At 40.4% G+C, this 72,089-nt stretch overlaps 4 protein-coding genes across 4 annotated transcripts in view; all 4 read right to left on the bottom strand.

The window, feature by feature from the left end:
• Positions 1-10,045, bottom strand: part of LOC139758259 (glutamate receptor ionotropic, kainate glr-3-like) — a 15,303-nt gene extending 5,258 nt beyond the window's left edge. Inside the window, 8 exon segments of the mRNA XM_071679470.1 lie at positions 2,415-2,599; positions 4,242-4,433; positions 4,436-4,482; positions 5,340-5,505; positions 6,442-6,564; positions 6,683-6,879; positions 8,574-8,759; positions 9,807-10,045. Coding sequence (XP_071535571.1) covers positions 2,415-2,599; positions 4,242-4,433; positions 4,436-4,482; positions 5,340-5,505; positions 6,442-6,564; positions 6,683-6,879; positions 8,574-8,759; positions 9,807-10,045 — 1,335 coding nt within the window.
• Positions 10,046-21,066: 11,021 nt separating this feature from the next.
• On the bottom strand, positions 21,067-41,503 carry LOC139758567 (probable glutamate receptor). Its single transcript, XM_071680090.1, is given in 14 exon segments — positions 21,067-21,721; positions 21,848-21,977; positions 23,678-23,777; positions 27,636-27,771; positions 27,773-27,814; positions 29,553-29,770; positions 30,382-30,685; positions 30,940-31,030; positions 32,940-33,089; positions 34,914-35,042; positions 35,222-35,451; positions 36,604-36,720; positions 36,845-36,969; positions 41,342-41,503. Coding segments are annotated over 14 exon segments (1,974 nt in total). The 5' UTR covers positions 41,421-41,503; the 3' UTR covers positions 21,067-21,598.
• Positions 41,504-61,099: 19,596 nt separating this feature from the next.
• Positions 61,100-63,395, bottom strand: LOC139758566 (uncharacterized). Its single transcript, XM_071680089.1, has 3 exons — positions 63,232-63,395; positions 61,844-62,012; positions 61,100-61,427 (listed from the first exon to the last, which is right to left on the bottom strand). Exons 1-3 carry the CDS (start codon positions 63,333-63,335, stop codon positions 61,302-61,304), a joined length of 399 nt encoding a protein of 132 aa, XP_071536190.1. The 5' UTR covers positions 63,336-63,395; the 3' UTR covers positions 61,100-61,301.
• A 2,651-nt stretch (positions 63,396-66,046) lies between these two features.
• LOC139758258 (uncharacterized) lies at positions 66,047-67,413 on the bottom strand. Its single transcript, XM_071679469.1, has 2 exons — positions 67,242-67,413; positions 66,047-66,301 (listed from the first exon to the last, which is right to left on the bottom strand). The coding sequence occupies exons 1-2, from the start codon at positions 67,344-67,346 to the stop codon at positions 66,047-66,049; spliced, it is 360 nt and encodes a 119-aa protein (XP_071535570.1). The 5' UTR covers positions 67,347-67,413.
• Positions 67,414-72,089: the final 4,676 nt, after the last annotated feature.

Genomic DNA, 72,089 nt, shown 5'->3' with positions numbered 1-72,089 from the left:
AAGAAGAATAATGTTGGTAATGAATGGTTCCGCTACCGAGCGATTCCATTTCACCGTTCAGGATGTGTTGGCCAGGAAGGGAGGGAGTGTTAGAGGTGAAGGAGGGTGTGGTGATCAGGGAGGAGGGAGTGATGGTGGTGAGGGAAGGAGCAGCTGTGGTGAAGGAGTGTGTGGAGGCTGGGACGAGAGGGCATGGTTGTGGTGAGAGAGGGAGTGGTTAGCATTCCTGAGGAGCGAGTCTGCCAGTTCATTTCCGATTCCCTAATGGACACACCGGCTAGATAGAAGCACTTCGATGATTGTGCCACTTGCATCAGCGCTGCGAATGGCTTCCCGGACTACATGGCTTTCTAGAATAACCTACAAACTTGAACATGGTCAATCACATCAACATTAATCATGCCAAAGTGGTCTTGCACCTCAGCCTTACTTCTAACAGTATTCCACTCCTGTTGTCTTATCATGCCCTAGCCTCAAGTTTCGCAGTTCCTCAAGCTTTTCTGATCATTTTCGATAACACGCTAAGCCGAAAGAAACACATTAACAGCATTTACAATCTCCTAACAATCACCTGTAAATCCCTCGTCCACCAAGACACTTTTACTCCCTGCACTTGAACTCAATAACATTTACATAATTTTCATTCTTCCCAGCTCCTTTGTGTCTCCTCAGCTTGAATGTGTTATACATCCACTGCACAACAGTGACTATTAGATAGGTGCACAATGAAAGGCATGCAAGACCACTTTAGGTAACTTGTAACGCCAACCAATAGGCTCTCAGCATACCCGCATACCCCTCAGACTCTCTACAACCATCAGTCGGACCTAAACCAACAGCTCAAGTGAGGCTACCGTAATGTCCTCTCCATTATCACCTCTTGCTACCTAAGGTCACATGCCTCCGGGTTGCAATCCAATACCACAATATTCAGGTATCCACAGGAGCTCTTACTGTGCGCTTGAAGAATCCCATCTCAACCATTGTGGACATCATCTTTAAACTCCAACTTTTGCATTTGCATAAAGACTCTACTTTCGAAGCCTCTTTGTGATCCCGACAGAAGAGTACAAAGAACAGAAGTTAGTGTAAACAGTAACAGACCACTGGGTCTTCTAGAAGCTGTTTGTGATAACGGAAGATGTTAGAAACTTACAGATAAGTGTGGTAAGAATAAGAAGGCATGCAAATGTTTCATAGAGAAAACCCCTCAAAAATGTTCATGTAACTGAGGCACAAATACTGTCAGTAGTGGACTTGAAGTGAAATATCTATCACGTCTATAGTAGTTTTTAACCACTCTAACCAGTAGATCATTCCATGTGTTAACAATTCTGTTGCAGAAAAAGTTCTTCGCCTCAATCAAAGTCATGAAATATCCATGGGTTTGATGTCCATTACTATAAGTGAAATCAGGCGAATCAAGCCTTCAGTAGTTGCTTAGATTGAAATTATCGAAATCTTTGATTGATTTTCAGTACCTGGATCAAAATAATTCTTACTATTTATATCAGTTCGGAAATCATCTTTGTAGCTCGACGCTGTACTCCCTCTGTTCTGTCTGTCTTTTACTCAAAATTGATAGAGACGCACCTCTTAGTTCTAGAACAAGGATGATTTTCCTAGAATTTTTCCTGGATTTTCCTTAGTCTTGTTAATGTCAGTTTGATGCTGCAGAAGCACCATTTCTGTTATGGGTTTATATCCAAAACCATTTTCGTCTGCGAATTTCGATATCTCAGAGCGTAATTTACTTTCAATGTCGTTAAGATATATATATATATATATATATATATATATATATATATATATATATATATATATATATATATATATATATATATATATATATATATATATATATATATATATATACGTATATATATATATATATATATATATATATATATATATATATATATATATATATATATATATATATATATATATATATATATATATATATATATATATATATAAGAAAACAAAACCGGTAACACCATTTGCCATCTAGAAAAATATGTCATAGAAAAATATGTTATCTAGAAAAATATGTCATAGCAAATGACTTAGTGGTTCAGGCAAGGGTATATGTATAGCTGATACAGTGTTACTGAGATAGCCTTTATGAGGGCCTCAGTTGCCCGTGCCGTCCCATCTAGCATTAAGAAACACTTTATCACTAAATGTGAAATGTTTAAATACGAGAGATATCAGCAGAAGACAGTTGACCCAACCGATGGGCCACATACATAGTGAGTGTATGTGGTCTTAAGATTATCTTTAACACCTGAAGATGTTAAAAGAGATTTTGGTTGTTGGATGTAGCTTCCGTTGATGGCCTTAACAACCCTGGCAGTTGATAGGCGTACAGCCCAAAGAACCAACCAGCCAACCAGATGCCCACGTCATACCTGTGCCGTTATGTTCTCGGGAGGGCGTGAGGGCGGGTCCTCCAGTATGACGCTCCAGCTGTAGAACAGTGAGGAACTGAGACTAAGACCACGGCCACCTGACGCCTTCGACCACGCCATCTGCAGCAGCCACAGCGTCACTCCCCAGGTTACGACGCTGATCAGCAACAGTAACCACAACTCCCCTACGTAAGTGATACGGATTTTAGAGATAAAAATGATACAGCTGTATCTCCAGCTAGCATCTGTTCTTGGTGTAGGCATTGAAAGCAAACTCGTACCTTATCATTACCAACATTAATACACCTGTGTTCATCTTCTTTTTTTTTTACTTTACTATACGTACAACACAGGCTTGGGTTTAAGACAATAGAAGTATGAGAATACAACTACTGGAAGCTACAGGTATGATCAAGTTTGATATACTCGATTACGATTGAAATTCGTGTTATGTTGTCATGGAATTTATCATCATGATATAGGCTTCCTGGTCCTCTCTTAGGACGCCCCAGCCATAGTCCTTATCCCTGAAACACCTTAGCTATGGTCTTGTCCAGGAGAAGACCCGTCTATGATCCTGTCCAGGGAAGACCCGTCTATGGTCCTATCCAGGGAAGACCCGTCTATGGTTCTGTCCAGGGAAGACCCGTCTATGGCACTGTCCATGGAAGACCCGTCTATGGTTCTGTTAATTTGGTGGTCATCTATCGTATCGTATACTTCATGGCTTTGCCAACATATCTGTTGATAACAAAGTATTTCTGCCTCTGATGAAAGCCCCTCGTCGCTCTTCTGGTTATCACTCAGGTGTCCCTACTACGCGCACAATGTACACAAAGGTCTTTGCAATAGTTTCTGAGAGCTGCAAATGATGTTCCCTATATCCGATTAGCTCTGCTACAGCAGATGAGTTCAGGCACAATGGAAAGAGAATTTAATACTATCTTATTTGAGCGCTATGAGCATGGAATCACTAATAACACTATGAACAAGGTGGCCGTGAAAGACACATCATCTCTGAACACATGAAGGGTAATTGGAATCTTTACATACAATAGTCCTCAGTGAAGCTCATGACACCAATTAGATATAAACAGACCAAGAACAGGTTATCTCAAATACTCATAATGTTCACCTTCGACTTTAAAGATCACTTAGAATACCATCACCTTAACAAATGATTCTCAGTATAGGTGTCGACGAAATGGCTCATATCTTTACCCTACTTGAAAAGAAAAGGACATAGACTGTAGAGAACACAGAGGAGGGCTTAAAGATGATCCTGGAATGAGATTCCAGGAGGCTTTGAGTCGTTTGATCGAAGTCTTGGACACAAAATCGTGAGCCAAAGTTTTACCTCGAATGAGGCGAAGTATTCTTTCTTCAACTGCATTATCAACATATGGAATGATATGGCAATTACCAGTTACAGTGGTTTAAAGCAGAAAGATAACTGCGTTAAGACTTTATGAATATATCGCTTCATCTCCATGAATAATATCACTTGTGCCTCCACAGTCATATAAACAATTTTCAGGCTCATTTCTTTGAATTGATTGTATGTCTTACTACATTTACCACACTAAACTGTGACGTTCTGATATATCCATAAATACAAACAACCTCAAAAGAACCCAGTGGTCTGTTGCTCTTTAAATTCCTGTGTATTCGTACATATCACATCTGATAAATAACCCTCTGTTATGTCACCATTATTCGAGAAACGGGATCAGAATATCATTCATATGTGTGTCTATTGGTGTCATATATCATTCATATGTGTGTCTATTGGTGTCATATATTCAAACAAATTACGAGTCGTCCTACCTTCAAACGGTCTGATTAGTGACAGGTACTCGGGCAGAAGTCGTGGTTTGGACGACAGGATGACGATAGACTCATCGATATAGACCCTGGCGTAGTCCAGCACAGGAGCTCTCTGAGGGGTTAACGTGGAGTCCATCGTAAAATCGACCAGTTGATTCTGGAGTTCTCCCACGATGCCCGTCCAAGTCCCATCTCATTTCGCACTCCCCACTGCCCGTCTAGAGGCTCCCTTATCGTATACCTGCTGAGGAAACCTTGGTGTCTTATACCTGAAATTTGGCGAGATATAGAAGCATTGCTTGCCGCACCATATGGAAATACTAACATGTTTCATCATACAATCGAGTGAGTAAAATTTACCTTGTCTATTGACATTGCTCTCCTTTTTTTCGGCGGTGCAGATAGTATCAGTAATCAAATATCTTCTATGACAGTGAGAAATGATACAACTATGAGAAATAGCATCCAGTAAATATGCAAGAAATGTTTTGTAGAAGACAGCACTGGGTTACGATGAACTTCAGCAAAGTCACTCTCCGAAATACAAATCCCGGTACTAAATTCTGGATTTAGCTGTCCCGGTACGTGATTGTTTTATAACGCTTAGATGAATACCAGTTGCACCTTGCAGTGTGCTGAGAGAAATCTATATCAATGGACAGCTTTGAGTCGTGCGTGCTGAAGATAACATGAAGTTCCATACATGAAGAGGCAGTGATAAACATCGAGACGCAGGGTGCTGAAGATACTGAAGAGGACCCACTACATAATGAAGCTATTCTATTTTCTTGCTGTTATATGAATGCTGAAGTAAGTAAGAGCGCTCAAAATCGTTCATGCTCCGACGCTGGGGGAGGAATGGGGTAATGCGTGAAATTTTCAGGATTAGAGAAAATCATAGAGGATGACAGGTGAGGTTTATGTGAATGAGATGCAGAAAAAGTGTATTGTGAAACGGATATATAAGAAGACGACCGTAACGGTGAGCTGGGTGCGGTCAAGGAAAACGACTATTGTAAACTACTTAAAGCTGCTAAGTCGACCACGGAACATCACACTTGAGGTTGATAACCTGTAGCGAAACGACAACGATCTTACGTGAAGTTGAGGCGGAGCGCGACGGTGTTGACCATGCGCGTGATCAGGGAGTCCCGAGGATACACGACTGAGCCTGGCTCATCGCTGGCGCGCTCGTACGTGAAGTAAGGGAAGTACCTCTTATCCACTATCTTGAACTCATGCCCCATGAAGTTCGCGCCGTGTTCTGATGTTCAGACAATAGGAGAGAAAAATGACTGAAGGTTACTTGTAACATTACTGAACTAAAATCTAGATCTCTTACTTCTTTGACAAGTGGCGTCCTCTTGTATGGTATGGACTCCTGAAGGGATGTTTACTTTGTGATCCTCGACACTTGGTGTAGCGCGGGGGCTGCTCAATGTGTCTTACTCAGCCAAATTATGCGGCACTCCTGATACCAGAGCTGAGAGACTATGACTACTATCATTAAGGACGCTAATGCTCCCATTGTTCCTGGGCCAATGTGTGATGTAGGAACATTGGATGCTGAATTAAGGAGCGAGCATTATGACTACCAAGCGACACGACACATCAGAAGGATTCCTCCAAAACCCAGGAATTAGCTAGGGAAATTAACATGAAACCTTCATCTTACGTGAATATGTTTTCTGGATGTTGTTCATAACCATTGTGGAACATGGAAGGACTCAGAGCAGTCAGCTGCTTTATGTCGCAGTTATACACATATGAAGTTATATACATGTTTATATATATATATATATATATATATATATATATATATATATATATATATATATATATATATATATATATATATATATATATATATATATATATATATATATATTTATATACATACGAACAAAGTGCATATGAACGCGCACCTTCATAGAACATGCGAACCTCCAACAGCCAGAATCGAGCCCGGGACCCGTGTGCAACAGGCGGGAGCGCTACCCACGGGTCCTGGGTTCGATCCTGGCTGTTGGATGTTTGTATGTTTTATATATATACACGAACCTTGTTCATATGGATCCTCAGTACTGGGGATGATGTGATTCGGCGTGCTGTTGAAGTATATATTCCCGTACCTAACTCTTGACCTACTGAGGGGCCGAAGGAAGAGACAGGTATTGTGGTGTTCTACCTTCTAACTTACCGGTAAAGACCAGCAGACCCGTGGGTACGCTGAGGTTCAGTTTCCATCGTGACAACAGCTGGATGTCCGCCTCACCATCGTTGCAGTACAGACACCGCCGGTACATCCTGACTTCCTCACTCCCTACCGATGTACAATACAGCAGATGAAAACTGCTTTTCCTTATCAAAGACTAAGGTATTTACGTTCTCAAGAATCTTTAAAATATCAGCAAAAAAGCTGTGTGACGGAGGAACATTACCTTCTTCAGAGCTCTCCCTTCGTAGCCCGGTGACTTGTGGGGGTTCGCGTAGGGTGTGGCTGTGCAGAGCGAGGTATAGGACATGGATGGTATTCCGAAGAGTAAAGTGATGGAGCACGTCCTCCACTCCTTCACTCTCACCAATCACCACCACCCGTGTCTCCGGCCGCAGCCACACACTAGACCAGTCCAGAATCCTGTGCGAAAAACTCTGTATAGCTGAGTCTTCTCTCTAAGCCATATTGATTTTGTGGATGATATCATCTTTTAACAAACTATTTTTGACGGCTATTTCATTTGTGTGTGTGTGTGTGTGTGCGTGTGTGTGTGTGTATGCTGACTGCTTCACTAAGAGCATACTTGAGTACGTAATGCGTATTGGTGCAAGAAAAAAGAATCATCTCTTCATTAAGAAAACTTGGAGGTGTTTGCACATATTGACTCGAGTTCATATGATTTCAATCTCAGAATAGGATATGCTGTAGAAAAGATAATGGATATCATTAATAATAGCTTTTGCACTCTGGAACCTTTTGTGCTGGAAACTCCTGCAGTTTTGAAGGTGCGCTTACGAAGAGAAGTAGCTTATCTTGGTCTTATCTGGGGGATTTGAGTCCAGTGTTTATTCGTGTGCGCCAGTGATTTCTGAGACAAGGTCTTTTAACATGTGTGAATCTCAAAGGCGTCTCGAGGCCGGCTTTCATCTTCTCTCTCTCTCTCTCTCTCTCTCTCTCTCTCTCTCTCTCTCTCTCTCTCTCTCTCTCTCTCTCTCTCTCTCTCTCTCTCTCTCTCTCTCTCTCTCTCCCTCAGAAGACTGCTGATTTCGTCCTGATTACGATATTCTGGGAGATGGTTTGGCTGTTTAGTTCATGGTGTTGGATATTGTACTTGCACAGTCTGTGTACTCGTCTTACACTGGTGTTTTGTTACGTGTTTGATGGATTTCTGATGAATCCTTTACGCTCAGGTAATTACATTTTAGGTCAGTGACTTTGTAGTAGATAAATGTTATCCATTCCTTTAATCCTGGACGCATCACTTCAAGATTGTGTGAAAACTATCAAGGAAACAAAAATGCCTGGAATTATTTCCTGGTTGTGCTGTACCACTTACAAAAGGACGCTAATTTGGTTATCGAGCAAAACTATTTTCTAGAAGAGCATTCAGCCTGTTAATGATCAAGTTATAGAGTTCGTTGTGTAGGAAACTACATTATTATCTTTCTCTCTCATGTGGTGGAGTGGTTGCCTTGGCGATTGACTCTGGTGTAGGGTGAAGATTCCATGAGGAATTCTAGGCAATCTCTTCTTGGCTTTCCCATGACTCTGATGACTCCTCTTGTGGCGAGGCTGCTGCACAAGATAATTTTTGGTTTAGTCTCTATAAACCACGAGGTGTAGGAGTATGGCACTTGTCTGCCTTCCTATAATGATGCTGACACTTTGGGTGGATCAGAAGGTGTTCCTCTAACTTCCCCATTTTCGTTTTTGCTGGTACTACATATCACGATTAATTACAAAATATGATTAATGGTTCATGGCTTCAGAAATTAGATCTAAAAAGTTGTTAGTTAAAAGAAGGCTACTGCTCTTTCTACGTGCCATTTATCACAAGTCTGTAGTTCTGTTATTTAGGTGGCGACCGCTCGCTGTGCCAGCCAGTGTAGGATGCAAAACTGTGCATTGCATTTAGCCTTTCTTGTAAACCAGAAAGTTCACCTCACATGACAAGCCAGACGTACCATCAGGTAACTTATTTACGAAAAGATGTAAATGGTTTACCTTTCCACACACACAGCATAGGGAATTGTGTTCACTTAAGAATGTAATGATACTTGGTCTTAAGGCACATATGTGTGCTTGGCAGAGGTGATTAGCACTCTACAACTTACCTGACATGAGGGTGAGCATCTCTACTGGTGTCGTCCAGAATGAGGGCATGACAAGTGGGCGTCCCATCACCCCACAGCCCCTTGAGGAGCTGGTCCCTGCTTGGTTCATGCTGGGTTGTCTTATTATGGTGGAAGAGTAACCCCGTCTCCACTACCACCTGTGTATACACCCAGGCCGCCAGATGCCTTAAAGATAAAACAAAAATGAATGACGTTTCCATTAGATTTCCCCAGCACTTACCCATGAAAATGACAGACTTATGAACTACGACTAAGAAAATGCTATTGTAATGGATCTAAGTGGCAGCTCTTCTTGATACTGAGTTAGTGATTTGAACAAGCAACACATCGCCAGGCTTCCATGTGAAGTGGTAGGTATGTGTACCAGAGTGGATCGTTTTCATGTGAAGTGGTAGGTATGTGTACTAGAGTGGATCGTTTTCATGTGAAGTGGTAGGTATGTGTACTAGAGTGGATCGTTTTCATGTGAAGTGGTAGGTATGTGTACTAGAGTGGATCGTTTTCATGTGAAGTGGTAGGTATGTGTACTGGAGTGGATCGTTTTTACACTTAATATTCATAGGTGGGAAGTGCGGAAAAGTTGTGGATTCATGAGAAGAAATTCTGCGAAGAAAAAAAATGTGTGTTCTCTGCGCCAAACTTCATATGGATGATATACTGTATGGATTTCATCATTCAGGGATTAGATAAGTTGTTGATTCATTTCATCTTAAACTTTTCACAATTTTGAGATTATGCAAACCATCATTAGTGAAGCACTTTTGGCTGAAAAATATTTCAATTGGATTTTTATCGGGTTTTTCTTTCAAATAGGTGATATTTCTAGCAAAAGTGATATATCTTTTTAGTTTCTTTGTGAAGCTGAAGGAATTATTTCAACACTTCCAGATTTCAGAAATCCTTTGTTTAAGTGTATTTCTATAAATCAACCTTACCCGACTTAAAAATAAACATATTTTCAGACTTAGATTTTTTTGTCTATAAATTTGCTATTTTCAATACCTAATCTTCAATTTTTGAGCCCATCGGGGGGATGCTAAAGATGTTGGCACAGAGAAGCCGAATTATTTATCTCATGGATCCACAACTTTTCCTCACTATTCTCATATAAATATAAAAAAAAGTGTAAAAAGTGTGTCCACCTTACATAGCATAGAGGCATACTACATTGGAGGACGGAAGCCCTCAGATGGCATGGCTATAGAACCTCACCTAATGGCGTGGGAAAACATGGGTGAGTGTTGTGTGGTCGAGGCCAACACCAGGTGACACCCAGCCAGGTACTGCTCCAACACCCCGCTCACCATCGCGCCTACCTGGCGACTCACCTCTTCTCTACGTTCAATTATTCCCGCCCTCATCTCCCTCAGGAGGTTCTTTATCTCCACTGTCTTGACACAGGCGCCCGTAAGGAGGAGCCCCAGTAAGAAATAGAGCGACGACGAATTCATTGCTCTGGAAAGAGATCGCCAAGAAACAGCTAGTGGTTATATGTGTAGTCCAGTGTAAAATTCGGTATCATCTTAACAGTGTGTTTAGCAAGAGAATGGACGTGAGCGAATGCGACCTTACTTTGTCTGTCCCTGGTGATAAACGGCGGTAAACGGCGGACAAATATCAAATATAGTCTGTTTCCTCGCGCTACCACGCTGACGCGGGAGACGGCAATTAAGTATGTTATAATAGGGGATAGGGGAGAAAAAACACTTCCCAAGTATTCCTCACGTGTCGTAGAAGGCGACTAAAGGGGACGGGAGCGGGGAGCTAGAAACCCTCCCCTCCTTGTATTTTAACTTTCTAAAAGGGGAAACAGAAGAAGGAGTCATACGGGTAGTGCTCATCCTCCTCGAAGGCTCAGATTGGTGTGTCTAAATGTGTGTGGATGTAACCAAGATGAGAAAAAAAGGAGAGATTAGTAGTATGTTTGAGGAAAGGAACCTGGATGTTTTGGCTCTGAGTGAAACGAAGTTCAAGGGTAAAGGGGAAAAGTGGTTTGGGAATGTCTTAGGAGTAAAGTCAGGGGATAGTGAGAGGACAAGAGCAAGGGAAGGAGTAGCACTACCCCTGAAACAGGAGTGGTGGGAGTATATGACAGAGTGTAAGAAAGTATACTCTAGATTGATATGGGTAAAACTGAAAGTTGATGGAGAGAGATGCGTGATTATTGGTGCATATGCACCTGGGCATGAGAAGAAAGATCATAAGAGGCAAGTGTTTTGGGAGCAGCTGAGTGACTGTGTTAGTAGTTTTGATGCACAAGACCGGGTTATAGTGACGGGTGATTTGAATGCAAAGGTGAGTAATGTGGCAGTTGAGAGAATAATTGGTGTACATATGGTGTTCAGTGTTGTAAATGAAAATGGTGAAGAGCTTGTAGATTTATGTGCTGAAAAAGGACTGGATATTGGAAATACCTGGATCAAAAAGAGAGATATACATAAGTATAAATATGTAAGTAGGAGAGATGGCCAGAGAGCGTTATTGGATTACGTGTTAATTGACAGGCGTGCGAAAGAGAGACTTTTGGATGTTAATGTGCTGAGAGGGGCAACTGGAGGGATGTCTGATCATTATCTTGTGGAGGCGAAGGTGAAGATTTGTAGAGGTTTTCAGAAAAGAAGAGAGAATGTTGGGGTGAAGAGAGTGGTGAGAGTAAGTGAGCTTGGGAGGGAAGCTTGTGTGAGGAAGTACCAGGAGAGACTGAGTACAGAATGGAAAGAGGTGAGAAGAAAGGACGTAAGGGGAGTGGGGGAGGAATAGGATGTATTTAGGGAAGCAGTGATGGCTTGCTCAAAAGATGCTTGTGGCATGAGAAATGCGAGAGGTGGGCAGATTAGAAAGGGTAGTGAGTGGTGGGATGAAGAAGTAAGATTGTTAGTGAAAGAGAAAAGACAGGTATTTGGACAATATTTGCAGGGAAATAATGCAAATGAGTGGGAGATGTATAAAAGAAAGAGGAAGGAGGTCAAGAGAAAGGTGCAAGAGGCGAAAGAGAGGGCAAACGAGAGTTGGGTTGAGAGAATATCATTAAATTCTGGGGAGAATAAAAAAATGTTTTGGAAGGAGGTAAATAAAGTGCGAAAGACAAGGAAACAAATGGGAACATCAGTGAAGGGGCTAATGGGGAGGTGATAACAATAAGTGGTGATGTGAGAAGGAGATGGAATGAATATTTTGAAAGTTTGTTGAATGTGTTTGATGATAGAGTAGCAGATATAGGGTGTTTTGGTCGAGGTGGTGTGCAAAGTGAGAGGGTTGTGGAGAATGATTTGGTAAACAGAGAAGAGGTAGTAAAAGCTTTGCGGAAGATGAAAGCTGGCAAGGCAGCGGGTTTGGATGGTATTGCAGTGGAATTTATCAAAAAAGGGGGTGACTGTATTGTTGACTGGTTGGTGAGGTTATTTAATGCATGTATGACTCATGGTGAGGTGCCTGAGGATTGGCGGAATGCTTGCATAGTGCCATTGTACAAAGGCAAAGGGGATAAGAGTGAGTGCTCAAATTACAGAGGTATAAGTTTGTTGAGTATACCTGGGAAAATATATTGGAAGGTATTGATTGAGAGGGTGAAGGCATGTACAGAGCATCAGATTGAGGAAGCGCAGTGTAGTTTCAGAAGTCGTAGAGGATGTGTGGATCAGGTGTTTGCTTTGAAAAATGTATGTGAGAAATACCTAGAAAAGCAAATGGATTTGTAAGTAGCATTTATGAATCTGGAAAAGGCATATGATAGAGTTAATAGAGATGCTCTGTGGAAGGTATTAACAATATATGGTATGGGAGGTAAGTTGCTAGAAGCAGTGAAAAGTTTTTATCGAGGATGTAAGGCATGTGTACGTGTAGAAAAAGAGGAAAGTGACTGGCTCTCAGTGAATGTTTGTTTGCGGCAGGAGTGTGTGATGACTCCATGGTTGTTTAATTTGTTTATGGATGGTGTTGTTAGGGAGGTGAATGCAAGAGTTTTGGAAAGAGGGGCAAGTATGCAGTCTGTTGTGGATGAGAGAGCTTGGGAAGTGAGTCATTTGTTGTTCGCGGATGATATAGTGCTGGTGGCTGATTCATGTGAGAAACTGCAGAAGCTGGTAACTGAGTTTTGCCAAGTGTGTGAAAGAAGAAAGTTGAGAGTAAATGTGAATAAGAGCAAGGTTATTAGGTACAGTAGGGTTGAGGAACAAGTCAATTGGGAGGTGAGTTTGAATGGAGAAAAACTGGAGGAAGTGAAGTGTTTTAGATATCTGGGAGTGGATTTGGCAGCGGATGGAACCATGGAAGCGGAAGTGAATATATATATATATATATATATATATATATATATATATATATATATATATATATATATATATATATATATATATATATATATTTATATATATATATATATATATATTGTCTCCACTGTTAATGGTTCTGGTTATAAATTATCCAAATGATTGGCTAAACACTTAAGCAGTGGTCAAGGAAAAATTTCTCCATCACATGATTTTCATAGCTTAGATCTTCTGAACAAAGCTAGGAACATTGATTTGCCTTCACATAAACTCATTAGTTTTCGTATCAATTGCCTTTTTAATAAATTCCCAATTGATACAACCAGCACATATCTAAGGAGGGTATTACATTATCTCAGTCTTGCCTTACTCCTATCCATAAAAATTCTTATTGACTGAATAGAGCCTTGTGTTTCCAATAATGTTTTCCATGATGATGAAGGTAATTGCTATAGACAGAAATTTGGTCTTACCATGAATCCAACCCTCAGTAGCTTAATCATGGAATACCTTGAGAATGAAAGTCTAACTTCAATCAATAATCATCCAAAAATCTGGTTTAGATTTTGATGTTTTCTTCAAAGAAATATATAACATTCACCCCATCATTAGATCCAGGATTGAATGAGAAAAAGATGGCAAATTACCGTTTCTTGATGTGTTGATAACCAGAGAATCTAATCACTTGTCCTTCAAGATCTATAGGAAGCCTACCAATTCTGAGAGTCATATTCATTATCTTTCAGTACATGACTCCTCCGTAGAAATGCCTGTAGTTATGTCTGTGTGTTTAAGGACATCACTGATATGTGATCCCATGAGTTTGGTGGACGAAGGTAGTCATATAAGACGTGTCTTCAGGCAGTTAAGTTATCCTGAGTGGTTTGTGAACTAGGCTTGCTGGATAGCTAGGAAGACATTTTATGCATTTAGTAACAAAAATGTGGAAAAGATTGATAGGCCTAAGTGCTGTGTTGCCTTATTCTTCTAACTTAGCTAACGTAAGACAGATAATAAAGAACATTTCATTTATTGTTGCCTTCCAGTACAATAACACTATCAGTAAGACCTCAATCAAAAGTGGACCGACCTATCTGAATATTAAGAGTGTTTTTGCCGTCAAATGTAAGGCATGTAAAGATGTATTCATTGATCAGACATGTAAAACAGTAATGAGAGATGCTATTGGCACCGTCACTCAGTACGCAAGGATGACCACAAAGATGAGATCACTAAACACTTACAAGAAAACGATCATCTTGTAGACTTTAACAACCCAGTCACAATGTACCCCTCTTCTGATTATGCTGCCAGTAACTTCATTGAATCTGATTCGTTTGCTAATACTGAAAACTTTAATTTGTCCTCAGGTAACTTTAAAGCACATCTTCTTATGATCCAAATCATTATGAGAGATTGATCAAGAAACGATAGCATAAGGAAAGTAGTTGATCACACATCTCCTAACCAAGGCCAGACCGCTACCCCACTACACAACCTCTCTTAAGCACATGGCACCCCACACTTTCCCTTTGACGGTCAGGCTAGTGTCTAGTCGAGAATGGCAGAGGAGAGACGGCATTTTTGTGGTGGTTTTAAGATTTAAAACTTTTTGAGTTGTTTGCACCTGATGAGGCGGGGTGTCTCCGTGGAACATGTAGTGATGCATGGATAGAAAAGTTACTCGTTGAATGAAATTATTTGAACTCCTAAGGAATTGCGATTTCACCTTCATAACTATCATCACAGACTAGTGTAATCAACATACCAATATATATATATATATATATATATATATATATATATATATATATATATATATATATATGATCATCACACAAGTACGTAATGATAGTATGATTGTGAAATCGCTCTTCAGTAGTTCATATAATTCTATATAACACGTAATTTTTCTATACATGTGGCACGACATGTTTTGCGGAGAAAATCCACCTCATCAGGTGTGAGTACATGTTATCTAAATCTATATATATATATATATATATATATATATATATATATATATATATATATATATATATATATATATATATATATATATATATATATATATATATATATATATAACGGGGAATATGTGGACAATAAAACATATGAGTGTTTGCCTTCTTTGCTGATGTATATATTTAGGTTTATGACAGGCGATGGAATCGAGTCGTATCGGTTGTTTGGCTTAGGATGGAATAGGGAACGTAAAGCAATCGAGCTGCGCTTTTTTCATGTTTGTTAACTGGCCTCCCTCTTCTGCTCCTTGTATACACATGTCCCTCCCGTTGCCACCGCCTGACCCACCTGCAGACGGTGGTCACACTGGTGCCCGTCTGCTCTGCTATGATGCGTGTAGGGACACCCTCCGTCCACATCCACACCAGCCTGATTCGCTCAGGTAAAGTCGTTGGCCTCAACCTATACCGCTGATTCATATTCCTGTAGGAGAATTCGCTACATTGAATATAAGGATGCTGTTCGCCGAGTGAGAATGAAATGGACTGTCTCACCCGCTCAGCCTAACCTTACGATATACTCCTGTATCACTGTACTCACTGCCCAGTGAGTACACTGTCTGTGAGATGTATGTATATATATATATATATATATATATATATATATATATATATATATATATATATATATATATATATATATATATATATATATATATATATATATATATAAATCGAAGAGACGAAGCTAGGACGCCAAATGGCGTCCTAGCTTCGTCTCTTCGATGTACATCAACTGACTGTTATATTTCTCTCTTGTGTCTCCCTTGATGATGTGATTATTACACGAAAGTGCACCTGGGAACTTATCGTATTCCATTTTCCCCGTGGACTCATAGGAATATCTTGATCACGCACAAAATTGTGACCATTTCCTATATATATATATATATATATATATATATATATATATATATATATATATATATATATATATATATATATATATATATATATATATATATATATATATATTGTTCGCATATGTATGAAGATCGGTATCATGACTCATGTGCTTAAAGAGATAATGTTTTCGGCTTCCATCACCACGATAACCCTGCCATGGTAATGGTCTGTGTATGCTGCACAACTCCCTCTTTCATTATTGCTGTAATCTCTTATCACAAATGAAAAACAATTACCCACACACGAATCAAAGTATCTAATTTTCCGTAAGACAGAGAATCGAGAACAGACAAGGATATGTACGCTAAAATTTAGCCACATGATAATTAAAAAAAGTAGCGTACAGTTGCAGAATAATCTTTTACCATATTATGAATTAGACAATAATTGTCTTCATATCCTTTTCATTCACATGGGCCAAACTCACATCACATCACTGTCAACACATACACCATTATGGTCATCACAACAAACAATAACCTGGAGAGAACCTCACATGAAGAGTGGATCTCGTTGTAGCCCATGTGTGGAGGAGGCCTTGTTGACGGAGCGTGCGACACCAGAGGAATGGATGCCTCTGCTTCCTACTGCCTCATAATGAGGCGTGCGTGCAGAATCTCCTGGTTGGTAACACTGATGCGTCACTGGTTGCCACCCAGCAGACAAGAATGATGACGTAATATTCCAGCATGTGCACCCACCTCCCAGGTGACCTGCTACACCAACACCCTCAAGTGTGGTGTTGAAGTGACTCGTCCTCTCTGTCATTATCAATATTGTGTACATAAGCATACAAAGCCAATCATTTACCTATCTATCTATCTATCTATCTATCTATCTACATATATATATATATATATATATATATATATATATATATATATATATATATATATATATATATATATATATATTTTTTTTTTTTTTTTATACTTTGTCGCTGTCTCCCGCGTTTGCGAGGTAGCGCAAGGAAACAGACGAAAGAAATGGCCCAACCACCCCCCCCATACACATGTATATACATACGTCCACACACGCAAATATACATAACTACACAGCTTTCCATGGTTTACCCCAGACGCTTCACATGCCTTGATTCAATCCACTGACAGCACGTCAACCCCGGTATACCACATCGATCCAATTCACTCTATTCCTTGCCCTCCTTTCACCCTCCTGCATGTTCAGGCCCCGATCACACAAAATCTTTTTCACTCCATCTTTCCACCTCCAATTTGGTCTCCCTCTTCTCCTTGCTCCCTCCACCTCCGACACATATATCCTCTTGGTCAATCTTTCCTCACTCATCCTCTCCATGTGCCCAAACCACTTCAAAACACCCTCTTCTGCTCTCTCAACCACGCTCTTTTTATTTCCACACATCTCTCTTACCCTTACGTTACTCACTCGATCAAACCACCTCACACCACACATTGTCCTCAAACATCTCATTTCCAGCACATCCATCCTCCTGCGCACAACTCTATCCATAGCCCACGCCTCGCAACCATACAACATTGTTGGAACCACTATTCCTTCAAACATACCCATTTTTGCTTTCCGAGATAATGTTCTCGACTTCCACACATTTTTCAAGGCCCCCAGAATTTTCGCCCCCTCCCCCACCCTATGATCCACTTCCGCTTCCATGGTTCCATCCGCTGCCAGTTCCACTCCCAGATATCTAAAACACTTCACTTCCTCCAGTTTTTCTCCATTCAAACTCACCTCCCAATTGACTTGACCCTCAACCCTACTGTACCTAATAACCTTGCTCTTATTCACATTTACTCTTAAGTTTCTTCTTTCACACACTTTACCAAACTCAGTCACCAGCTTCTGCAGTTTCTCACATGAATCTGTCTCCGACAGACTAAAGACAAACCTTCAAAATACTCACTCCATCTCCTTCTCACATCACCACTACTTGTTATCACCTCCCCATTTGCGCCCTTCACTGAAGTTCCCATTTGCTCCCTTGTCTTACGCACTTTATTTACCTCCTTCCAGAACATCTTTTTATTCTCCCTAGAATTTAATGATACTCTCTCACCCCAACTCTCATTTGCCCTTTTTTTCACCTCTTGCACCTTTCTCTTGACCTCCTGCCTCTTTCTTTTATACATCTCCCAATCATTTGCATTTTTTCCCTGCAAAAATCGTCCAAATGCCTCTCTCTTCTCTTTCACTAATAATCTTACTTCTTCATCCCACCACTCACTACCCTTTCTAATCAACCCACCTCCCACTCTTCTCATGCCACAAGCATCTTTTGCGCAAGCCATCACTGCTTCCCTAAATACATCCCATTCCTCCCCCACTCCCCTTACCTCCTTTGTTCTCACCTTTTTCCATTCTGTACTCAGTCTCTCCTGGTAATTCCCCACACAAGTCTCCTTCCCAAGCTCACTTACTCTCACCACCCTCTTCACCCCAACATTCTCTCTTCTTTTCTGAAAACCCATACAAATCTTCACCTTCGCCTCCACAAGATAATAATCAGACATCCCTCCAGTTGCACCTCTCAGCACATTAACATCCAAAAGTCTCTCTTTCGCGCGCCTGTCAATTAACACGTAATCCAATAACGCTCTCTGGCCATCTCTCCTACTTACATACGTATACTTATGTATATCTCGGTTTTTAAACCAGGTATTCCCAATATATATATATATATATATATATATATATATATATATATATATATATATATATATATATATATATATATATATATATATATATATATATATATATATATATATATATATTGTTGTTACTGTAATGTTAAGGTGGTGTGATAATACTGTAAGGTCGTCTGCATACAACAAGGTAATCTAGGGTCCAATTCTGAGTTTATGAAACTCCCGCATCTTTCACGAGTCCACCCATAGCGATGTGTTTGTCTAGGTGAGGTAGTGTTGTGAGCATCTGAACATTAGGCGTTCAGTGTCTTCCCTGCGACTGTTGAACCATGGGAAAGAAGCGTCATGGGATGTGTTGAATCCCATTTCGTTGTAATGTAGTTAAGGGTGATGTCTGGTGCATAGATGGGGGATTGTAATCTTCTTCGTCTACGGAGTGTGGTTTCCGTTTGATGCATGTCTGGTTGAATGGTGCTTAATACGGAGTGGAGGAGTGTGGGTGTTTCCTACTTGTTGGCTCATTTCAGTGTGTATTTGTTTTGTCATTGTTACGTTTGCTCGAGGTGAGGAAATTTGTTACTAGAGGTGTTCAAGTGTGAGGGAAGGAAAGGTGTTTTATATCTCTTTGGATGATGACCTCTAACTCTGGAGTGATCTTGTGTGAGAGATGTTGGAAAGAACCGAATGCCGAAGATGTTGAGGTGACACTGTGTAGAGAAGATCCTTGTTATATTACGTAAATGTTAATTGATTTTGTTTGCTAAGCATCCATTAATTGGTCTGAGTGCTCTGCCATGTGTGCTTTACAACTTAGACACACATCTAGGGGGTGGAAGACCAGAAAGATGAGGCATAGTTTTGAGTGGAGCCAGTGAATTGTATGTAATGTATGCTGAGGAATTCTTTCAGTTGCCCACATCTGGAGGCAGATGGTACCTTGTGGAGTTATAGTTTGTTTGATGCTTAATGCTGAGGTTTGTGTTCGTGGGGAATGATTGTCGTATATGTGACATATGTGAAGGTCTAGAATGGTTGGTGTTTTGTTCACTGGGAGTGACTGTAGATTTAATGTGACTGGAAGGTTTGAGCTGCATTTGTTTCTGGTGACTGGAGAGTGTGAGCTGGATTAGAGTCTGTCTGGAATTAAAAGAATGACTGGAGATGTAGACAATTTGTTTTGAGTGCGCCATTGTTCTATTTGTGTAATGTAGTGTTGTATGAATATTGTTGTTACTGTGATGTTAAGGTGGTGTGATGTTACTGTAAGGTTGTCTGCATACAACTGGACCTTCATACTGTGATTTGACAGAAGTAGTGGGAGATCTTATAGAAAGAGAATAAAGATAGCTGGAAAAAGAAATGCTTCTTGGAGAATTCCATCGCTAAGTTTAAGGGTTTTATTGAAGGAGGTATGGTGAATGACTCGGGCATAGCGGCTGGCTATGAGATTGGCCAGTCACATTTTATCATTGTTTTTGAGTGTTGAGTCAAGTATCATTACTATGATGTCGGGAAACACTGTCTCTTTTTTGCTTTTTTGTAATGTTTATCATCATTAGCATTGTGCGGGACGTTGGTTTTGGTTAGTTAAAGCCATGTAGGTCGGGATGTGTCGGGTCAGTGAACAGTGTGGTGGTGGAGTAGTTGGGTCTTAGTCCATACTGCGTGAGTGAGAGTGGAATATTTTGCTTCATGTAGGTATGGACTAGTTTTTCACCGCGTGCGGGTACTATGGAGGAAAGCTAATGTAACTACCTACAAGCTATACAAGATGGACCATTCAAAGCAATTATTAACTGCTTAGCATCCACAGATACTCAACCCCTACACAATGAGACAAAAAATCCCCCCAAATACATTTCCATTTCACTATGTTCGGCACTCAGTTCTTTGCAACTGCGCTAATGCTCCTACCAACCAAACTTCGCATTACTAACCCCAAAACTTCAAGCAGTAATAAAAGACCTACCCCTGCCACACACTTCAGAAACTTCTACACACAAATCCCCTCACCTTTAGCAAATGTAATACTGATGTAACATAAACGCACTGAAATAAACCAAAAAGCACGAAAAAAAAACCCCGCCTCGCCAACTCATTCTTAAACTCCACCCTACCACACATACACTCAATGGAATCCACACTCCCCACACAAACACGAGTTTCACTATCCTGTCTACCCTCTAGACATCACCCAACCCTACATTACTATAAACACCGAACCAACACAACCCAAGACCCATTACATGCAGACGATCCAATGACCATATCAAAGACACTTGCACACTTACTGATGATATGCACCGTGCTCTCCCCACGTAGAAACTCACACATCAGTACACTTTACCACCTATGATCCCGCCCAGTGGCCATAACTGGCTTCGTGAACGAAGCAAGAGTTTTCATAACGATAGAAGGAAGTATTTGGGCGTGAAATAAGTGTATGAATATGCATACATATATACATGCATGGATTTACTGCTTCTGTACTAATGGCCAGAGGTGAAAGATAATATACGTTATATTGTTCATTAGGAAAAAAAAATGTAATAAGAGAAAACCAAATAATATTTCAGTTCATCAGAGAACAATATATAATCATAGTTTTATTTACTACTATCATGTTTTTGAGACACATGTTGTATATACTCATTTCTTTATATGTTAACTGCCAGCAGACCCACTTTATTCTCTTAAGAACATATAGACATGCATGGTCTCAGCATGAATGAGACCTGTAAAAAAGAATGGTACATTTCTAGATACGTCTTATCTTTATGCAAATATTGGTAAACATTCTAGTAAATCAAGCTAGTACGATGCATAGCAGCTCTGCGTAAACATAACACCCCTGTTTTCTATGCAGGTTGTTCTCTGACTGGTCTATGGTATATTTCGTCAAGATTTTATCTCGTTGATATTTTTTCATGTCCTTGGAAGTGATTAATAAGAAGATGGTGTTGAAGATTACCTTTAATTAAGAAATTTAGATTTATGAAGAACCTGTACATAGCTTGTGTGTTCTTGTTAACCATATACTCTACTTTGATCATTTTCTTATAAGGCTCATGTATGATAGCACCTGTGTATCAAATTAGCATCTCCGTCACTGGTGACTTTATCTACGGGAAAACTACAGTCTGATGTGGTCGCTGGTCATTTCATGCGCTCGGATCCTCGTTTGCTGTGGAAATCCACAACTGAAGTAGCCTAGCGTTGAGAATCTCGAGGCCCAGGAGGAGTGTACTCACAACGTGCCCAGAAACTAGTAGTATGAACATCCCCTGAAGTGGAAAGGAATAAATAGCTTTTAAAAGGATGAAACATTAGTAGATCATACGTGATTGGCAGATGGAAATGGTTACGTGTCATTAATACTTGCTTTTGATCGTCATACAGATGGATATTACCCCAAGGTTGTGAACAGTGAGTGAGGTGTGGACAGCAATCTTAGTTGGAGGGTACGCGCAAGAGGTTGAGTTTGGCATGTACTCCTTCGTCCAGTGGTCATACAGCCCTGCCTGTGTTATGGACTTGATTCTGCGGGGAAAGAGAAACATTATATTGCGATATCTCTAAGTATAACGAATACCAAGATTGTTGCTATTATATTGCTGAATGAAACTGGAAAGGCTAGTGGATAGCTCATTGGGTGTTTTGGCTATAAGCCTATCAATTGACAGGGTCAATAAAAGGCCGTCAACGTTAAGTTACATTCATCAGTCGAAAAATCTTTAAATCATTTTTTAGATGTAAAGGATAATTCCCTCTCACTATGTATCTGACCCATGTCAACACGTCGTGTGCGTTGTAAGCTGAAGAGCAATCGACCGAGATGATCAAGATATTCAGTGAGGGAGTTAGATCCACAATATATCTCTGGTATGCCGAAGCACAAGACTTGCGTCATTAGGTTTCAACCTGTCTGCATTATTGTGAATCTTGCATTGTTATCTTTTTTGAAAAGTAGTTTGAATCTTTAAGGACATTTGAATCATAAACCTTTTTTTTGTCTTTTTTTTATAAATCAGCTATGTCGCCAAGGAAAGATGATACAGAAATTGTACATTTGAAGATGAGACTTATTCTTGTGTAAACAAAACATATTGAGCTGATGTAAGTGGAAATCCTTTCCAAACCTGTTCTTATTCTACTGTTGAAACTATAAACTTAAACGGTGAATAAATAAATCCATTTATATCATCATCAAAACTATTTGTTTTTATTTCTCTAACAATTCATCTCAATGAAAGGAGAATTGGTGCCGGGCTTAGCAATGTACACCCTACCCTCTCAATTTCATAGTGTAGGCTTCGGTCAGGGATAAAAGTCCTCATCCATGCCAGGCTTCATGTGAAGTACCAAAGGAGATAAAGAGACATATAAGCAGGAGAGAGAGACGAGGAAAAGTAATCCAAGTGTTTTGACCGAGAGGATATCTGACTTTCACTTCATCAAAGGTGCGTTATAACTGCTAAGAAAGAGAAGAGAAAACTTTTTGGTGACGGGAGAGAAAACGAGAGCACAATAGCTCAGCATGGCGTTAAGATCGGCCACCAAATAATCATGTGATTTGGTGGATTACTGAGTATCACTTGGTCTAGCTACTGACGGGGGCACACAAGTAGCCAGTTCTCAGGAGCAAAAATCGGAATGATATATATAGAAGAATAGGGTGAGAGAACCAACACTGTGTTTTAAGGAAGGCAACTACAATTTAGAAATCTGTTTTGCTATGGCCTTCTATTCGTAAGTCAGTATGTAAAGCAAGGACCTTCCCAGACGTGAGACCAGGACTCCATACAAAGATGAATCAGTCTTTTGCATAACTTGAGCAATTCACCTGAATTAGAATAAAAATCTTCGACATGTAAATAGGACTACTGGATCTCCGAGGAAGCTTTATCTATACGTGTAACATGGTTTCAAAGATACGTGAGGTGTTTCGTTGATATCTTTTACGTTCACTGGTTGAATTACAGAAAAAGCAAAGAAGATGGGCATGGTGTATCGGGGTCTTACAAAGAAAAATGGGAAGAAATTGGTTTCTCAAGGCACAGCTTTAACACTCCTAAGTGTTATAGAGATGTTCGAGTGGATGGTTTCTACATGCTATTGAGATGGAGAGTGTCAAGACGATACAGACACCAGTACAGTTACCAGGGTGGCTGCTGTCATTAGCCTGCTACCTGTATACAAGAAGAGCTATGCGGCTTACAAGAACAGGACCTTGCTCGTACCTCTCGCTCATGACAGGAACCATAGGATTGTCCTTCTGAGCGATCAAAGCGGACATGAAAGGTAGAAACCTTTCCTGTGATGAATAGAAGTCACACCGACCTGCCGGAGGAAGAAACGTTTAGTCACATCACAAAGTTGATGGTAAAAAGATTTATCTCTTCAATCTTTCGGTTGATATCTTCTAGTCAGTAGCAGTAAAGTTTAGTACAATAAACACAATCAGTGGAGAAAGAATACTTCCTACGCATTCCTCATGTGTCGTAGAAGGAGACTAAAGGGGACGCGAGCGAAAAGGCTAAAATCCCTCCCCTCCTTGTATTTCAACTTTCTAAAAGGGGAAACACAAGGAGTCAAGTGGGGAGTGTTCATCCTCCTCGAAGGCTCAGATTGGGATGTCTAAATATGTGTGGATGTAACCAAGATGGGAAAAAAAGGAGAGAGAGGTAGTATGTTTGAGAAAAGGAACCTGGATTTTTTGGCTATGAGTGAAACGAAGCTCAAGGGTAAAGGGGAAGAGTGGTTTTGGAATGTTTTGGGAGTAAAGTCAGGAGTTGGTGAGAGGACAGGAGCAAGGGAAGAAGTAGCACTACTCCTGAAACAGGAGTGGTGGGAGTATGTGATAGAGTGTAAAAAAGTAAATTCAAGATTGATATGGGCAAAACTGAAAGTGGATGGCGAGAGATGGCTGACTATTGGTGCATATGCACCTGGGCATGAGAAGAAAGATCGTGAGAGGCAAGTGTTTTGGGAGCAGCTGAGTGACTGTGTTAGTAGTTTTGATGCACAAGACCGGGTTATAACGATGGGTGATTTGAATGCAAAGGTGAGTAATGTGGCAGTTAAGGGAATACTTGGTGTACATAGGGGTGTTCAGTGTTGTAAACAGAAATGGTGAAGACCTTGTAGATTTGTGTGCTAAAAAAGAACTAGTGAATGGAAATATCTGGTTTAAAAAGAGAGAAAACATAAGCATACGTATGTAAGTAGGAGGGATGGCCAGAGACCGTTATGGGATTACGTGTTAATTGATAGGCGCGCGAAAGAGACTTTGAAAGTTAATGTGCTAAGAGGGCCAACCGGAGGGATCTCTGATCATTATCTTGTGAAGGCGAAGGTGAAGATTTGTAGAGGTTTCCAAAAAGGAAGAGAAAATGTTGGGGTGAAGAGAGTGGTGAGAGTGAGTGAGCTTAGGAAGGAGACTTGTGTGATGAAGTACCAGGAGAGACTAAGTGCAGAATGGAAAAAGGTGAGAGCAAAGGACACAAGGGGAGTCGGGGAAAAATGAGATGAATTTAGGGAAGCAGTCATGGCTTCCGCAAAAGATGCTTGTGGCATGAGAAGCGTGAGAGATGGGCGGTTACAAAGGGTAGTGAGGAGTGGAATGAAGAAGTAAAATTACTAGTGAAAAAGAAGAGAGAGGCATTTGGACGAGATTTCCAGGGAAATAGTGCTAATGAGTGGGAGATGTATAAAGGAAAGAGGCAGGAGGTCAAGAGAAAGGTGCAAGTGGTGAGAAAGAGGGCAAATGAGAGTTGGGATGAGAGAGTATCATTAAATTTTAGGGAGAATAAAAAGATGTTTTGGAAGGAGGTAAATAAAGCGCGAAAGACAAGAGAACAAATGGGAACATCGGTGAAGGGGGCTAATGGGAAGGTGATAACAATCAGTGGTGATGTGAGAAGGAGATGGAGTGAGTATTTTGAAGGTTTGTTGAATGTGTTAGATGATAGAGTGGCAAATCTAAGGTTTTTGGACGAGGTGGTGTGCAAAGTGAGAGGGTTAGGGAGAATGATTTGATAAACAGAGAAAAGGTTGTAAAAGCTTTACAGAAAATGAAAGCCAGCAAGGCAGCGGGTTTGGATGGCATTGCAGTAGAATTTATTAAAAAAGGGGTTGACTGTGCTGCTGACTGGTTGGTAAGGATATCTAATGTATGGATGACTCATGGTGGGGTACCTGAAGATTGGCAGAATGCATGCATAGTGCCATTGTACAAAGGCAAAGAGGATTAAGGTGTGTGCACAAATTACAGAGGTATTAGTTTGTTGAGTATTCCTGGAAATAACATGGGAGAGTATTGATTGAGAGGGTGAAGACATATACAGAGCATCAGATTGGAGAAGAGCAGTGTGGTTTCAGAAGTGGTAGAGGATTTGTGGATCAGGTGTTTGCTTTGAAGAATGTATTTGTGAAATGCTTAGAAAAGCAAATGGATTTGTATGTAGCATCTATGAATCTGGAGAGGGCATATGATAGAGTTGATAGAGATGCTCTGTAAAAGGTATTAAGAATATATGGTGTGGGAGGCAAGTTGCTAGAAGCACTGAAAAGATTTTATCGAGGATGTACGGCATGTGTGCGAGTGGGAAGAGAGGAAAATGATTGGTTCTCAGTGAATGTCGCTTTGCGGTAGGGGTGCGTGATGTCTCCATGGATGTTTAATTTGTTTATGGATGGGGTAGTTAGGGAAGTGAATGCAAGAGTTTTGGAGGGAGGGGCAAGTATGCAGTCTGTAGTAGATGAGAGAGCTTAGGATGTGAGTCAGTTGTTGTTCGCTAATGATACAGCGCTGGTGGCTGATTCAGGTGAGAAACTGCAGAAGACGGTGACTGAGTTTGGTAAAGTGTGTGGAAAAAGAAAACTGAGAGGAAATGTGAATAAGAGCAAGGTTATTAGGTAGCGTACGGCTGAGGGACAAGTCAAGTGGGAGATAAGTCGGAATGGAGAGAAACTGGAGGAGGTGAAGTGTTTTAGATATCTAGGAGTGGATCTGGCAGCGGATGGAACCATGGAAGCGGAAGTGAATCATAGGGTGGGGTAAGGGGCGAAAATCCTGGCAGCCTTGAAGAATGTTTGGAAGTCGAGATCATTATCTCGGAAAGCAAAAATTGGTATGTTTGAAGGAATAGTGGTTCCAACAAGTATGGTTGCGAGGAGTGGGCTATGGATAGAGTTTTGCGCAGGGGGTGGATGTGCTGGAAATGAGATGTTTGAGGACAATATGTGGTGTGAGGTGGTTTGATCGAGTAAGTAATGTAAGAGTAAGAGAGATGTGTGGAAATAAAAAGAGCGTGGTTGAGAGAGCAGAAGAGGGTGTTTTGAAATGGTTTGGGCACATGGAGAGAATGAGCGAGGAAATATTGACCAAGAGGATATATGTGTCGGAGGTGGAGGGAACGAGGAGAAGTGGGATACCAAATTGGAGGTGGAAAGATGGAGTGAAAAAGATTTTGAGTGATCGGGGCCTGAACATGCAGGAGGGTGAAAGGCGGGCAAGGAATAGAATGAATTGGATCGATGTGGTATACCGGGGTCGACGTGCTGTCAATGGATTGAATCAGGGCATGTGAAGCGTCTGGGGTAAACCATGGAAAGTTCTGTGTGGCCTGGATGTGGAAAGGGAGCTGTGGTTTCGGGCATTATTGCATGACAGCTGGAGACTGAGTGAGCGAATGGGGCCTTTGTTGTCTTTTCCTGGCGCTGCCTCGCGCACATGAGGGGGGAGGGGGATGTTATTCCGTGTGTGGCGGGGTGGCAATGGGGGTGAGTAGGGACAGACAGAGTGAATTGTGTGCATGTGTGTATATATGTGTGTATGTGTGTGTATATATGTGTGTACGTTGGGATGTGTAGGTGTGTATGTTTGCGTGTGTGGACGTGTGTGTGTGTGCATGTGTGTGGGGGTGGGTTGGGACATTTCTCTCGTCTGTTTCCTTGCGGTACCTCGCAGGAGCGGGAGACAGCGACAAAGCAAAATATATATATATATATATATATATATATATATATATATATATATATATATATATATATAATATATATATATATATATATATATATATATATATATACATATATTCAATGTAACAAAATACAAAAGTACTTCAGGTGACATGGAAAATACAAGTAAGCTATTTACAGTGTCTGGATTATTTCGTTAGCAGTAAATTGATATACCTGTACTTGAGAAATCTTCAGAGGTCAGAACTTGTAGGTACCGGTCTTCTGCTATCAGGACGTGGTCACCTTGTTTGAAGAGCGAGAGCTTGTGATGGTGGATCACGTCTCGTAGACTCTTGACACGTCCCTTTGTCTTCCGCAACGGCAATTTCTCGGAATATACCAGATTTCACAGACTTGTAAGTAGTTGAAAAGGGAGAAAACCCAATGGGTATATATATATATATATATATATATATATATATATATATATATATATATATATATATATATATATATATATATATGTATATATATATATATATATATATATATATATATATATATATATATATATATATATATATATATATATATATATATATATTTATTTTGCCTTGTCGCTGTCTCCCGCGTTAGCGAGTTAGCGCAAGGAAACAGACGAAAGAATGGCCCAACCCGCCCACATACACATGTATATACATACACGTCCACACACGCAAATATACATACCTATACATCTCAGTGTACACATATATATACACACACAGACATATACATATATACCCATATACATAATTCACACTGTCTGCCTTTATTTATTCCCATCGCCGCCTCGCCACACATGGAATAACAACCCCCTCCCCCCTCATGTGTGCGAGGTTCCGCTAGGAAAACACAACAAAGGCCCCATTCGTTCACACTCAGTCTCTAGATGTCATGTAATAATGCACCGAAACCACAGCTCCCTTTCCACATCCAGGCCCCACAGAACTTTCCGTGGTTTACCCCAGACACTTCACATCCCCTGGTTCAATCCATCGACAGCACGTCGACCCCGATATACCACATCGTTCCAATTCACTCTATTCCTTGCACGCCTTTCACCCTCCTGCATGTTCAGGCCCCGATCACTCAAAATCTTTTTCACTCCATCTTTCCACCTCCAATTTGGTCTCCCTCTTCTCCTCGTTACACAAGCAGCCAACCTTCGGTAGCAGAAGCTCAAGTAATACCAACAGAAGAGGGAAAGTGAGCCAACATTGCGTCGTAGGCAGGTGGGTCAAGTTTCGTAGTTAACTTGGGAAAGTTCAGTATGTCTGACCACTTTCGACTCAACTGTGTATAGGAAGGTTGCTGAGCTAGAACTACCCAACTTTTGGAAGCATTAATCCATTATAGGACGGATCATTCTTTAGTATCAACAGAGTCACTGTTCAGAAGAAAAGAAATTTGGACATCTAAATAGGATTCCCGTTATTTTAGAGGCAGACTTGTCTATTTTCTGTGCTGTGGGGTTGAAGGCGAAGAACAGATGAGTATGGACTTGGAACTGATGGTAAAAAGTAAAACCAAAGTGTAAGGCAGCGTCAGTGGGGAAAGTGGTTTATATCGATGATGAGACGAAGCAGAAAGTATTATCATCACAGGAGAAAGAATTAGCAGACCTTCCTAGTATAGAAGTGTTTTGCCTCATGATCATTAGATTTCATACGATTCATAGCGAGAGTTTAGATGAGTTTGTATCAGAAGAAAGAAAACGTATCTTACAGTGGCTGAAGAGAGACACTCTCAGAACCAACAGTGCTTCACGGTTCAGTACCTGCAGCTGTAGCCTGTGTTGTACGTTCTATGTGCACTGAAATAGTATTCATTTCAACCAATGACTGAAATGAAATCTCCTAGACCAGTCAACTCAGTCTTCGTACAGTGCTATGGATGGAAGCTGAGGTAATAGGAGAAGGGGCTATGAGAATAAAAGTGACATTCAACAAAGGCCATAAAGAGGGTTTAGAGGTGAAGAGAGTCAGAAAAGTCTTTGCTAAGACAGAGGACACGCGGGAGAATGATCTCATTGCCTCCATTACCACTATGGCAAGGAACTCAACCATTCCTACTTGAGGAAGACGAAGAAGATTAACCTCAAAGACTCACTCGGTAATACTGCACGTAGGACGTATCATCCTCCATGACTATACTTGCTGATGGATCGTCCAACACGTCTCGTAGGCTCTGGTAAGGATGTGGGATGTGTCTCACGGCCAGGTATGACATGAGGTTGCCTGTGTAGCTCCTGGTTAACACCAGCGTCGTCATCATCCACACCCCCACCACCAGCGGCTCCCACCACGAGTTTGGAAGCATTGAGTCGCCTACAAGGGATATGAGCTGGAGACATAACTCACTTCACAAGCCATCCTGGGAATAAGTCATTTTGCATTGCCTACAGGTTCCTTTATTCTTTTTTTTCCACTGAGGTTAGGCATAGAAAGTTGTCCTTAGAATAGACTGAAAGCAATTCCAGGATGATCTAGTGGAACTGAAGAGTTCTTTTAGTAATTCGCAGATCTCCGACAGATGTGGTTTATATCAACATTATGGATGTATGGCATAAAATTATTCTCATATAGAAACAAAATGCATAACGAACGTCTTGGCCCATCTATAGTTCCTGAAACTCTGAGGATTTGATCAAAATCATATTACAATTCGATATCAAAGTACTCAAGAGTCAACGCTTATTGTCAGTATTTCTAAGAAGCATAAGTGATAGATAACAATATATTCAACTTAGGATGAGTCTCAATTCAATTTGGGACACATTGTGGTCGAGACGATAACAAATTTCTCAGGATATATATATATATATATATATATATATATATATATATATATATATATATATATATATATATATATATATATATATATATATATATATATATATATATATATATATATATATATATATACATATGCTTACCTTGCTGTAATAATATGCGAATATAACGAATGTATATACTCGAAGACCTGAGGGATGTATTGGTAGTCTTGCGACGTGAACACAAAGAGAAGAGAAACCCGATCACGGGCACCACCAGCAGCGTCGTCAGGATGGCCACCCACACCAGGGGCGCGAGAGGCATCAGGAAGGCCCACGGGTCCACCTCTGGCCGCCCTCGGCCACCAAGGATCCTCCCAGTCTCAGTCAGTATTGGCCTCGTGAAGTCCACGTCCGCAGCTCGAGTGGCAGTGATGTCGAATGGGCCAAGACCAATATCTGTTTCCTGTATGAAGAGTTAAGATCCAGAACCCCAGCACATAATGCCTGCCACATTCAAGTACTATGATTCAAGACCTGATTATTTGGCGGAAGTAAAATAAAAACGCAACTCAAACTGACACATACCCATTTACACGAGAGCATCTGGGCTTCAACGTATCCCTGAAGAAGAGATAAGACTACGTACATCATCAGTAAAGACAAGATTCTCAACATACTTTCTACAATTTTACTCAAACACTTCGCGTCTATCTATACCTTCCTGACCACCATGCCAACCATGCCCGTCCATGAGCCGTTCTCCAGTTTGACTCCCCAAGACCCGTCAGGTGGACGTTCGTATTTGTACCTAGTGAAAGAAAAGCCAATTTTGTTTCCGTCGTTTGCAATGATGATAATCATACACACACACACACACAAGCACACACACACATACACACACACACACACATGCACACACTCACATACACCCAGACACACACATATATATATATATATATATATATATATATATATATATATATATATATATATATATATATATATATATATATATATATATATATATATTCCTGGTAAATTATATGGGAGGGTATTGACTGAGAGGGTGAGGGCATGTACACAGAGCATCAGATTGGGGAAGAGCAGTGTGGTTTCAGAAGTGGTAGAGGATGTGTGGATCAGGTGTTTGCTTTGAAGAATGTATGTGAGAAATACTTAGAAAAGCAAATGGATTTGTATGTAGCATTTATGGATCTGGAGAAGGCATATGATAGAGTTGATAGAGATGCTCTGTGGAAGGTATTAAGAATATATGGTGTGGGAGGCAAGTTGTTAGAAGCAGTGAAAAGTTTTTATCGAGGATGTAAGGCATGTGTACGTGTAGGAAGAGAGGAAAGTGATTGGTTCTCAGTGAATGTAGGTTTGCGGCAGGGTGATCCCTTTTAAGACATTGTTAAACGATCGCATTGTTGTGGTCATCCCTGTGTACTGGTTGACGGTGCCAATAGCATCTCTCAGTTACTGTTTTAAATGTACGGCCAATTTACACATGTTTGCATGCCTTAATTGGAAGGCGTACACACTCCTAATTTTCGGATAATTTCGCCTACATATTATTTCTGTCTTACTAATAGTGTTATTGTATTGGAAGGCAACAGTAAAAGAAATGGTTTTTAGTAAATGTCTTACATAAGCTAAGTTAGGAAAATAGGGTAATACAAAACATTTAGACCCACATCATTATTTACATTTCTGTAACTAAATGCATAAAATGTCTTCTTCGCTCTCCAATAAGCCTTATTTACAATCACTTAGTATAACAAAGCTGCCTAAAATACGTCTTTAATACTACGTTAGTCTACCAGACTTATGGGATCACATATCCTTACTTATGGGATCACATATCCTTACTTATAGGATCACATATCCTTACTTATAGGATCACATATCCTTACTTATGGGATCACATATCCTTAATGTTCTTAAAACCACAGACATAACTACAGACATTTTTATACAAGAATATGTACTGAAAAAAAAAATGAATATAGCTCTCAGATTTGATAGGCTTCCTGAAGATCTTGAAGTACAAGGTATCAGATTCCCTGATTATAAACACATCAAGAAACGGCCCATTCAATTTTTGATTTGATCCTAAAGTGACTCATTTGATTAGGTATTTTTGATTTGATTGTGAGGTGACTGTTTATTTGATTAGGTAAAGAAAACACCACACACAATCTTAGGACCACAGATCATCACCGTATCTATACCAGATTTCTGGATGAGTACTGACTAAAGTTAGAATTTCAGTCTCAAAGTATTCCATGAATAAGTTACTGAGGACAGAACGGCAAGAGCAAATTTCTCTTCATAACAGATTACCTTCATCGTATTGGAAAATATTATTGGAAACACAAAGCTCCATGAAGTCAATGGAAGTATTTAGGAAGACTTGATTTTTGCATTTTGTAAACAACAAGACAGGTTTGTTTACAATATCATTTGATAACTAGCACTATTTAATTGTCGTCTGATTTAAGCACCTTCTTCTTATCTTAAACCCATAAACTCATTATTCACTCGTTCATACAGAGGTGTATGACACCTAATCAAATCAAAACATATGTCGTTCTCTTTGTTATAAAATACTGATAAAATCACCATATCTAAAAAGCTGTCTTTCCACCTATCTACGGTGTTCTAATTACTAAGCCACTCTCTCGTAAAGACCCAACATTCACTTACAAACTTACGTGAAATTCATAGTTTTAGCAAGTATGTCCAGCACGTTTATCAAAGGTCCTATAAATGACAGTGCAGAAGTCGTGGTCTTCTCCTGCACCAGGAGGAGGTGAGGTGAGAACATCTCTGCGGCCACAACCAGCGTCGGTCCGTAAGTAAATCTGGAAGAATGACAAAGACACTGATGCCAAGGAACGTAAAAGACAAAGACACTGATGCCAAGGAACGTAAAAGACAAAGACACTGATGCCAAGGAACGTAAAAGACAAAGACACTGATGCCAAGGAACGTAAAAGACAAAGACACTGATGCCAAGGAACGTAAAAGACAAAGACACTGATGCCAAGGAACGTAAAAAACAAAGACACTGATGCCAAGGAACGTAAAAAACAAAGACAGTGATGCCAAGGAACGTAAAACAATACACGTCATTGTAATATCCTTTTGATAATATTCATATTGTCTTTCCCTTTTCACTTAAATAACTGTAACACCAATTTTCCATTAACATGTACCATTATATTATCTATGGCGTTCCTGTAGCTTTGGGGCTGCATTGAAATGAACCACAGATAACACTGGACTCTTTTTAGAGTGAAAAGTTCCTCGATGAAACTGTACTCCCTTTCCCTAACTAACCGTGATACACCTTCGCTTTAGGTGACTTTTCATCTCGGGTGTAGCTATAAGCAAGCTGAGTGTGGTAAAACCCATTGTATATTTCCTTTTTTATAATCAAACTATGACCTCTTACTAAGGAAGGGTGCTAGCCCAATCCTCTTTCAAGAGGTTCCAGCACCTCAAGGCTACACTACTTCTAGCAACATGGAATTTGGACTTCTTATGGAGCAAGAGGTTCTTGGACAAGACTATGCTTCCAACGACACAGGTTCGTCAAAGAGAATCTTCACCTGCGGTGTAACCTCACACAGGAGAATCCAGTAACACCCACGAAATATGTAGAGTTTTGTGAAGTTTCAATAGACTATTAAAATTCTTGCTGAAGTATAGTTATCCTGACATGAAATCAACCTAAGAAGATATGGCCTCACCCGCTCATATATACTTATTTAGCAGCCATGTGAAATGCAACGAAACCAAAACTTCCTATCCATAACCAGGCACCATAGACCTTCCTGTTGATCCCTGTGTTTAAGAATGTACCAGTCCTCCAACAGCCAGGATCGAACCCGGGACCCCTGTGCAACAGGCGGGAATGCTACCGTTAGGCTATGGGCCTGGCTGATAGGATATAACTATTCGAATACTATGTACTCGAATACCCTTCGTCTCACGTTGGTGAGCAACGGGGTCTACACCGGTCATTTCCCAAAAGGCGCACATAGCCAGCAGATAGCATTTTACCGAACCTAACTGTACAACGCAGAGGTATATGAATACGAACAAAGTGCATAGTAACGCGCACTTTCATAAAACATACATATTGATGACCTTGCTTTTACTGATATTTATTCTTAACTTTCTCTTTGCACACACTATCTAACACTCAGTCACCAACTTCTGCAGTTTCTCACTCCAATCTGCAATAAATGCCGTTTCATCAGCAAACAACAACTGGCTCACCTTTCAGTAACCCCACCTCTAACTCCACCCCTGTCCCATAGACTGTAAAATTGTTCCAAAATCCTTCTATTCTCTTCCCTTGCCACTCCATGCATATACAGCCTAAACAAGCCATGGTGACATCATGCACTCTGTCGCAAACGACTGCCTACCTGAAACAACACATCTCCCTCTCTGTCTAATCTCACACAGGCATCACTCTCTTGATAAAATCCATTCACTGTTTCCATTAGTTAATCTCCACACCATATAATCGTATCTCCTTCAGGGCATCTCTATAAACCCATCATACGATATTTACAGATACATAAGCGCCACATTCATCAAGGCAAACACCTGATCCTATATCATTCCTGAAGCCACATTGTTCCTCCCTAGTCTGAAGCTTTTTGTACACTCACTTGGCAAATTTTTCAGGAAAGAGTTGAAGGCTGGTGGTGAAAATTAGTCTTCGACGGTGCGTCCAGGAGGCAACAAGTAGTGGTTCCACTCCTTGGGGATTATGTGGCAGGTAAACGTACACTTTGCAGCTGCAAGATATTGGTTTAGAAAATAATTGATAGATAATTATATTAAACAGAAACATTTCGTGCTGACTAGATCAACATGTGTTATAACCGCTCCACATTCATTTGTGCTGCATTATGCATGATTTTTGTTTGTTTTACCTGTTAGGAATGCTAGAATAATGCCTCTGGATAGTTGTAACCCTTGCCTGATGTATTCTCGGGTATCTTCTGCGATGAGCAGCATAGTATTGGCCACGGAGAAAGTACTGTGGAGATCCTGTAGCTCTGGGAGGGGCAGACGGGTGACAGCGAGGAGCCTCGTCGACCACGCCAGAAGGCGACCCTTGAGGGACCACTTGGCGAAGGAGGTGAGGAAGGCCGGGTCGTCACTCACCACCACCACCGTCACGCATCGTGATAACTGCCTCAGCTGTTGACGTCAAGATCGTAAAAGGGATGTGCAAGTGACTTACCCACCTCAACGATGTCCATAAGGTAGTTATCGCCCTCAAGAGTAGAGTGGAAATGAGAATTGCCGGGTCGAGTAATGATATATGAATGACCTTCTCCCTCTAGTGAGGTAATGTGCGTTCGTCATAGGTAATAGCGTCGTTCGCTACGAGCCACGCGAGAGTTCATAAGGGTTCGAAATCCTGGGCAGGATTGGTATTTCACGGTGACGACGGGTGTTATCCTCACCTCTGGGCTAATACGGGATTATGTACGATTGATTTTGGTGATAACTATATGTATGTTGCGGGGAGTGAGTTTAACACTATTGTTACCCTGTCTCTTAATCTTGTATATATATGCAATGTTTTTCTTCGTGTATACACACACACACACACACACACACACACACACGCACTACACTCACACACCTGAGCCTAAGCCAGGTTCCCATTCATCGATCACTCACGAGGGAAGGTTACAAAGGAACACAAAGAAATTCAAAGACCAACAACAAACCATAGGGTCCTAACAAGGCTGTCTGTGATAACGGAAGAGAAGAGAAACTCATAGATTAGTGTAGCAAGAATAGATAGATAGACATACAGATGTTTCAAAGATGAAGTTTTTTAAATATTTCATATGACTAAAGAGACACAAATGGTGTCATTCGTGAATTTGAAGAGAAATATGTATCAAATCTGTGCTTAAACGTACATATGATACTGTTTTCAAGCTTTTATGATTGGTAAACCCACCCATACAGTATTGTGAGAGTGACAGAGTCACCTCAACAGCACTGTGAGAGTGACAGACACACTTCAACAGTACTGTGAAAGTGACAGAAGCACTCAAAGCACTGTGTGAGTGACAGACCCACCCTGATAGTGTTGTGAGAGTGACAGACCCACTGCAACAATTCTGTGAGAGAGACAAACCCACTTTAACAATGCTGTGAAAGTGTCAGATCAACATGAACAGTAAAGTTAAATCTAACTCATCATTCCATCAGTAATTCTAGAGTGTCTCGTCCACCATACCAATATTTTTGAGAGTAAAGTAGCTCTCGTGACTCCCAGTAGTAACATCAGAGCCGCCTTACCATCCTAGAAGTCCTGAAAGGGCGACCTACCGTGCGAGCCTCGGCGACCGCCTGGGAGAATTGGTCCTCCGTCACCAGAGCGTCCTGGCTGGTCGTTACCACCTCCAGCACTCCGACACCCCAGGGAGCTCTCAGCTTACCCATCTCCTGTGGTACATGGAGCAAACTTAGGTCAAAGACACGCAAGAGAATATCCTATGTATGAACCGACTGTCAGAAAGTAATTCGAATCAGAAAATAATATTTCCAAGTGTTCTCGTCTCGTACTTACGGCGAAGACCGTATTGGCCGAGGTATTGCCGTCCAAGATGAGGATGACAGAAGACTGAGACTGCGACACTGGTGCCAGAACATCGTCTATTGCCTCCCCTGCTGCTGCCAGTGTATCCACATTACCTGTCAGGAGTTTGGTTGGTAATGTGAGTCTATCTTCGTCAGGAAAGAATAGCTTATGCGCCAAGTGTTGGCAGAGAAAGAGGACACATCACTCAGTATAGGGTGAAATCGTGAAAGCAATATCTTGTAGAACACTACCGCTCCCTCAGGAAACAACAGACCATCATTGCTAGGAACGTGTATCATGTTGCATCGTACTGGTGATACCGAGCCTGGACAGCTTCCCAACTCACTTCCAGCATCATCTTCCTCTTCTGTCGTTCCACACTTCAGATCAAGTGTTACGATGTATTGTGGCCCGTATTGCAAAGTAAAAAAGTAAGGAACATAGACTGGACAGAACTTAGAGGAAGTGGAGAGAGTGGATAAGGAACTATGGAAGGTAAAGTGAGCGAAAGGGTAGGTGAGATGGCGAAGGTCCTTCGCGATTTAACGATGTGTGAAAGAGGTCGTTGTCTTTATTGACAATGTTAAGTATGGTTGAAGATACAGTACACCTGTCGGTTCTGTATAGGTGCGAGTTGCGGGCCCCAGACAGTTAAGTGAGTAAATGTGTTAGAAATGAAATGTCTGAGGACAGTATGTGGAGTGAAGAGGGTTCGTGGGGTACGAAATGATAGGGTGAGAAAGAGAGGAGTGGTAGTGAGAGTTAGGTATGTGTGACCTAAAGAAGGTATGCTGAAATGCAGAGGATATCTGAGAAGAAAACTAAGAGGGTATACGTGCCACAAGTGGAGGAAACAAGAAAAAAAGAGAAAACCAGAGTTTGTGGAAGGATAGAGGGAAAGTTGATTCGGTTGAAGGTTCGAGGCTTGAACAAGCAAGAAGGTGTGAGGCGTGCAAATAATATGGCCAAGTGGAGAGACGTAGAATGAGTGGAAAGACGTGCTGTCACTGGGTTGAAGCATGGCATATGAAATAGTCAGAGGATACCAGGGAAAGGCGTGCGAGCCCTGGTTGTGGAGAGGGATCTGCAGTTTAGATGCATTGTACATGACACCGATCCAGTGAATGTGGGCGAATGACCACATGTGTTCGTTTACCCTTAGCACTACCTCCATGACATAGAAAATAGAGAACTATATATATATATATATATATATATATATATATATATATATATATATATATATACATATATATTCCTATGAGTCCACAGGGAAAATGAAACACGAAAAGTTCCCAAGTGCACTTTCGTGTAATAATCACATCATCAGGGGAGACACAAGAGAGAAATATAACAGTCAGTTGATATACATCGAAGATGTATATATATATATATATACAACTCACTTCCGCTTCCATGGTTCCATTCGTTGTCAAGTCCACTTTCAGATATCCAAAATACTTCACTTCCTCTAGTTTTTCTCCATTCAGACTTATATCCTAACTTGTCCCTCAACCCTGCTGATCCTAATAACCTTACTTTTATGCACATTTGCTCTCAACTTTCTCCTTTACACACTCTTCCAAACTCAGCCACCAACTTCTGCAGTTTCTCACTCGAATCAGCCACCAGTGCTGTATCATCGGCAAAAAATACAATTGACTCACTTCCCAGGCCCTCTCATCCCCAACAGACTGCACACGCGGCCCTCTCTCCAAAACTCTTACATTTACCGCACTAACCACCCCATCAATAAGCAAATTAAACAACAATGGGAACATCACACACCCTTGCCTCAGGCCAACCTTTACTAGGAACCAATCACTCTCCTCACTTCCTACTCGTACACATGCCTTACACCCTTGATAAAAACTTCTCACTGCTTCTGGCAGCTAAACTCCCACACCATAGTAAGACCTTCCACAAAGCATCTCTATCAACCCTATCATATGCTTTTTCCAGATCCATCTGTATTCCTAAGTATTTCTCACATACATTCTTCAAAGCAAAACACCTGATCTGCACATTCTCTACAACTTCTGAAACCACATTGCTCTTCCCCAATCTGATACTCTGTACATGCCTTCACCCTATCAATCAATACCCTCCCATATAATTTACCAGGAATACTTAACAAACTTATACTTTTGCCTCTTTAGTTTGAATACTCACCTTTATCCCTTTTCCATTATAGATTGTCACTATACATGCATTCCTCCAATCCTCAGATACTTCTCCATGATCCATACATTCACTGAATGTCCTTACCAACCAATTAGCGACAAAGTCACCCTTTCTTTATAAATTCAACAGCAATGCCATTCAATCCCTGCGCCATCAACTTTTCTGTCGAAATTAAAGATAAAGGTATTATACCATTTTCTGATTGTACAATTCATAGGGATGGAAACAAGTTTAAGTTTAGCATATACAGAAAACCTACCTGTGTATCCTCATATATCCATTATTATTCAGCTCATCAGACAGTTAAATTTATTGATGATGAGTGTGAGAAGATATATTTGATTGGAGCCAAGCTAAAGTATCTTGGATCTTTCATTGATAAATCCCTTAAGCCAGCAAAGAAATCATTTTATAGAGTTAAATCTAAACCTCCCTTTAACACCAAGAACCTTTTAGTTCTCCCTTTAGTGATGATTTTACTTCACATCTAATGTTACTTAAATCTTTTAATGTAAATGTTGCCTCTAGCAACAACAATACTGTAATGAATATCTTAATCAGGTACTCACCAGAAAGTTCCACAGGATGTGTTTACAGGGTACCATGTAAAAATTGTGATATGTTTTATGTTTGGCAGATTGGTAAGGATCTTTCTGTTATACGTAAGCAACATAAATATAGAATAAGAACGCAACAAGAATCAAATGCCTTGTTTAATCACGTTAAACATTATGATTATTGTACTGAGTGGAGTAATGCCATCTCAGTTATTAACTCTAACTCTTGTACCACGAGAATTGAATTTTCTATAATTAGATGCACAAGGAATTGTAACATTAACATTAATAAAGGTCTATACAAATTGGATAGTTTTATGTTGATGAAATTTGTAAACAGTTCCCTTTATTTTCTACATGAAAATTTTATGATACTGTTGTTACCAGACTTGAATGCACCCGACCTCCATTCGGGTAGTCACTTACGTCTTAGCTTACGTCTCTTCGTTGTATATCAACTGACTGTAATATTTCTTTCTTGTATCTCCTCTGATGGTGTGATCATTACACGAAAGTGCACTTGGGAACTTACCGTATTTCATTTCCCTGTGGAATTTAGTTGATCACGCGGTCAATTGTGATCTTTTCCTACAAAGAACTGAATATGACAGCATTTCTGGAGTTATTAATCTTTTAATAATTCCTCTAATTTTCTCAATATAATTGTACTATTAGGTAGGTGCTCAAGCACCAGGTGTCCAAAATTATCCATTTTGTTTTCAACAAGCTTCCGCTGTCAAAGAGGTATCATCGGGATCTACATAGCATCACAGCTTCCCTGGATGTGTAATCTCTCTTCACAAATGTACCAGTAGAGAGAACAAGAGACATGATCCTGGATCATGTTCACCAGCACTGTCTTACCTCCCCTGAAGATACCGAGAAATCGGGATCTACATAGCATCACAGCTTCCCTGGATGTGTAATCTCTCTTCACAAATGTACCAGTAGAGAGAACTAGAGACATGATCCTGGATCATGTTCACCAGCACTGTCTTACCTCCCCTGAAGATACCGAGAAATATATAAGAGAAATGTACGTGCCTGCACCATGGAAGCGCCTTCCAGATGTCCGTAAGGCAAGTTTTACCTACAGATGGATGGAGTGTCCATGGGATCCCCCCCTGGGGATTCTCTTTGTTCAGGCATCTATATCCTATGTCCAAGCTACAGCACTGCGACTTGAGAGCATGACACCCGAGATTTATTGCAGATATATAGACGACATCTTTGTCAGTGTACATAACTTAAACTCACTGGAAACCTCGGTAACCAACTTTAAGAAACTTCAGGCCTAAGATATACAGTAGAGTCGAAAGATGATGGTAAGAATCCTTTCTCTGATGCAATGGTTAGTGTTACAATGGGATCATTCATCACCGACGTCTACAGAAACCCCAGCAACCAATAAATGTATGAATGGAACAAATGAATGTACGCAAAATTACAAGAGGAAAATCATTCATGCATACGTGAGGAGTGAGAGATCAAGTTGTGCTCAACCTGGCAACTTCTACACCAAGAACTTCGACGTGTCCGGCAAATGTTAATTAACAACGGATATTCAAATACTAGATCTAATACCATTGTGAACTACATGCTAAAGTAACATCTCGTAGCAAACACGCAACCTCAACGTGACAGCATTAAAGTTTACTGCAGGAACACATATGTATATATATCATGATTTACATAAAACCTTAAGAGTGATCACGATTCGTGTAGAGCACAAGGTTCAACTTACTATACGGGTGTCGCAGGCGGGTGAGAGCAGGGAGAGCAAAGGTGAGGAGGCCCAGCAGTTTCATCACCTCCGGCACCATCTCTACCAGCTGACCCACGACGTGGAGGTTAGCACGAACAGAGAGAAGATTTCTATTATATGATCAACCTCTTTGTATATCGCTTATCCTCTCACTCTTGCAACTTCTTGCTGCACCATCTGTTCATACTAGACTCATAATCACTACAATATGTTTCCCTATCAATTCCTAGCCATTGATGATTTATTCATTGTAAATGATTATTTTCTCTAGAAAATAATCCAGATGGAAAATGGGTTGTTTAGTTGACTGTTATATACTACATTAGTCTCTACTGACCTCTTCAGTTAACCTACTACCGACCTTTAGCCAGACTTCGATCATTTCGTGGACCAGGTCAAAAAGGCCATCTTCACTACATCGTCGCTAAACTACATTTTCAGAAAACTCCTCATATTGACATCGAATTAATACCAAACTGGGAAATGATTTTACGACTGACCTCGAACGTCTGCAGCCACAGTCTGACATTAACAAACTGATGGGCAGAGCTCATAGGTGGAAAATGAACTTCAATATCAATAAATGCAAAGTTTTGCATATCAGTAGTAAAGACGAAAACGTCCGTTACAGTATGAATTCTTTCGAGCTACATAAGGTAAGGAAGGGGAAAAGACTTGGGTCTAATAATTTCTGGTGACCTAAAACTAAGTGAATAGTGTACAGAAGCAGGTAAGAAAAAAGAGCACCCAGAATTCTTGCATTAATAGAAAGGCTTTCAAATCTAGTTCTTGGAAAATTATCTTCACTATCTGTAATGCACTGATGCATTCATGTATTCATTTTTGGTCATCTTACTTGAAAGAAGAGATAGATTTCGTTCAACCACAAAGACGATTCATGGACAGGGATACATCCAATGAGAGCCAGCTAGACGACTTGAATCTATTTAGCTTAGAAAAGAGAAGCTTAAGGGACGATCTAATACAGGTATTCATGATTATAAAAGGCTTTGATAATCTGGATCAAACACGCTACTTGACGCTTGGTTCGTCGGATTTCCCTGGTATAATGGATGAAAATTCATGAGGAAACGTTTTATCTCGAATGAGGTGAAATACTTTATCTACCTCAGGATTTTAGACACACGGAATGGTTTACCGGTAAGAGTGGTTGAAAACAGACCTGGCAAATACTTTGCTTCATATTAACAAATAACATTTACGCCTACGTAGTCAAAAGAACAACCTACATATTTTTTTATTATCATTTTTTTTGTTCTGGATCATCTATGCAATTTTTCATATTCTTACCACACTAATTTGTGGGTTTCTGATGTCTTTCACAGTCACAAGCAGCTTCGAAAGGACCCATTGGTGTGGTGCTGTTTGAATTCCTTTGTAGTTCTTTGTGGTACGTGATTATTGTTTGTATGTTACAGGGAGAGAGTTTTGATTTCGTGTTGTCCCGTCTCTTAATTCTGTATTTATGTATGTGGTTTTACTCTTACAAACACACACACACACACACGCACACATACACACACACACACACACGCACACACACGCGCACACACACACACACACACACACACACACACAAACACACACACACATACACACGCTACTTTTAGCGGAAGATCCATCGATCTACCAATCCCTAAACGCGGATGAACAGCTGGGTTGACTGTGGGCCGACCGCTGCCCGGAAAAACTCATAAATAACTCATGGTCAGCAATCGCTAGCCACTAGACCAATACGTTTTACCGCTGAATGTAATGACTATGTACATCTTGGTGCCTAAAGACAGAACACGTAACACACAAGCCACATAGTATATACACGCTTGTGTACAGAGACTTCAGCCTGAGTCTGATTGGTTGCCAGTGTATACACGCTTGTGTACCGAGACTTCAGCCTGATTCTGATTGGTTGCCAGTGTATACACGCCTGTGTACCGAGACTTCAGCCTGATTCTGATTGGTTACCAGTGTCAATATGGCCACCACCTTCAAGTTATAAACATCACTGTACACGTTTCCCAGCTGTTCATGATAATTGTAAGGCCATACACGTTCTTATTGCACAAATGGCGTCTTGATCAGAATAGTAAATACTCCATGTGCAAACTGTATATTCAGTTTAACAACTATACTTGTTTTACGTAATATAATTCATAGTGTAATATTTTTCTTCTCAGTGACTTTGAGATAAGAATGATACGTGTTATACATTTATTCACTGGTATTTCTAGCTATTTCGTAATAAATTAACCTTCTCATTTAAGACACTGAATTTTGATGGATTTACATACAGTGGAGCATACTCATCATTTGGTGCAAATTCATTGGTGTGGTTAATAATTCCATCAGCTTATACATCTGACGTGTATGATTTACCTTTTCATTTGTTGTGAAGAGTATATCTATCATCTATTCTAGAATCAAATGTTTTAAGTAGATATATTCATAACTTTTTTAAGGCTAAGAAAAAAACTTGAAATTTTGAGCAATAAAATGGATCTTTTGTTTTCCTTTACATTACAACTGTCTGTTTTCATCACGCGACTCTGCTTTCCTGGCAGTGGTACAAAACCAACGTTAGGTCAGAGATTTACAAAAAAAAAAAAAAAATCCCGTTAAGTCACCGTGTCCAAATCTATAAACTTTCAGTTCACTCCATTGCCTAACACATAAATCATTTTTGCACATTCCATATTTTAAGTATAGTACTCATAATCTGACATCTACAACACATTTACCTGCCAATACATCAGTCGACATTCTTTTTTGAGATACGTATGACTAGAATGCGTGCAATAGTTTCTATTTGTATAATTATTTTGTGGCATCTACATTTTGGTGCCAACGTTGTAGTGTAACTAATGTGCCAGAAATGGCACCAGGTATCGTCCATTCGTCACCCACAGTTACATAAGACCGATGCTTAGACTTCCAGCATCCGAAGGAACACCTTAGATTAGCACTCGATCATGCTCATCTCCTCACAACTGTAAACCAATAAACCCAACTAAGCACATATATACATCTCGAAAATCATAGAACGAGACGTCATGAGCCATAGGCCTTTGCCAGGACGAGACCTGACGAGTCTAGCAACAGATACTCTTCCACCGTACACCGCGTCTTTATTTCTACATCATTCCCTCTTCGCTTTCTCATCCATGTGTTTTTCATTTACCCTTTTCTTTGTACTGTAAGTTACTGGCTTCAGAGAGGAATTCCATCAGCAACTGTGGGGCCTGGATGTGGAAAGGGAGCTGTGGTTTCGGTGCATGACACATGACAGCTAGAGACTGAGTGTGAACAAATGTGGTCTTTGTTGTCTTTTCCTTGCCCTACCTCGCGCGAGCGCGCGGTGGGAGGGGGGAATATGTATATGTCTGTGTATGTATATGTGTGTATGTGTTGAAATGTATAGGTATGTATACATGTGTGTGTGTTGGAATGTATGTATATACATGTGCATGTGGATGGGTTGGGCTATTCTTTCGTCTGTTTCCTTGAGCTACCTCGCTAACGCGGGAGACAAAGTATAATAAGCAAATAAAATAGATAATATATATATATATATATATATATATATCTTTTCTTTCTTTCAAACTATTCGCCATTTCCCGCATTAGCGAGGTAGCGTTAAGAACAGAGGACTGAGCCTTTGAGGGACTACCCTCACCTGGCCCAATTCTCTGTTCCTTCTTTTGGAAAATTAAAAAAAAACGAGAGGGGAGGATTTCCAGCCCCCCGCTCCCTCCCCTTTTAGTCGCCTTCTACGACACGCAGGGAATACGTGGGAAGTATTCTTGCTCCCCTATCCCCAGGGATAATATATATATATATATATATATATATATATATATATATATATATATATATATATATATATATATATATATATATATATATATATATATATATATATATATATATATATATATATATATATTGGAAAGGATCACAATTTTGCGCGTGATCAAGATATTCCTATGAGTCCATGGGGAAAATTTATCGTTGAAAGTTAAATCATCAATCTATGTTCTTAGTTCATTACGTATTTGCAGTCCAGAGTTTATTGATAATGAGTTTGAGAAGATATATTCTATTGGATGTAAGTTAAAGTACACTAGATCTTTCATTGATAAATCCCTTAAGTTAGCAAAGAAATCATTTTATAGAGTTGAGCCTAAACCTCCCATTGACACCAAGAATCTTTTACTTCTCCCTTTTAATAATAATTTTACTTTACTTCCCATGTTGCTTAAATCCATTAATGTAAATGTTGCCTTCAGCAAAAATAATACTATAAGGAATATCTTAATCAAGAATTCACCAGAAAAATCTCCTGGATGCATCTATAAAGTGCCATGTGGAAACTGTGATAGATTTTATGTGGGCAGACTGGTGAGGATCTTTCTGTTAGACTTAAGCAACATAAATATAGTATAAGAACGGGACAAGAATCAAATGCCTTGTTTAATCACGTTAAAAACCATGATCATTGTATTGACTGGAGTAATGCCATCTCAGTTATTAACTCTAACTCTATCACCACCAGAAATATCATTGAATCTTCTATTATTGAATACACAAGGAATTGTAATCTTAATATTAGTCGTGGTCTATACAAATTAGATAACTTTGTTGTTGATAAAATTTGTAAAATGATAAGTTTATGAACGCTCGTTGTCTGTCTTGGACAATCGTCGTTTCCCTCGTTTGCGAAGCAGCGTCAGTAACAGACGAATAAAGGCCTCATCAGCCCACTTCTGTTCTCTAGCTTTCATGTGTAATGCACCGAAACCACAGCTCCCTATTCACATCCAGGCCTCACAGACCTTTCTGTGGTTTACCGCAGACGTTTCACATGTCCTGGTTCAGTCCACTGACAGCACGTCGACCCCAGTCGCACTACAGAGGTACAAGTTTCCTGATGGTACCTGGTAAATTGCATGGGGGTGGGGTATTGATGGACAGAGTGAAGGCATGTACAGAGCATCAGATTGGGGAAGAGCAGATTGGTTTCAGAAGTGGTAGAGGATGTGTGGATCAGGTGTCTGCTTTGAAGAAAGAGTGTGAGAAATACTTAGAATAACAGATGGATTTGTATGTTGATATAGATGCCATATGATGTGACAAGAAAACTGCTATAAGCAGTCAGAGGTTTTTATGAAGGGTGTAAGTGTGTGTGTGTGTGTGTTTGTGTGTGTGTGTGTGTGTGTGTGTGTGTGTGTGTGTGTGTGTGTGTGTGTGTGTGTGTGTGTGTGTGTGTGTGTGTGTGTACCTCCTGTCTTAGATTTAATTTTCAATTGTAAATCAAAATTAGTTCAAGGTGATCTAAGGTGGAATAGGAACTTTGGGCGAATGTATGTGAAGACAAGAAGAGGAGAATTTACTTCTTGTCTGCACACTTACTCATATCAAACCTGAGTGTCCATGACTGGAACTTTCGTCTTAGAAAGATAAGAGCTGCGGAGCTCCTGTTTACTTACTGTTTTCATACATTTTGTATCAAGCAAGTGTTGTAAGTTTACATTGAGAGAGGAATTCTGTGTCCTTTGGAATCCTTTCAGTCAAAATGCATCATATTTTTGTCTAATACCATCATTAGAGTGCTAGGTGCCTGATGCCACATTTTGAAGGTTATATGATTATTTTTTTCAGTTCTCATTGAGACGAGTTCATAAATCTGGGATACGTATTGTGCATTTCTCTTGAGCTGAAAATCTGACTCAACCGTTAATGTATACAATGTCGATCCCTTATTCTTTAACACCTTTCTGTCCGGCGACTTAATATCCTCTGATATATTCATGTTCAGTTATAATACTCTTAGAAATTTCGGGCGATTGATTTTGGAAAATAAGATATAGTCTAAAATATGACAAGGAGACTGAAGTTTGATCTCTTCCTCTTATTTATTTCCAACATTTGGCTGGGAAAGAAAGTCCATCATGGAGGCTGGAAACTTATAATTCATGATATATGGATTCGTTGTCGTCTCCTTCAACGCCAGAGTCGTTCTGACTCTGCCATGTCGTGTGTTCAGGTGTCCTTCTTGCTGCCATCGTCTGATCCACCTCCTGACGGTGGTAACACTGATGCCTGTCTCCTGTGCTATCCCGCGGGTGGGCACACCGTCCATCCACAGCAGAATGAAGGCAACTCGCTGTTCCAAAGTTGTTGGTTTGAACCTGAGTTGCCTCTCCATACTCCTCCTGTGTGAAGATAAGGATGTTTAGCAGAGCGCCGCTGGGATTGTGAGGCTAACGACGGCCAATGTCTAGGGTGTCTTCTTCAGAAATTGAACCCATGTTCTCGTCTCTTGTGTCCCTTCATCCCTTCTCTGATAAGGCACTGGTGGTGTCATGCAAATCCTCATAGTCTGCTCCATGTGTGTGTGTGTGTGTGTTCGACCGAGAAGTCCGAAAATATGAATTACACACACACACACACACACACACACACACACACACACACACACACACACACACACACACACACACTATTGTCTCACTTCATAGCAGTTTAGTAAGAGTTGAGAGATGGAAAACCTCAGGTTTCATAACGACTGCCCAGGGTGTTGCCAACCTAAGCAAAACAAAATTTCTGAAATGTTGCACATTTGAAGGACATCCAGAGCAATGAATGATGTGAGTTGCTGACTTCGAGAGAGAGAGAACAAGCCTTTCTAAGAGTTGGTCTATGGAATATGCATTAGTGAATATATAACTAGATGGTACAATAGATGATACAGCTGGTTATTGAAATTATACCCCAGATAGATCCTATTTATATGCCAAGCTATAGGGCTGTTATTCTTACTATTGCTTGGGTAGTTTCAGACCTCTAGCATTGCCTAAATCAAGATAATATATATTTATGAGAAAGAGCAGGATATCTAGTTCAGACATCAAAAATTTACAGGACAAGCCAAGGTATAGCAGTTTTCAGAAACTAGAATTCTTAGATTTATCTCTTTTTTCTCAAATTTTTCATAAGTTAGATTGAATTCAGACTGGTGAAGTATCAATACCTGTTAATTATAACGAAACCCAAAGGATGAAAACAAGAAGGGGAGAGAAAAAGCATGAAGCCCCCCCGAGATCAATAGTTTAGAGACGTCATTTAAGATATCTTAAATAAATTGGTCCAAAATATGACGCAACCAAAGGTAGAAATACCGGAGCCCAGGAGTTAAGATCAGGAAAGCGTCATGAAATGTGAGAAAACCTGAAGCAACTAAAGAAAATACATCCACTGGGTATGAACAACGATGCAATTTAGTTGAGTGGATTCTGAAGGCCATTAACCAGACGAAAGGTTATGACGTAAGGTCAGATGGGTCTTCTCTAGATGTTGCGAAGTTGGCCAAGGAGAGGAAATGACAAGATCACATACAAAGTCTATTGAAAATACTAGGCAGGGAGGTGGCGAAGGAGCAATTGAAAACAGTGGGACAGGAAGGTGAGAAGACAGTTGGTTGGCAGGTTTCTGCCTTTAGTTTTATCAACCGCCTGTTCATTCAGGCCATCAGCATCAAATAGAAAATCGTTAACACCTTCCTTAGGTGTTAACGATCATTCTAAGACCACATGCACCCGTTCTATAGATATGGTCCATCCAGGTGGGTTAATAACGAATGCTGATCACCTCATGGAAAGTGTGAGCACTGATGTAGTAGAACACACACATGGGGTCATACATACAGACGTGCGCAGAGTGTTATTCCATTCTCTACCATCTCCACTCTAAGGTATCTAGAATATGTCACTTTGTTCAGTTTTTCTCCATTTAGACTCACGGCCCAACTAAACTTGTCCCACTACCCTGCTAGACCTAATAAGCTTGCTTTTCTGTACATTTACTCAGAGTTTTCTCTCCTCACACACTTCCTCACACGCAGTCGCCAACATCTGCAGTTTCTCACCCAGATCTGCCACCAGTGCTGTGTCATCAGCAAACAGCAACTGACTCTTTTCCTGACCCCTCACCACCTTAAGACTGCATACACACCACTGTCTCTTAGACCTTGCATTTACTTCCCTCACTACCCTCTCATTAAGCAAATTACACAAAGCAAGGTGACATCACACACCTCTGCCGCACACCATCCTTCACCTTGAAACACTCATTCTCATTTCTCATTACTCGTACACACGGCTCACACTTTTGATAAAAACTTCTCACTGATTCAAGGTAGCATTCCTCCCTCACCACATATCCACAAGACTCTCCACAACTCATCTCTATCAACTCCTCCGTCATATGCTCTCCTTTGAGCAACAAATGCCACGTACAAATCCTTCTGTTTCTCTGAGTATTTCTGAAACCATTTTTCAGAGCAAACACATGATCTACTCACCCTGCACCACTCCTGAAACCACACAGCTCCTCCCCAATTTGTTGCTTTGTACACGCCTTGACCGTCTCAGTCACCCTCCCATACACCTTGCCAGGTACATTCAGCAAACATATGCCGCTGTACTTCGAACGCTCACCTTCGTCCTTTTTGCCTTTTTACAGTGGCACTATACACGCATTCCAGCACTTTTCTAGAACATAAACATGATCCATACACTATCACTTCTTTGAATATAGTACCATCCACTTCTTCCTTCTCCCAAACAGCTTTCCCTGACTCTCTCACTTCGTACACCTCTTCAACCCAAACGCCCTAAAATCTGCCATCATATCTTCAAACACATTCAACCGTCCTTCAAAACACTCACTCCACCTCCTCACCTCATCATTACCTATGCCTGTCTCCCCCATTTGTCCCTTTCGCTAATTTTTGTATTTGTTTTCATGTTTTCTCACATTATTGACCTCCTTCCAAATCATCTTATTCTCCCTGATGATTACTGATGACCCATCTCCACCCAACTCTTGCGCATGCCAGCACTGTTTCCTTTAACACTTCCCATTCCTCACCCACTCCTTATTCATTTCACTCTCACCTTTTCCATCACACACCCAATATCTTCTGGCTTTTTTTTCACACATGTCTCTTTTCCAAGCTCACTTACTATCACCACTCTCTTCTCACTCATTTCGTTTCTTCTTTTCTGACATCCACTGCAAATCTTCACTCTAGCTTCCACTAGGTAATGATCAGACATCCCATCAGTTGCCCCTTTCAAAAGTCTCTCTTTTACACGCCTGTCAGCTAGTATGTCATTCAATAATGCTCTCTTAACATGTTTCTTACTCATCCACTTATACTAATGTCCCTTTTTTTGTCCAGGTACTCCAAGTCACCAGTCCTATTTCAAAACACAACTCCAAAAGTTGTTCACCATTCCTATTTACCTTACTGAATACCCCATGCCCCCAGTTATACCCTCAGTTGCCATATTATTCACTTTCGCATTTATGTCATCAATTACTAATACCCGGTCTCTATTATCAAAACTGCTTACACACTCACTCCGATGTTTCCAAAACATTGGCCTCTCATCATTCTCTTTTTAGTAGCCGCCTGTCGTTATCTACTTTCATTTTACCTCATATCTGGGTGGAGCTCACATCCCTACATTCTCTCACACATTACCACAACTCCTGCTTGATTAGTAGTGTTACTCGTTCCTTAGCCTTGCCCTTCTGCCAACCCCTGACTTTACCCCTAAGATATTTCAAAACCATTACTCGCCTTTACCCTTGAACTTACTTTCACTCAGAGCCAGAGCATCCAGGTTCCTTTTCTCAAAAATACTACCCATAAAACCCCTTTCTAAAAGAAGGTCCTTGTGTAACTAAGGACCTCCTCTCCAGAAGTTCCTGCAGTCTAAGTTTGCGTTACTTCCAGTGGTAGGGAAACGATGAATTCCAACAGAAAGGATTTGTTTGATAGCCAGAGATCGGTATATATCCACACTAGCTTCTTAATTTTTCGTTGAGATCAGATATTTTCTCTTATCTAGTACTACATTTGGGGAATAATTTGAAGTACAAACTGGGTACTCAGATATATGATGCATTTTGTAGTCAACTTTAGATTCTTGCTGTCAAAATATGGGGTTGCTTTCTGCACACACAAGGAGCTTGCTGGTGTCTGTCGAATTTGGAGTTTGCTCGATTGACACCCGTCGATACAAGTCTCTATCTGTCTTTCTCTAACTTCAGCACACGATATACAGTTCATTATTGTTCACTTCATTAAGCTTTTGTAGCTGAGTAGGATTAGATAAACCAGAGATAAAAAAAAACGAGTTTTTGAATAAACTGTCGTTTATAGATGACTGTCAATACATTATTAACTCCTTAGATTCTAGTTAATGTTCCTGAATTTTGAAATATAGATATGACATAAAGTCTTCGTTCATTGATTTGTACATTCTTTATCAATGTTGCATCTTGGATATACCTTTTTGTAGTTACTCATCCACAACATTGCATCCAAGCAGAGCATATCTCCTTACCTCTCCTCTGTATGAATAATATCTACGTTAATAAAACAACTGATTTGGGTTTACTCAGACATGGAAATACGTTGCAGTTTCTCTTGAGTGATATAGAAGGAATAAAATTTGATCTAGAAGTATTCTTTTCCACGATTTAATCTACCACGTTGCGAATCAACAAGTTAGATGCACAAAGGGGATTTATATCAAGGCAGTCCATGGCTACCATAACTCTCTTTTCTTATATAGTAACCCAAGTGACGTGGGAAATATAATGCTCTGATGGTGACCATCTAATCTAAAAGGAAAAATAACGTATAATATAAAGATTAAAGACGCTAGCATTGATTACAGTTTCTTCGATGCTGGTGGGTCTGACTCTTGAAGACTAAAAGACCACAGCAGGAGGGAAAGACAAAAGGAAGAAGACGATTCCACAGCCTCACTGTTCGAGGAAACTAGGTGGTATCATAACGGTCAGTCTTCGTGTAGCTCGTCTTTGCAAAGAAACTCTTGGGAGGAAAAGATGCTGCGCTACGATTTCAAGCCTTCGGCACTGAGACACAAGCAGACAGCTCACAAGAGCAGAAACCAAATTGATTGATACTCGTATAACAGAGAGAGAGAGAGAGAGAGAGAGAGAGAGAGAGAGAGAGAGAGAGAGAGAGAGAGAGAGAGAGAGAGAGAGAGAGAGAGAGAGAGAGAGAGAGTGTGTAGCAACATAGTCATTACAGCGAATGGAAAGGGACGGTTGAAGTGAAGTGATGGCTGGTAAGTTAGGGAGTTGGAAGACCTTTGATTCTTCTCTGGAGAATCATATTTCAACTCTGGTGCTTTGATATGTTCTAGGAAAAGCTGTCACAATGAAGAATATATTCATAGACAAACTATATATGCCATGAAGATTGATAACGTAATCACGCCAACAGTCTGTCCGTATCGAACAAAAGAACATTAACAAATGATCAACAAAAGTTCAAAGCTGCTGTAATAAGGAAAGTTTGTAATAGACCTCAGTAACTACCTCATAAAAACTAGATTAAAAAGTACGTAGCTCTGACCCCCCTGCTGATGCCGTCTGAATATTTCAAACATTATACTCGAGGTGTCAAAGTTTTGCATGACCGCCCAGCGACAAAACGGAGTTGATTACACTTTTTACCCTAATGTTGCTTTATGTTACACAGCGAAAGAAGAAGACCATAAACGTTAACACACGCACATATACATACCTATACATTTCAACGTATATATACATATACATACACAGACATATACATATATACACATGTACATATTCATGCTTGCTGCCTTCATCCATTCTCGTCGCCAACCCGCGCAAGGTAGCGCTAGGGAAAGACAACAAAGGCCACATTCGTTCACACTCAATCTCTAGCTGTCATGTGTAATGCACCGAAACCTCAGCTCCCCTTCCACACCCAGGGCCCACAAAACTTTCCATGGTTTACCCCACACGCTTCACCTTCCCTGGTTCAATCCATTGACAGCACGTCGACCCCGGTATACCACATCGTTCCAATTCACTCTATTCCTTGCACGCCTTTCACCCTCCTGTATGTTCAGGCCTCGATCGCTCAAAACCCTTTCCCTCCATCCTTCCACCTCCAATTTGGTCTCCCACTTCTCCTCGTTCCCTTCACCTCTGACACATATATCCTCTTGGTCAATCTTTCCTCACTCATTCTCTCCACGTGACCAAACCACTTCAATACACCCTCTTCTGCTCTCTCAACCACACACTTTTTATTACCACCCATCTCTCTTACCCTTTCATTACTGAGACGGAACAGGCCTAACTAGGCCATCTCATTAACGTCATGTATCGTTATGTACCCTAGCCTGAGCCAGGTACTCATTCTATCGACCAACCTTTAGCAGTGGAAGAACTGCTTGGTTTACTGTGCACTCTCTGCCGCAACTAGGATTCGAACCTATGCGCTCGACCTTGGACGGCCCATGAATGCGTTAAGGATAGGAACGCTAATCGCTATACCAGGTGATCAGATACACTCTTATCAAATTAATGTTATCAAACTTTGTGACACTGCTATCTTTTAAAACTTATATTTCTTTTTTCTTGTTGATAACCAACTTGTTTTTATTATCACAAAGGAGTCGACGAACGCCTTCAGCAAAAAACCACGACGAACGCCTTCCCTTCAGCAAAAAACCAGAGAACATGTATGTCCATCTAATGTCTGAGGCCGAGTTCTTTTTCTCTTCGACTTGAGTCTTTACGTCAGAAAGGTCGATATAAACATTATACACATCCACCATAAGATAGTTACTTGACTCAGAACATATATTATCATTTCTCACCCCATCACACCAGGCTGTTGCTAGGCATCCACGAAGGTAATACATAATTTCCAACTTAGACCAAATCAATTACTCTTTTGAGATGTATGAAATGCAGTCAACTATATGATTTCATGTATTTAGACCAATACTCATTCTTTCACCTTGGCAAAGCGATAGTGTCTACAACTTACTCAATACTCGTGTAAGTCACATTTCGTGAACTGGTTAGTAAAGAGTGACAGCTCTTACCTGTATTGGTATATTATTCTACAACAAATTTACTCTCCCGTCGTTGTGAAAGAGCTAACCATAACACTACAGGGAGAGGAAAGAATCTTAGAAGCGTCTTACACTTAACTTGAGGGTTTGCTGTAAGGTTCCCTGGAGGGACGAGACCAAGGAGCAAAGGAGGAATGAGCCCTCGCACATCCCTGCTGTCGTACTTATTAGAGCGGTGATCAATACGAGCCAACTCACACTGATGTTTTCGTGGTCCACACAGAGGACCGCAGGAAAAATGCCTTCTAAAGCCTGGCCATGTATTCTAATACCTACAGTTAATCATAGGGTAAGTTACTGCCTGGAAAGGTGGGGGATCACACTACTAAATTATATAGACAGTGTACAGGCGTTTACGATGCTTTGAGATAACACATGTTAGACAGTGGAGAGAGTATGTTCCCTCACATAGCTCAGTGTAAGATAATTCCACACACATAAGATTTCTCTCTTTCATAATGGTAAGAAAGTGTGATTGGAATTCTGTAATGTAATTTAAGATCCTTCATGCATTGGTGCAGATAACAGGAATGAATATATGATTAAAAAAAACCTTTGAAGACAGCGGATAAAGAAAACAACCCACATATGTCTTGTGTGTCACACATAGCTGATGGTTATCTCCGTCCTGTATCATCACTCTCCAAAAGTAGGAAATAATCGCTTAGACATTTGTAAGTAAGACTTTCAAAGTAATGTACATCGAATTTTCATATATTTCAGCATATACGCTAATAGCGTATACAGCATATACTAAGTAGGTGGAGATAAGAATATAAGTTGGTTTGTTACTTGGACTTTCAATTTTGCCTTCGATTCCTTCGGTCATTAAAACATTCAGCATCAAGTTATCTCAATCAGTCGAAAAATCTTAAATACCTGAGGTGTTCAAGATCATTCTAAGTCCATATACGCTCTCAAAGTCCTTTCGTGAAATGCACGAAAGCCAAAAACATCAATTCAACTTTACTGTTATTTACATCATTGTTTAACGGGAAAAACGAATTGCATATACAAGTAATGATCTTTATGAATTTCAGTGTTATTATTATTGTATGGACTTTACTTCTCTGTCTGACTGGCATGAAATATAGAAAAAGGAGATTGCAAGAGTAAACCACTGACGCTAAAACCGATTCATTACAGTTGGTGATCTGGTTCTCATCAACTTGTGAGACTTGTGAGGTTTGCTTCTATACTCTGAGTCGTTCTCCTCCAGAAGGTGAAGTTAGCTTTGTGTGTGTGTGTGTGTGTGTGTGTGTGTGTGTGTGTGTGTGTGTCTCTTCCCCTAATGAGTTTAACTTTAGACTTAATCCATGATGTTTGTCAAAGTTGCCCCAGATCGGTGAGGTTGACTCTAGGTGTGTAGCATAGGTGGGTTTCATGAGGCGAATTGCCTAGCAAGTGAGATTTTCCCTAAGCAGAGTGAGGAGGGTGAGACCATAGCCCAGCAGGAGCAGGTAGAATGCGCCAAGGAGGTGCTCAAGTCCCAGGACCACCTGCCCGTCATCAACCTGTGGTGGTAAGAAGGAAGGTGATGGACATAGTGATCAGTGTAGGGCGTTGATATCATGTGTACAGTGGAGGACAACACCAGACCATAGAGGTCAAGGTAGGGCGTTGATATCATGTGTACAGTGGAGGACAACACCAGACCATAGAGGTCAAGGTAGGGCGTTGATATCATGTGTACAGTGGAGGACAACACCAGACCATAGAGGTCAAGGTAGGGCGTTGATATCATGTGCACAGTGGAGGACAACACCAGACCATAGAGGTCAAGGTAGGGCGTTGATATCATGTGCACAGTGGAGGACAACACTAGAACTGACATCCATCAAATATGAAGCACGTAATGGTGCCTTTGAAATCATAATGAGAAACTGGAGGAATTTTATCTACATCTCAGTCATAGTATTTTCCTGTGATTCAATAAAAGCAACCATACGATAGAAATATATGATTCAGCAATGGTAACAAGAGTATAAAAAGAATATTGGATTGAAAGTAACACTAAAGAACTTACATAATCATCGTAAGTTTCATTGATAAATGTCTAAACTTTTTACATAACGTAGCTTGTATATGTATAAGCATCGTCGGAACAGATGCACTGGTCGTCCAGGTTAATGTCGCCAGTTTACATAAGTGGCTGGGAGATGATGACCTGTCCATGATCTCCCACTTGTTGGAAGATGACGACCGGACCATCATTTCCCATCAGTGGCAAAAAAAAATGTGTGTGGATGTGTAAAACATCTGGGTAGGATCCGTGGTCTAGGCACAGTAGACGGGGACAGTTCAAAGTTGCGCTTCGCATGGAAGCAAGGAAAACTGTGTCTGCCTTTTGGACAGAAAGATTTGTGATGGGTGTACTTAATCCCTTAGTGGATATAAAACGTTCACGCTAGTTGGATGCAGACCATCCTCGGTCTGTGCCAGCGATATAGCTAGTATAATGGGTATTGCCAGACTTCATGCTAGTATGATGGGTATTGCCAGACTTCATGCTAGTATAATGGGTATTGCCAGACTTCATGCTAGTATAATGGGTATTGCCAGACTTCATGCTAGTATAATGGGTATTGCCAGACTTCATGCTAGTATAATGGGTATTGCCAGACTTCATGCTAGTATAATGGGTATTGCCAGACTTCATGCTAGTATAATGGGTATTGCAGACTTCATGCTAGATAATGGGTATTGCCAGACTTCATGCTAGTATAATGGGTATTGCCAGACTTCATGCTAGTATAATGGGTATTGCCAGACTTCATGCTAGTATAATGGGTATTGCCAGACTTCATATGCATCATGTTACATACCGAGTGATAACTTACCTTCAGAGTGGCTATATCATCGGAAGCACACTCTCGTCAAAGAACTTCTCACTCCAGAAGAATTCATCATTTTCCTAGTGCTGAAATAAGCGGAGCCTCTTAGGTGCAAGAACTCTTGCCAAAGAATTCTTGGAGTAAGTCTTGGACCCACTCGAGAAAGTGGTCCATGGACAATAGTGAATAAACAGATGTAATAAGACACACACTTGCTTTTTTTATATCTTATTCTTACGTTTGTTTGGTAACATGTTTGATGACGAAGATTTCCTGTTTATCTTCAATTTACTTGCTTTAACCAGAGGGTTGGAAAGTCTTCACTCTGAGAGGCAGAGGCGACGAAGTGTTCATTCTTTCCGAGATATGCACTTTCTACAGTGTTTATAACAGCAGCCAACGTTGTATCATCGTTTTGAATTGGATTAGGAGAATGATGCACTGAAAACAGAGGATCTTGATGGCTAGATCGTCGAATATCAGGTATATTTTCCCCTCATCTCTTATAGATGGTTCACGTCTTCTACGTCTGGTGTAAACATTTCCCCCCCACGTTTCCAGCGACTTCCCTGCCGGCAGATGGTGGTTACACGGATGCCCGTCTGTTGTGCTATAATACAAGAGGGAACACCATCCACTCACATCCAGAGGAGATGAACACGTTCAGCCAGAGATGCTGGTTTGAATTTAAGCCTCTCCCTCGTGTTCCTCTGTGGAAATTGAGTGTATACGTTCATCACGGGAATACTCAATGTACAGTTGCAATATCGTTGCAATACAACTGCATATATGACAATGTAAGAGTAAGTTTTCAGTTTGTTCACTGCAGAAGCTGGTGACTGAGTTTGGTAAAGTGTGTGAAAGAAGAAAGCTGAGAATAAATGTGAATAAGAGCAAGGTTATTAGGTACAGTAGGGTTGAGGGACAAGTCAATTGGGAGGTACGTTTGAATGGAGAAAAACAGGAGGAAGTGAAGTGTTTCAGATATCTGGGAGTGGATTTGGCAGAAGATGGAATCATGGAAGCGGAAGTGAGTCATAGGGTGGGGGAGGGGGCGAGAGTTCTGGGAACGTTGAAAAATGTGTGGAAGGCGAGAACGTTACCTCGGAAAGCAAAAATGGGTATGTTTGAAGGAATAGTGGTTCCAACAATGTTATATGGTTGTTGTGCGGAGGAGAGTGGATGTGTTGGAAATGAGATGTTTGAGGACAGTAGGTGGTGTGAGGTGGTTTGATCGAGTAAGTAATGAGATGGTAAGAGAGATGTGTGGTAATAAAAAGAGTGTGGTTGAGAGAGCAGGGGAGGGTGTTTTGAAGTGGTTTGGTCACGTTGAGAGAATTAGTGAGGATAGAAAGTGGAAAGTGGAAATTACGAAGAAAGTGGAAATTAAGAAGAAAATGGAAATTAATCTGGGCTCCGTCGATGTTTGGGCACCCAACTCTCACAGGAAGTAACGGTGATGCGAACATGGAGAGGACGCGGAGCATTGCCCAGCATAGCTGCTCGAGGGAAGGAGGAGGAGCATTGCCCAGCATAGCTGCTCGAGGGAAGGAGGAGGGGCATTGCCCAGCATAGCTGCTCGAGGGAAGGAGGAGAAGCATTGCCCACCATAGCTGCTCGAGGGAAGGAGGAGGAGCATTGCCCAGCATAGCTGCTCGAGGGAAGGAGGAGGAGCATTGCCCAGCATAGCTGCTCGAGGGAAGGAGGAGGAGCATTGCCCAGCATAACTGCTCGAGGGAAGGAGGAGGAGCATTGCCCAGCATAGCTGCTCGAGAGAAGGAGGAGGAGCATTGCCCAGCATAACTGCTCGAGGGAAGGAGGAGGAGCATTGCCCAGCATAACTGCTCGAGGGAAGGAGGAGGAGCATTGCCCAGCATAGCTGCTCGAGGGAAGGAGGAGGAATCATAACTGTCAATTTCAATGTCAATTTGATGGTATGACACAAGGCAGTGAGGGAAATGCTACACTTTATGTACAAACTGATCTACTCCGATTTTATCACTGATTACAGAGGATGCAATAACTTGTCTCTCCTTGATATAAACTATGTTTTGGGGTTATTGCTGCAATGCTGGAGGCATGAAATGCATTATGAAAGCTGTCACATGAAAGCGAAGGCAATATGTGCTACGATTGCATGTTACTGCACCTAAAAGTGTGTGTCAGTCACAGACTCCAATACGTCGCGGACTGAGTAGGATTTCGTATAATAGCAAGTTTGATAAAACATAGTGTGCAGTGTTTATGTAAATATGCTCAACGTATCTTCAGGTGATAATTTAGAATGACTCATACATCTGTTACAAAACCTTCGTTTTCGTTAACATATAAACCTCTTACATTTTTTTTTTTGTTTTTGTCTTTCAGACGCTCGAGTGAACAGAACACAGCAGCGAACACGACCAGTGCCTATCTTAGTCATGTGAACGAGATATGTTTTAGAAATCATGGTGAGAAAAATGAAAAACACACGTCCGCTGAAACACAGGTGCACATTATGATCAATAAATCATGAGGGAATTCATTATATATACATATATATATATATATATATATATATATATATATATATATATATATATATATATGTATATATATATATATATATATATATATATATATATATATATATATATATATATATATATATATATATATATATATATATCATCTATCATCCCTGCCAAGGCAAATTCATGGCCTTTAACTTACCACTGTATCTCAGCTTCTTGAAACTCGTTCCCAACTTTGTTGCCTTCTTTTGAACATTTTCTATTAGTTCTTTGTGTTTCTTTGAATGCGATGACCAGGACATTCTAGTATATCTCAAATATAAGAAGCAAACAGTGAGATGAATATCATTCCATGGACGTGAATTCGAATCTAACATTTGCCAGCAGATATTTTGTCTTTCTTTTTTTTACAGTTTTCGTAGAATGGGTGTCTGGCAAGAGGATAGGCTCCATGTCGACATACAAGTCCCTCTCATACATGTCATTCTGCAACATGTTTTCTACTAAGAGATATTCGTATCGTTGTATACACTTTGTCCCATTTTCATTACTTTGCACCTATGTGTGTTAAATTTCATTAAACATGTACATATCAGACCAACTTTACTAGGATACTTTGATAAATCCCTTAAGTTGGCAAAGAAATCATTTTATACAGCTATACCTAAACCTCCCCTTGACACCTTTTAGTTCTCCCTTTAATTAATGATTTTACCTTACTTCCCATGTTGCTTTAAACCTTTACTGTAAATGTTGCCTTCAGCAACAACAATACTATGAAGAATATCTAGATCAGAAACTCACCAGAAAGTTCTGCAGGATGCATCTATAGAGTATCATGTAGAAATTGTGAGAAGTTTTGTTGGGCAGGCTGGTAAGGATCTTTCTTTAGATTTAAGCAACATAAACGTAGTATAAGAACAGGACAAGAATCAATTGACTTGTTTAATCACGTTAAAATTTATGATCCTTGTAATGAATGGAGTAATGCCATCTCAGTTATCCACTCTAATTCCTGTACCATGAGAAATATTGGATCTTCAATTATCAAAAACACACAGAATTGTTACATTGATATTAGTGAAGGTCTCTACAAATTGGATAGCTTTTTGTTGACAGAATTTGTATAAACAGTTCCCCTTTTTCTGTACAAATGATAGATTTATGATACACATGTTGCCAGTCTTGGACGCACCTAACCTCCATTCGGGCAGTCATTTGTTTACCAAATGACGTCTTAGCTGGTGTCTTTGTTGTGTATCAACTGGCTGTTATATTTCTCTCTTTCTTTAAAAGAGATATATAAAAGAACGTTATTCCCACAATCTCGGTAGAAAAATGCTTTGGAACACGCTGGTTAGATGCTTTCATTAGTAATGCCCTGTTTAGTTTGTGAGAGGAGACTAATTAGGTTCATCAGGTTATCTATAGGAACGGACAATGGTTCAGCCAGATACTGTGTGTGTGTGTGTGTGTGTAGGGCTGAGCTGTGGTGAAGTACTGCCAGACGAAGTGAGACGGGTATGTTGTGTCGCTGGGGCAAGTGTCATCGTCAGCAGAGGAGGTGGTGAGGTTAGGTGGTGCAGCTGGAGGCCTTCTCCCCAAGCCAGGTAAGAAAGGCGAGGCCACAGCCCAACAGCAGCAGGTAGAAGGCGCCCTGCAGGTGATTAAATCCCAGGCTCACGTTACCTTCAGGAACCTGCATGAACGAGGGAGTCCGTTGGTTGAATCAATAATGACGATGCCTTAATATTGACATTATTATTATCATTAAGGATAAAAATACGAAGAAAAAAACAGGTTGAAATTCTCAGAAGGAAGACACCTACAAGTTACGATGATTTCATCCATTCTATAACATCAATTTGATCAGATGGGTATCGTATGTATGGGACAATACCAACCTCTTTCTTTGGTGTTCCTGTAGAAGGCATCTTACCATCAAGCAGTGAAACATTTAACCAATACAAGGACGAAGAAGTTACAAGGAAGAGAGAGAGAGAGAGAGAGAGAGAGAGAGAGAGAGAGAGAGAGAGAGAGAGAGAGAGAGAGGGAGAGAGAGAGATCTTTTAGTTCTATATTATGTTACATTACTTTATTTGTAAGTATGTGTACCTCAAAAATATCGTCGAAATTTCCAGTCTCTTCTTCTCCGTCTTCTGTGTCCTCTCTTGTCCTCCGCATGTGAGTGGCAATGACGTCCTCCACCCAGTACTCTATCATCCCTGCCTCTATCAGGTGTTGCATCATAATACTAATACGAGGAAGGAATGGGGCGCCCTTCCTGGACGAAGGTGTAGAAGGAAAATCTTTGATGAATAGAACTAGATAAATCATAAGAAAATATCGAAGTCGACCACTTATCAGTATATGTGTGAAGAGGAGAATATTGAATTAGGAACTTACTATGTCTTTCTCAACTTACTTATAATTACTTAAACACATTAGCTCAACCCTCTTATAATTACTTAGATTATTATACACTGAACGTGAGCATACATAAGAACATATTGATATCAGTCTAGCTGTTGCACTGCCTTAAGATTTTGATATAATCTTTTGAAATTATGCACAAGTTGGCAGGATTTTGATGCACTCTTCAAAAAAATTTCATATTTCTACGCCGAAAACTGAAATGAACATAGATTCTAGAGTTGTATTTGAAAATATCTTTTTTAAGGTAAATCTTTTCCCACTGGTTATAAACTATTAACATCCATTACAATCAACTTGTGCAAGTTATTAGGTAGAAAATTCTTTGAGTTCTGTACGTAAACAAAGTAGTTCTTTATCATATCTTTGAGTTTTAAAACTTCTAAATCAATAAATAACCAGTTAGCATAACCTAAACGAGTTTTTGTTGTATATCTTTTTATTCACAGTGGCCAACAAACATGGAAAAATATGCCCCAAATATGGCCTTCGAAGGTGAAAGAATAAGAAAAGATTATTAGGAAAAGACTGTAAGATTTTCATCTCAGGTCAGGAGAGGAAAAGAATGAAGAGAATTTTACAGTTTAGCTCTTCAAATGACGGGACATCATAATGACCACAACTCGGTTGCTTGGTCCACTCATAGAACCACTGATGAAGCAGCATCATAGAACCACTCATAGAAGCAGCAGCAGTCATTTTCATGTCGTCTTGGTAAACGGAGCACAAGCAGGAAGCTCAGAATAGAAAAGCAGTGGCCGAAAGGATACCTTTAGAGCAAAGAAAGTGTGGCAGTCAACGACGGATTGAAAGGTAATGGCTTGAGAGAAGTGATGGTCGGAGTGTCAACAAGGCAAAAGAGGGATTCGTTCTCCACTGAATATATACCCAGACGCTTAGAATTCAATGTCATAAATATCCTATGGAATTCATCTTATACTTTACGACATAGGATGGAAAATATCTCGTAGTATTTTAATGCTCTTAACTGCTTCAGAGTTAAGATGGTCTGGCAATTTCAGCCAAACGTGACCTCGCTCTTCTCCTCCCAACACACACCACAGACTCACCTGAATCCCCATCCAAATCCTAAGTACGGGAGGTACTCTGTCCTGCTGATGTGGATGGGTGTGTAGCCACGGTTGTCTGTGATGCTGGCAGCCACGATGCCCATGCCAAAGTTCTTGTAGGTGATGTGGGAGTAACTTCCCTTCAGCACTCTCTCGAACTGCTTCTCCGCTGGGGCATACTGTCGTTCACAGAAGTAGTGGTCAGAGGTGTGGTATTTTCAAAGGTAATATGAGGATGATTTCATTTAACCCGCTAGTCCTCTGTATAGTACAGACACGGGAGAGAGGTTAGGCTCCTAACTGTACAGTACGGGTACGAAGTGAGGTTAGCCTCCTAAATGGCCAAGTGATGCTGAAGGAATAATGGACGACTTTAGTCAGACCTTGAGGTTTGGGGGGACCTAAGCAAGGAGAAATGGTACTACCTGGCTCATAGTAAAGGGAGGCAGGAAAGGTATTAAAAGATCTCTCGGTTGTTGGGAATCAAGATCTTTCTGACGCATCTTGTTGGATTCAAACGTATAGACGGCTCACCTGATACGCATGTGCAACACCTTTTAGACATTGATTACGCCAACATTCTTGCAATGAATGGCTATCAAGTTTTATATGACATTTACATTCAATCTTCTACCACAACTTTGCTGAAAATGGGAATCTTATTTGCGTAAAAATTATGAATAACAGAGGTCTTTGATTTCTGGTATGTTATGGACATTAGAGTCAGTAGGATGTCTCCGAGAAAAAAGGAAAGGCAATGGGATATCAAAATTAAAAGACGCCATAAAGAAAGTTATGCTCTCATTTGTCATCTGTCAAAGACTCCAAGCTGAGATAAGAATTCTTACCAAATTGAATGAGGAAAGGATGAGAAATCAGGGTAAAGAAAAATTGAAAGGTTAGCCTTATGGTTCGTGAGGATACTGGATGCTTCCATCATAATAATAAACAGATCAAGTGATGTCTCAGGTATTTAGAAAGACAGGAAGGGGTAAAAATGATGCAAAAATTAAGCGGTAGAAGGGAAGAAAAGGATATCGAAGCAACTTCACCCCAAGTTGCGTTTTGCTATGCAATGATTATGTAACGCAAAGGCTTTTCCCTGCGCTGTATGGCCTAGTTAACGAAGGAAGTCATAAAAGGAAATAACTCGTACGAGCAGACACCAAAGTAACACCAGTAGGAGAGGAGGACTCGGCAAACACAACAACCACGTGGAGGATGATGGTATGTTGCTCTTGTGTCAGAATTGGAGAGATGATGAGGTGGACGAGTGGAGGATCATCTCCAACAAGTAAGTATATAGAGCAAGAACCACCTTAGCTATACACTCAAACCAAGTACTCAATCCACTCAAGCCAGCATTCCAGCAATGAATCATACCAACTGAGTTATTGCTTAAAGGAAAACAATTTTCAGCACCTGAAAAGAACTCTCATTTTCTTTTCTTGGAGAAGACAGCAGTTTGTACAATGTGGGCTTTCCGTTAAACCAAGACATTAATATGTTACAGGATGTGTGTTTATATCATGAGATGAAGTAATAGAACCAAAATATCAAATGTGAGAATCTTGGAGAGTTTAAGACACTGAAATATGATGAAACTAGAATGTGAAGAGTTAAACTTTATCAAGTTACTTGATACTTTACTGGGAATTCCTTTCTGAACGTAGAGAAGTCGTTGAGACGAGACATGTAGGATAGAGAAAAAGGAAGATATGATTGATTCAGAGTAAATTGTCGGATTTTAGAGTCAAGTCATCAGCGTATGATTGAAAGACCTTTATCTGTTGAGGAGAACATTAGTTGATATATAGGAAGAAGATGGCAGGAGACTCTGGAGAATCATTAAAGTCAACACTGTTATCGGAAAAGCGAAGTTTACCTCGAAGAAATTAGAAGTTCTGTTCTCACTTTTATTCTTTTTTACACTTTTAAACATTTGTTTTGATAGAAATATAAGAACATAACCGTCTTTTTTTACGAGGAGCTGCCCTCACATCTGCCACAGTTCTGTGTCTGTGTACAGTCAGAGACAAAAGTCTGTTCCAGGGATGATGGTGTAAACATGGTGTCAGTGCAAGCTTTCCGGCCAGCGCTTTCTCCTATGATAGGGATAGCTCTTATCTTCCTCTGAGCAGCACCTTCCCACACACACACACACACACACACACACACACACACACACACACACGTCACTTGACTTTCCGCGATATCAAGCTCAAACGTATCTGAGATTTCGTTTATTTTCCGTATATGTCAAAAATTGAGCTAGTTCACCGTCGCTTACTGAGACGGAGAAACAGAAAAATTCTTTACGATGGTCAACTTAGTAATTCTCATGTGACTATATTACGAGAGAGGAAAGATATGATATCTTTGCCAGATTATATTAATCTAAAGTGATTGCTGCAAGTGAACTGAAACTTCAGCATGGTAAGATGCTGTTTAAACCGAAATGAAACAAGAACACGAAGCAACATTTTGCGGAATGAGGATATGATGGCAATATACATCATCTCGAGTTCAGGGTGAACAGGAAAGCATAATATGTTTTGAAAAAAAAAAATATAAGCTTCAGAATAACTATAGATCAGGAAGACGATCTTAGTATAAATAATCACCTTTTCATAAACCATTATATGTTAAATTCCAGGTTGATCACTTGCCTGCATGCCCTTATAGATCTCCTGTATACCAGAAGAAGGATTATAGCATAATATGTTTTGAAAAAAAAAATATAAGCTTCAGAATAACTATAGATCAAGAAGACGATCTTAGTATAAATAATCACCTTTTCATATACCATTATATGCTACATTCCAGGTTGATCACTTGCCTGCATGCCCTTATAGATGTCTTGTATACCAGAAGAAGGATTGTATCTGTAGAAGTCCATGGTGGAGTCGTTTACGAAGCTTGAACCCCAGCCCCAGGTGTCACGAGCCAGCAGGTCTTCGAAGCTGTTGATGGCAGGCATCTTCTCTTGAATGATGAGGTTGGCTGCCAGGGAGGAGCGGTAGCCATTGGTGAGGATCACACACGCCAGCATCCACAACCCCACCATCAGCTGCAGGTATACCAGGCATCATGACAAGGACATAGTGATGATATATATATATATATTATATATATATATATATATATATATATATATATATATATATATATATATATATATATATATATATATATATTTTTTTTTTTTTTTTTTTATACTTTGTCGCTGTCTCCCGCGTTTGCGAGGTAGCGCAAGGAAACAGACGAAAGAAATGGCCCAACCCCCCCCCATACACATGTATATACATACGTCCACACACGCAAATATACATACCTACACAGCTTTCCATGGTTTACCCCAGACGCTTCACATGCCTTGATTCAATCCACTGACAGCACGTCAACCCCGGTATACCACATCGCTCCAATTCACTCTATTCCTTGCCCTCCTTTCACCCTCCTGCATGTTCAGGCCCCGATCACAAAAAATCTTTTTCACTCCATCTTTCCACCTCCAATTTGGTCTCCCTCTTCTCCTTGTCCCTCCACCTCCGACACATATATCCTCTTGGTCAATCTTTCCTCACTCATTCTCTCCATGTGACCAAACCATTTCAAAACACCCTCTTCTATCACACAAGCCTCCAACAGCCAGGATCGAACCCGGGACCCCTGTGCAACAGGCGGGAATGCTACCGCTAGGCTATGGAGGTTTGTATGTTTATTCGTATATATATATACAGAAAAGGACTCTGTATATATATATATATATATATATATATATATATATATATATATATATATTTCTGTATATATATACAGAAAAAATTGGGCCTCTCGACTGTAAAACTCCCTTTTCGTTCGATACAAATACATAATCACACGCCATACACAAATACATAATCACACGCCATACACAAATACATAATCACACGCCATACACAAATACATAATCACACGCCATAGACAAATATGGACACAATCATTGCACCTGACCATGCATCACTTACCTGGCCAGTAAGGCTGACTGTGGGCGTGGTGGAGAACTCCTCCATCAACACGCTCGTACCATACAGGAAGACGTAGCTGAGCTCCATGCTACGAGTATCTGCCATCAACGACCAAGTTTTCTCTATCAGCCACAGTACGACGCACCACACAATGAAACTGACCAGCAGTATTAGCCAGACCACTCCTGGGAAATGTAAGATTGAAAGTGTACATTGTGAGCCACATAACCCTTCGTCCTATCGTTCGAATACACTCGCATGGTGGGTTTTGTGTGGTGCAAACCCGCCCCAGAAAGTCGTGGCCATTGTAAGCAAATCTGGATTAACAGTACTGGCTAGGTTGGTCGTGTAACCGAAATGTGTAATATTTTATCTGTCTGATTTTGTCTCTATTAGTATTTCATACCTTGGCTTACTTTAATCTTGTTCTACTTTATTCAGTATTTTTCATAGTACTTTTCAGTTGTTCTAAAGTATTATTTCTTTTGATGTAAGAGTATGGTTCATTTGCACTTATTGTACTTGTGATTTGGTTCATACTATTTACTTAAATCTGTATCATCCAGATACTTCATCGCTGGCTAGTATCATTGCTGACTATAAAATCCTACTCTGGTATTCATGATCTTGATATTTGACTGGAATCCTTCAATATCAACCCATCAGAAGTTCTGTTTATGTTAAGACTGAATCGTAGTCAATGATGCTCTTGTTTTTGTAGATCACATTGGACTTGTGCTTTTAGCTTTTCACTCTGCGCTTTCAACAGATTGTCTGTTATTTAGATATGGGTTGTATAGCCGTGAGGGCTTTGCCAGATATTTAGAGTAGTGTTCTTAATCGCCAGGAAGGCAATGTCTCGAACGGCTGGGAGAGAGAAGTCTCTTACACGCTCTCAAGATGTGCATCTCAGTGAGGGAAGGAAGGAAGCCAACCACGTCGGTCACCAGCTCACTAGTGACTAAGAAAACAGCCATTACACCGAGCCTCATAGTTGCCCAAGTGGAATTCACCAAGTCACATGAACTAAGGCCAGGTCAACACATTTGAAGGCGTACCCAGGAGGGTCTTCACCCGCGCCGATCTGTACAGTTGATTCGCTAGGGGCTGGTGATGGAGGAGCTAAATGTTGGCAGTGGTGAAGAAGGCTATTAAGTCGTTACATAGATCATTTATGTTGTTAGTGATATACGTCCAAGGTCAAGACTTAAGTTCAACTTGATCCTCAAAGATACTGTAGATGATTCAGTCACTGAGTAGAGCCAGTTATGTAGTAAGATCAAGGAAGATCTTAACACACACTTGTCCTCTGGATAGGATTATCATCACTTGGTTCAGTTGCTTCATAAACACACTGCCTGCGATGGGTTCACAGAGATACTTAATATGGAGACACTCCTCCCACAGGAGACAGGGTTCGATGTGTCTAATACAAAAACTCTATCAAAACACTCCACAGGGGGAAAAAGAAATGGCTCATGCGTCAGACGCATACGCTGCGTAGAGCTAAATAGCTGTAGAGCTTAAGTGGATACAGGAAATACGCTTAAAGATTTAGATGTAATTATTTCACGACTTCATCTTTTTATGCTTTATTCAGTCCATTGCCTTGCCTGTTGGGTATAATCACATGTTATAGCTATATGACCATTTTCTTCACCATGTTTAAATGTCGACCTCCTATTCTTGTATGTACTCCCTGAGCACAGGTAGAGCAACAATATCTAAATACCATAGATATTATTAGAATATGGAGAAAAGAATGGCAATATGACGTAAGAGTATTTCCTTGGGATGCGTGGTCGTATTAAGAAGCATTTCACAGTGATTAAGTAACTTTCCCAGGATTGTATGAGGCATCCCAATAGATGGTTCCTGTGTATTCACCCACCACAGTGTATAGCAACACGTGAGGCCAGGTACGGGAGAGGTTACTTAGATTTCTATGTTCTGCTGATGTGGACCGAAAATTAGATCAGACAGATGTTAAAGATGGAGTGATGGTCGTGTCTTCAGGTATTGCATACAAGGAGATGGAAAGAAGCGATCACACAGCAGAAAATTGCTTATATGTAACTCAGGAATAAAAAAGTATTGACGTGAAAATAGAAAAAAATAATGATTTTTTTTATCTAGAATATTTCTCTTACCATCTTGACTGTTTGCATAGATATGTAGAGATAAAAACGAATTCGTACTTACTCGTGCGTAATGGAAAAGAATGGAAAAGAGTACGAGAGGTTTCACAACTAGCTGATTTGCTCTTTAGTGTCCTACAGGAAAAAATGATGCTAATACAGGGTAATGAGCAATTACACAACCACGTATCAGCAGAGTCTATCAAATGGCTCGTATGGTTTTCAAATTCACCATCCGACTAACTATGTGAAACTTTGACTCTGTATAGAATAGGAAAATAAGAATACCTATAAAAGGTTGGATGACATTGCTCAGAGATAGTAGAGGGAGTAATTTGATTACTAATGTCTATGGAGAGAATTATCTTTATCTGTTTATCTATAATGGTCCAGAAGCCACTGCAGTGCCAAACTGCGCCACTTCCAGCAGCAGGAAAGTGACGGACTCCTTTGGAATAAGAAGTTCTTTAACGGGACTGCAATACTCACATTGTCGTCGGTGATGCAGACTCACGGAAGGCAACATTTTACACCCTGTGTAACACAGGCGGAGTCCGGTAACGTAACTGAACAAAATCAACTTACATATATGATATGTTCCTCCGTGATCATCTCCCTGGGAGCTATGGAAGGAAGCCACACCGTGTGAAGAACAAAGAAGCTAGCATTACCTATGAACGGTCTAACGATGGCCATATGCTGGGGTAGGAGACCCGGCTTTAAGGAAAATATAGCAATGCGTTCCTGGACGTAGAGGACGGAGTAATCCAGGACGTGTATCCTGGCCGGCGTGAGGTCCAGGTTGAGGCCAAAGTCAGCATGTTGGTGTTGGAGCGTACCGACTATACCCGTCCAGTTCCCATCTCCTCGGTCCACACCCCACTGACCATCCCACGGCTCCCGCACCTCATACCTGTGGAATAAATAGATATTATTTACCATGTATGATAGATAGGATCATGTATAATAGATAGGAATAAATAGATAATCTTTATAAATCAACGTGTCAAAACTTTCAGTAAGTTTAACTTTAATAATGATTTTGTCATTGCTATGTTTCTGTTCACCAACATACTGAAAAGACGAAGGTGAAGATGATGGATATGAACAAGGGCAAAGAGGCTACTTGAAATCTTATGCCATATTTGTATATGATTCATACATGGTAGCCGTCCACCCCCCCCCCCCCCCCCCCCCCTACTTCTGACAAATATATCCTCTTTGTCAACCTCTTCTCACTCATTCTCTCCATATCTCCAAACCATTTTAGGACACTCACATCAACTCAGTCAACCACACTCTTTTTATTACCACACATCTCTCTTACCCTTTCATTACTTACTCGATCAAACCACCTCACACCACATATCGTCCTCAAACATCTCATTTACGGCACCTTCACTATCCTTTGCACTTTCTCATCTATAACCCATGCCTTGCATCTATATAATACCGTTGGGACAACTATACCTTCAAACATACCCATTTTCACCCTTCCAGATAACAACCTCTTTCCACACACTCTTCAATGCTCCCAGAACCTTCGCCCCCTCCCCCACCCTATGACTCACTTCCGTTTCCATGGCACGAATTGCTGCTATGGTCACACCCAGATATCTAAAATTCTTCACTACCTTATTGACTCACTTCCCAGGCCCCTTCATCCTTTACATACTGCTTACTGGCTACCCTCTCCAAGACACTTGCATTCAGTCCTATCCACGAACATATTAAACGGTTATGGTGAAATCACACAACCTTGCCGCAGACCAACTTTCACTTGGAATTAATCACTCTCCTCATTTTCCTACGTGCAGACATGCCTTAAACTCTTGATAAAAACATTTCATTGCTTCTAACACCTTTCCTCCTTTACCATATATTAGGAAGACCTTCCACAAGGCATCTTTATCAAACACATCATAAGTTTCTCTAAATTCATACAAGCTACATAAAATCCTTTTGTTTCTCTATTACGTTTCTTTGACACATGTCAGCACTGCTAACCTAAATGCCCTCCCATTCCTCACCCATTCCTCTAGCTTCGTCTACTTTCACGTTTTGCCTTTCAGCTTCTGATATCTCCTGATATTTCTTGACACAAGTCTCTTTTCTAAGCTCAGTTACTTTCACCTCTCTCTTCTTACCCATATCGTTTCCTCTCTCCGGAAAACCTCTACAAATCTTCACCCTCGCCCCCACCAGGTAGGTGATGGTCAAAGATCCCAACAGCAACTGCCCCTCACATCTGTACATTCACGTAAAAGAGTTTCTTTCGTACTCCTATCGGGTAGTATAGAATCCAACAAATCCCGCTGATCATTCCTCCTTCTCACAAACGAATGCTTGTGTACGTCCCCCCTTTTTGAGCCAAGTATTCCCCGTCATCGACCCTTTTTCAGCAAACAACTCAACAAGCTGCTCACCATTTCCATAAACTTCACTGAATTTCCAATCCTCAACTGCCGCATTACTTACCTTCGCAATTAAGTCACTGATATATATATATATATATATATATATATATATATATATATATATATATATATATATATATATATATATATTCATACTATTCGCCATTTCCCGCATTAGCGAGGTAGCGTTAAGAACAGAGGACTGGGCTTTTGAGGGAATATCCTCACCTGGCCCCCTTCTCTGTTCTTTCTTTTGGAAAATTAAAAAAAAAAAAAAAACGAGAGGGGAGGAT

The sequence above is a fragment of the Panulirus ornatus genome, chromosome 30, assembly GCF_036320965.1.
Source record: "Panulirus ornatus isolate Po-2019 chromosome 30, ASM3632096v1, whole genome shotgun sequence".
Classification (NCBI taxonomy): domain Eukaryota; kingdom Metazoa; phylum Arthropoda; class Malacostraca; order Decapoda; family Palinuridae; genus Panulirus; species Panulirus ornatus.
This window is presented reverse-complemented; position numbering and strand designations above follow the sequence as displayed.

Coding starts and splice junctions, on each gene's coding strand:
- LOC139758566 (XM_071680089.1), bottom strand. CDS start 63,335: ATGGGCATCGTGGCTGCCAGCATCACAGACAACCGTGGCTACACACCC. Junction 62,013..63,231: donor GGATTTGGATGGGGATTCAG/GTGAGTCTGTGG, acceptor ACCTTCGTCCAG/GAAGGGCGCCCCATTCCTTC. Junction 61,428..61,843: donor ATTTCGACGATATTTTTGAG/GTACACATACTT, acceptor TCGTTCATGCAG/GTTCCTGAAGGTAACGTGAG.
- LOC139758258 (XM_071679469.1), bottom strand. CDS start 67,346: ATGGCAGATACTCGTAGCATGGAGCTCAGCTACGTCTTCCTGTATGGT. Junction 66,302..67,241: donor CAGTCAGCCTTACTGGCCAG/GTAAGTGATGCA, acceptor GTATACCTGCAG/CTGATGGTGGGGTTGTGGAT.